General features: G+C 40.6%; 2 protein-coding genes across 2 annotated transcripts; both read right to left on the minus strand.

Annotated features, from left to right (window-relative positions):
• Positions 1-1733: 1733 nt before the first annotated feature.
• On the minus strand, positions 1734-4914 carry edn2 (endothelin 2). Its single transcript, XM_030741488.1, has 5 exons — positions 4739-4914; positions 4015-4168; positions 3768-3881; positions 3105-3188; positions 1734-2994 (listed from the first exon to the last, which is right to left on the minus strand). The coding sequence occupies exons 1-5, from the start codon at positions 4806-4808 to the stop codon at positions 2895-2897; spliced, it is 522 nt and encodes a 173-aa protein (XP_030597348.1). The 5' UTR covers positions 4809-4914; the 3' UTR covers positions 1734-2894.
• A 7443-nt stretch (positions 4915-12357) lies between these two features.
• On the minus strand, positions 12358-59291 carry hivep3a (HIVEP zinc finger 3a). The gene is made up of 9 exons (XM_030741846.1): positions 59159-59291; positions 58754-58866; positions 36245-36281; positions 27077-31292; positions 26479-26678; positions 21234-21385; positions 21069-21143; positions 15479-16089; positions 12358-13660 (listed from the first exon to the last, which is right to left on the minus strand). Exons 4-9 carry the CDS (start codon positions 30902-30904, stop codon positions 13139-13141), a joined length of 5388 nt encoding a protein of 1795 aa, XP_030597706.1. The 5' UTR covers positions 30905-31292; positions 36245-36281; positions 58754-58866; positions 59159-59291; the 3' UTR covers positions 12358-13138.
• Between the last annotated feature and the right edge of the window lie 4594 nt (positions 59292-63885).

The raw sequence follows: 63885 nt of genomic DNA on the forward strand, positions 1-63885 counted from the left end.
CGATGGAACAATAAAAAAACTATATGAGAGAGCGTTGTGAACAAAAACCAAACAAAAACACCAAATGTCTTCTATTCCAAACAGTGAGAGGCCTGGGCCAAGCCGGAACTGAACCCAGACCTTCTAGATGGTACTCTACCTGTGAGGTAGCAGTGCTAACCATCATGCCACCATGCAGCTGCACATTAATCCAGTCTGTTAAAACTGGTATAAACTAGATTTTTAGCAGGTGCAAAACTTGATGATATTAAGTTGTTTGAACTCAAACATATGATTACAATAAGATAGACCATCAAAAAGTACAGTCTACTCAGCATTAACAAGTAATGTTCACATTCTAGGCAATTTTAAGTAATAGGAAATCAATATTTTTAAGTGGAATCAAAATCTGGGTTTACAGTGTATGAATGTGTGTATGACTGGGTGAATGAAGCTTATAAGAAAAGGCACTCTGAGTGCTCAGTCAGAGCAGAAATGTGCTGTCTAAGTACAAGTCCATTCACAGTCTGTGGCCTAATATTTTGAAGTGGCTCTGGTTTGGATCACCATTAGCTTTCAGAGTAGCAATTAAAAATAAAACTGTACATAAGCAGTATAAAGAAAACACCATAACTAGAATGACAAGGAGCAAACGGTGCGATAAAAATATCCTCCTATCCTGCCAAAGAGTTTAGCACTGAATGAGTGCAGGGCTGCAGTCACTTAAAGAGAGAGTTTTCGGCTTTGTTGTTGGAAACTGGGCATTCAGATTGACATCTGAAGCTGGAGGCAGCAGACTGAAAGCAGCTTGCCAAACTTTTTTCAAAGGTGTCGCAACATAAATCACCTGCGAGCTGCTCCACGGACACTGATTTGCATCAGTCCAATCACCGCAGCTGTATAAAATCCCACACCCAGCCATGCGGTCTGCCTCTCCAAACATTTGTGAAAGAATTGGGTCGTTCTAGAGAGCTCACTGATTTCAAGTGCGTTACTGTAATAGGATGCCAAGATTGCCACAAGTCACCAAGCGACTTGTAAGTGGTATTAATGCAAAGTGGAGGAGTTTGGGAATCACAGCAATTCGGATACAACGTGGCAGACGACGCACAGCGGGGCTGCAGAGTGCTGTCGCCAGTGCTCGACTGACTCAGGAACTGCAGAGCTCCTCGTGCATGAACATTAGCGCCAAAACTGTGGAGCTTCGTGGTCTGGGTTTCCATGGCTGAGCAGCTCCTGTAGGTGTTATGTGTAGGTGACTCAGTACTTCTGTCGTATAGTGTAACTGGTTGTGTTGACAGGTCTTCAATCAGTTATTTGGAGAGCCCATTTTCACACTGAACTCCTTCTGCTGGAGGCCATGACAACATTGCTCCCATTTTGCCTTCCAATCTTTGGAAAGCCTAAACATCTACCTCATCCTTTTGTTTAAGTCTTCAGTCGTCACACTTTGAACAACAAAAGTGCCTGTACATCAACTTTATGTGACCAAACTCATGTAAACAGTGGGATTATTTTAAGTAAACAGTACAGTGAGTCCCTACTTAATGCTCGTGGAACAAGTTCAGTCATTTTTCTTCTGAGATGCTGAAAGCAAAACTGATTATGAACCAAACGTGAACCCGTGAGGATGTTTCCAGCATCAGATGTTTCTGCTGTAGTTTACTTGAAACGTGTTATTTATAGTTGAAAGCCGGTGAGGAAAGTATAAAAATGAAACAACATTCTTCATAAAAAATACTTTGGCACGTTTTTATTTTCTCATACAAAATTCAGCATAGTCGTAGAAATATAAATACATCCTTGAATAAATTATAGAATAAATAAGGTTTTCCATTTATAATTGTTGCTATCATTTTGCATCAACAGTAAACCTAAAGCTGGTGAGCTATTCACCATATACAGCATTGAGATTGTAATTTCTGAGTCTCCACGTGTCCATCAGGGCAGATGGAGTGACTGGCTTCATTGCACGGGGAAAAAAAAATAGAGGCCACAGGTGATAGTGCATGTTTGGAAGTGCATTGTGTTAACAGTTATAGTTTCTTTCTGGCTTATTACAGAGGAATTCAGTGAATATTTGTCAGAGGAGAAAAATACTAGTTTTTTTTTTGGGCAAGCTGCACATCATTGAAATCTCCTGGCTCATCTTCAATCAACAGTAAATCAGACCTATGCAGCCAAGACTATAGCTCTATGGCGCTGCTGTTGTCACACAAACACAAAGTATACTGTATATGTGTGTGCAGAGGCACTGACAGCAGCCCTCGTATAAAGCTAACTGTAAATCCCAAAGAGATGACCTTCATGTCATAGCGGCGATGTGTGCTGAAAGTGAAAAAGCTGATATTTTCAAGTACTACCTGATTATTAAAAAGCTATGCCCTAAGCAGGACAGCAGATTCCAGCTCTGATACAGAGGGATATTAAACCAACTCAAAGAACAACAATAATAAAAAAAAAAAAATAGTTTCAGTGCCATTTGAAAAGACGTGGACACAATAATTTCTGATGTGACTGCGGAATAACAATCCTGTGCTCTTCTGGAGGCGAGCTGTAGATTTAGAAGTGTTCAAACAGACATTCACAGTCAAATTCAATCAACAGTTGGGCAGCGTGACCTTTCTTGATGCGTTCCTCTTCTAGTCTGTGTGCTTTGCTTTGTTTGTTTTAACCTTATAAAAGTTCAGAGAGAGCAACAACTTCACATCTCCACCCAACAGTGTTCCTGCTGTACGGCCGTCTCGGGGAGCCGCCTTTCTTTGCTGCATTGTTGATCGAATGCTTGGTCCACTGCATGCGTTGCCTTCCATTTTTCCGCCTTTTCTTGACACATTTTAAAAGCTATGTGTTGAATTGAAGGCAGGAGCTTGTAGTCCTTGTAGGTCGAGCGGCTAAGCTCTTCCTTCAGCCCTCTACCTCCTTGTTCTGCTCTTTAATTTTCTGACTCCAGAAGAGCTTTTTCTTGATGACAGAACATCTTTTGCCATTGCCGTGTTAGTCTGGATCAATGCTCTGTATGGAAAAACAAAAGAAACCAGGTTAGAAATGCTTCGTGTGTCTCAGAAAGGACAGTCAGGAATAGTGAAACTTTAAATTATAGCTTTATTTAAGTCTTCATTTACCTGAAAGACGCCAGCAGTTTGTTGCTCTTCACGCTTGCAGATTGAATCAAGGGCTTTGCAACATCAGTCCTGAGGTCCTCTGAGCTGTGAACAGATAGAAGCTCAGCATTAAAACAAGGCAGAAAATCGGAACTTTACAAACTGGGAATTTTTTAAACATTACTTGAAGCACAATTAGTTCAGGATTATCCATGCATTTCCCTTGGATTTTAAACTAATATAGTTCAGATGCCATAAGAACGCAGGGTGTGGCTTACAAAATACCTCCTTGGATAACATCTGAAGGAGGTGACCGATTCATACTGGTGCTTTCATGACCAAAACAACTCAGAGACGTAACAATCATTCCCTTGCACAAAAGCAGAAATGTAAACTTTCCAAAAATAGCAGTTCTGCTAATAATGATTTCTTTCAAGGCCCTGGCAGGTATGCGGGCCTCGTTTCCAGCTATGACTGCTACCCTCATACTGCACCACTACTATCATTTCTCTCTGACTCATCCTCTACATCAACATACTTTTCAGGCTCATCACACAGATCTGACACAGACTGAAAGGAGACACATAAGCTACATTGATACTATCTAAATGAGGGTACGTGAAGGGAAATGCTGGCTTTGCTGTAGGTGTAGGTAGATGGAGATAGAAAGGAAGGCGCTTTCACCTTTTATGGCAGAAACCTTGGCAGGTTTTATCGGCTGCATTGCGGCATTCGCAACGGTTGGCTGACCGGCGGCGGCGAGAAGGGGAGCTACCCAGGCCATAAGGAAGGACCTTACTGTAAATGAAAAATGACAACATTTAGTTCAAAAATCACACCCGAGTTCCCCTGGGGTTGAGGTAAAGGTTGGGGTTAGGGTTTACGTATAATGGGCACAAATGTAACTTTTTGAAGCATTCTGCAGTCTCACCTTGGTGTGTTAACCCAGATAATATCCAGGTGGCAGAAGTAGATGCATTCTTTATCATCCCAGTTGTTACAGGAGCAGCGTTTGGTCCTGATACGGTGTGGATGCGGAGCCTTAGCTGGCTGCTCTGGCTGCTCTGATAAGGGGAGTCCACAACCTAGCAAAACACAAAAGATCCTGAGATTTAATAAAAAGATCCAACTCTGTCTCTGTAGTGTGGCTGTGAAGTTGAAGTCACATGTAAATATAGACAAAACACCCTCCAGGTGAAAAATATGCAGGGGTGATTACTAAATGAAGGAAGTAAATCCAAGTCAAACAATCCCACAGGTTCCCCAGAAGGTGCTGCGGTAATGAAGTGATTACACTTCAAGAAAAGGAGTGTTGCTTATTAAAGGAAAGTGTGCTGTGGAGGACTGAATGCAGCAAATGCAGCTCTTCTTTACATGTAAACTTTCTGCGGTGACTGAAAGAGGGTCAAAGGCTGCAGACCAAAAAATTAATAAGTCATGTAGCACGTCAGCATTTTGACTCTTTTTCTTATTTTTATTAAACCTCAAACTTTAACTCTAAACATAAGCCTCAAGTCTTTATTTCAACAAGTCAAGAATAAATTGATAATATACTGAAAATAACAGCTGCTGCACTTATTGTATTTCACCCACAAAAATCTACAAAGTAGCCAAAATATTTTAAAAGAAAACTAAAGAAACAAAAAGTTTCTCACCTTCTTGCAGAGCCGTGCAGATGATGAACAAAGTCAGCATCTTGCAGGTGAAAGAAGCCATCGACCTCATTGACTGTGAATAAAGTTTTGAGGTGCGAAAGTTGCAGTGATGTTTACACAGTCCGAAAGGTGTCTGTGGAGGTCCTGTGTGTGGGTGTCTGTGTGTGTGGAGGCTGGAGAGCAGCAACAGGTGCTTTATGCTCCTGGCCCCAGCCGGCGTCTACTTATACCCATGTGGCCACTCCTCTCAGTGTAGTAGTTTATTGTTACACAACACTCTCAGACTCCACCTGACCCCCCTCCTCCCGCCACACTCCTTACACATGCACACATTCCAGCAAGGTCCTCAATAACAACAGGACAAATGGGGCAGGAAGAGCATGTAAGGAAAGTCTGAGTAATACAGATTTCCCTTTGTCATTCCAGCTGGACTTTACAGACAGAGACTGTTTTCTGCTGGTTTTCAATCAGCCAGTTTGTGGCTGCCATATATGTGAACAAAGAGTATGACGGGGGGAGGGACATGTGGAAAAAACTGTAGGCAGCAGAGGAAGAGATGGGCAGCGACAGAGGCTTTGCATGTGCCGCGGCTGACATGCAGTCAAAAAGGTCAAAGAGAGCTGTCAGCACCGCCCGCGGGAAGGTGAGGTCATGGCACCACCATCCCACAGCATCGATGTCTCTGCCTGTAGCACGCGTTGAACCCTCGTAAAGAAATGCACAGTCGCCTGCCACAACAGCTCTCTGCAGCCCACACACACACACACACACACACACGCATGCACCACACGAAGAAGGCGAGTCCGCTGACATACACGCGCTGCTTCTTACAAGCGGCAGAAACATGCATCTCAAATATGACCACACGCTTTGAGCAGTAAAAGCATGACATGCAGAGACCCTTAGGTATTTCTTCCTCTTATCTATAGATTCTATATTTCATATTTAGAGATATGTACCAGGCAACACAGTATCTGTATCCAATGAGATTTTACTGCAGGAAAGGACAGAGGCATTACCATGAACCTGTAATGAGACCTACAAATAGGGGCAAGGTAGTGAAGATGGTGGTGGAACAAGACTGTTTCATGCATCGTAACGATGGGGTACTCGGGGTACTCCATCCCAGCAGAAGGGGAACACCTGCACAAGGTGAGAGCAAATGTAAATGCACAAGAAGTATTAACACAGGGAACAACAAGCCAGAGCATCACTACAGCTGAATGGGTGGGAAAATCTGGTGAGAGCAGAGGGAGGAAACTCCCGCCATAAATAGCAGCTGGTGACACAGGTTGCTTGCAGGTAAGTCAGCCCAGGAGGACAGGAGGTTCAGGACAAAATCGCTCACATTTTATGATTATTTGATTTGGACTGAACTTTTTTTAATTTTCTGAAAAAGCTAATTAACACCATCCAAAGCCTCCTGTTATAAAATCAAAGAGTGTATCAGTTTCACTGCAGCAGTGAAGCCAGTCCCAAACTAAACCTGTGTGAGGACACGGGTTTAGTTTGAGCACACACTGAACACACAGTTGAATAAGAGACAAGACAGGATAACACAAGAACAAAATAACAGAGAATAAAAGCCGGCAGCATCACACACAGTGCAGATCTTTGTCGCTTTAATTTCCCCTGTTGTTTTCATTCTGAGGAAACAGACTTAATAGAACTAATTCATCATAATTCTGCAACAAAACAAGGTTTCTGTGAGGTTGTGTTAAAGTAAACTTGGGGCAGTGCCCAGAGTTACATGTGCTTACTTGTGGTTTTAGTTATTTGTACAGGCCTTCTTACAAAACCTGAGAGATTTTGTAAAGATCAAATCTCATGTTTGAGTATTTGCAATTACAGATATTCAGGCCTGGCTGGCATGTTATTATTCAGACTTCACTTTGGAGCAGAGCTGTCCAGAAATGTATTTTAGATCATATACGGTATGTATATGTGTCTCCAGCCAAAGAGACAATTCCCACATTTTTTATGAACTGTGCCATCCATCCATCCATCCATCCACACTTATCAAATTCATGGTCAATTGTTTCCCTGTTGAATTCATAACCGTAACCACTTAGAATTAAATGAACAGTCTGTAATTTCAAAGATAAATTAACAACAATGCAATCAAGAAAAGGCGCTCTGAAGCAAATTCATGAGCATTTTAGTGAGAGAACTACAACTGACCAGCAGGAATTTGGGCTGTGAACAGTATAACTGGGCCCATAATGTCTACATTTTCAAGCACTCTATAAGGAGGTCAGGGACAAGACTGCTGACATGCACCAGGATTAAGGGCACATCGGCAATCAGCTGGGTGAGAAAATGTCAGTGGCTGGAGCAATTGTTTCCAAATGGAAGAAAGACAAAATTAGGATTAAAAATCTCCTTCACTCAGCCATGACACTGAAAATGCATCATGTGTCGTCTAGTAATAAGACAGTGACCCAAAGCATTTGGCCAAGGCAACAATGGAGTGATTGTAGTATTGATCCTTCCTTACTAAAATAAACCTGACATTGAAATGACAGACTGCTCGTCTCTTTGTAAGTGGTTAAAATTGTGATTATAGAAAAAGAATTCAACAGCAGTGTGTTCCATAAACAGTCAAAAAGTGTTTGCAGACATATCAGTTTCATAGGTCGTCACCATAAATGGAATTCAGTGGATCTGACATAGAGCAGGCCGTATTCAAAAACAGGAAGTACAGTTGTTTAGGTCATGCATAATGGAAAAACTTGCAGATGCTGTGGAATTCAACATCACGGCTCCAACGGAAATCTAGAAGATAGAAGAAGACGCTTACAGAGGCAAGAGGAGGAAAAAACACAGCTGAAGGTTGCAGATTTGCGTGTTGTCACAGTTTGGAAGAAGGGGAAATGCCAAAAGGATGTCACAATGCAAAAAGCCTGGCATGCGACCAACTCTTTGTTACAGTGGAAGGAAAAAAAAAAAAAGTCACTTAGAACCAAACAGTCCAGCGGTGCATTCGAGAGGAATGGGCTCAGTGTAAGTGTCCCGCTTCCCCTCGTTTCCCCCTTCTCCCCTGTGTGCCCTTCCTCTGTCGCTTTTCCCAGACGCGCCAGTCTCAGTGTAAAAAATGTGCCCTTATCTGCTCGGCACTTCCAGTTGCAGCTGAGGAATGTAAGTTGTTGCAATGAGAAACAAACAGCAGAGCCATAATTGCAGAATCCTGTGAGATTCCTCTGGGCTGAGGTTAATCATACAGATTGTGACACAATAGCACACAAGTCATCACCTTCAGGACGCATTAGTAAAAAATGTCTACACACTGAGGCTAAGATATCACGACATGAAATACCCACCACGGCATGCCTGCTATTTATCTTCTGCATTAAAGAAAACAGCATTATTTCCAGCAGAAATAATATACATTCTATTATTGGATCACAATTTTTGATTCATTAATGTATTTATTATTTTAATGTTACAGCTGAAGATGCTTTTAATACTTTATATACTGCTGGGTAGCTTTATTTACGGCATAATAATGTATAGTAAACAGTAGAAACTATAATATCTGCATCCAATATCAATATCCAATCTCCAATATACACTCATCTGACACTTCATTAGGTACACCTGCTAGTAATGGGTTGAACGCCTTTTGCCTCAAGAACTGCCTCATTTCTTTCTTTCTCATTTTGGTCCATATTGTTATGACATCATCATGCAGGGCTAGCACCCTAGCTAGGTTTTCATGCCTTTTCCAAGTAGGCCTATGAGTTGAACTGGTCTCATCTTGGCTTTACATCAGGAATGTAATACTTCATCAGAGAAAAATGCAGACACTTTGTTCCTCATGGGTAAAAAAAAAAAAAGCGATGACAGGAAACAGACTTGACACAAACTGATCTTAAGTAACAGAAACGTGAAGAAGTGACTGACTCACTCACACTTCTGATGCGAGTGAGGTGAAGAAGTCCCACATGAACTGATGGAAGCTCTGATAGCTACCAGCATGTCAAAGACAAACGTAGGCTCTGTCTGTGTATTCATCACATATCATGAGGGTGTCTGGCACACCTGTCTGCTTCATTAAGTACAGTCATTAAAACAGAATGAGCAGCACATGGAAACAAGGTAGCAAAAAAAGGTTTGGCTACAGTACATGTAAAAGATAAACTGTTAGTGAAGTAGCAGATAAATGGTTGAAAATGGTAAGAAAGAAAGAAAGAAAGAAAGAAAGAAAGAAAGAAAGAAAGAAAGAAAGAAAGAAAGAAAGAAAGAAAGAAAGAAAGAAAGAAGAAAGAAAGAAAGAAAGAAACGGCAGCTATTTAAGAGATAAGTAAAAAAGAAACAAGTAACATCTAAATGGTCCAAATAGGAAAAACTATTTGTTGGATAAATGATCACCAGCTACAATAACTGTAACATTATAATTAATAAAAAAGATTTTGCTGTATTACAAAAATGGCTACATCGATGAAATGTTCTCTGAATTTTAGCATAACTGGCAAACTTTAATTAAAAAAATATTGTAACTAATTAGTTTCATATAATTAATAGTAAAACATTTTTCAATCACTAAACACTACGACAAAATTTTCATTATTTTTCTTGTTTTTAGCTAAATGAACATGCTAAGTGAGTCACAGCTGCCACACAGGCTGGTCTGGCTGGAGTTTACAGAGAATCCCACAAAGATAAAATATCCAGCAAGTCTTTGGGAAGATTGATTGATGGGCTTTACATTAGGCATTAAATGAGACATTAAATACATTTTCAAGCAGCTTAATTAACAGGACCAACAATCATTTTGAAGAACTTTATGTTGTAAATTCAGATCCATGTGATAACATCGTTTTTGCTATCATTGTGCAAAATTTATAGAAAAGGTGTTAAAACAACAACATCTGAATGCAAACAATCAGAGATATTAAAACATATATTTATGAATTAGGAAAATTGTATTTTGAACATTTCGTGGCCTTAAAGGTTTTATAAACAGGACTTCACATGTTCCACTTCAATTCCGTTTTATGTATATAGGCTACAATATTAAACAAAACAAAAGAAAAAGAAAAAAAAAAAAAACCACAACCAGACGACCCTACAAGCACCTTGCGACAGTGGGAAGGAAAAAATTCCCTTTTAACAGGAAGAAACCTCCATCAGAAACAGAAGAAAAGAGAACAAAAGACACACTGTGGCAGAGAGGCAGAGTTTAGTACTGTAGCAGCATAACTAAGGGATGGTTTGGGGTCATCCAACTATAAGCTTTGTAAAACTGCAGCAGAACAAGCCTTTCTCTGAATCAAACATTTAACTCTATTTTCTCTATCGTAGAGTTTTAATATGTGTGTGAATGTCATCTGAATCATTATGTTTGATTGGAAACTTAATTTAGCTTAATTTAATATTGGAGATAAGAAAAAGATGGCATTAGGGATGTTCTCTGTGAAAGTCAAATTATTTAGAGATGTTTTATAGTGCGGACTTTCTCCGGACTTTTCTGTTTTAATAAAAACTGATCTTTGGCCCTTCATACTTGGAACATATTGCTATAATTGTTACTATGATAACGAGATCAAATGCAAACAAATGGAGCCCATTGTGCATTAACCCATGAATGTGATCGTCTCTTTCCTGTTTGGTTTCCAGTTTTCAGGAATGTCCCATTCACTGATGCGTCTTTCATTTCGCGCCCAGAGGAAGAAATTCCCACTGACACGTTTCCCTGCATAAGTCAGGTTATTGTTTGGAGCTCATTTCCAGTGAAGCATATCACAGTGTTTCTCTTGTGGAACTGCCATCATGAACCTGGATAATCATGTTATCTTAGGCTGCATCACTGATTGAACTTTTGTTTTCAGATTGAAACACTGTAAAAGTATGTTTAGCCACAGGCAGATGACACAAAGCTTTGGGGACGTGCTCGGCCACTGTTGCTTCTTGTTTTACAGAGAAACCTGTCTGTAAATTGCAGATAACAGGAGAAATACAGAAGCTTCTGGTGCTTCAGTAAAACACAGACTTTCATTTTTTCCACACTTCTGCTGTCTGGGCATTTTGTCACTATGGAGGCCCCAAATAAACTGTGAAATTATACAATAAAATCCCCCCTGGTTTTCCTTCAGTATTTGTGTATGCACCAGTACCCTCAGTGGATGATGTCATCCCTTTCACCGGACAAATCACAATATCCTTTAGTTTGCTTTCTCCTGCCCCCCAGTGGTGAGAGGTGGCAGCTTCAGCACCTATGAACAAAGAGGAGCTGCCTGAGCTGAGCAAACGGGAAAGCCAAGGTTAATACCAGGTACAACGAAGAAGTAGTAGGGGGTGGGGGTGGGGGGATAGCTCTGATTGTCGATTTTAAGAGAAAATTTATATTTTGATTCCAAGAAGTGGAATTTTAAATGTGAAGCACATTTATGAGACAGCCACAGGGTGGTGCCACATTCATCGACATGGGGTGTGCCAGATCCAGCCTGTTATCTCCACCGTCTTTCAGCTAAACTGGAAACTAAAGGAAACAAAGTATTTAAACATGTCACTTCCACTCCAGTATGGTGGAAGTCAGAGTAACTTTATATTAGCAGCAAAAAAAAAAAAATTACATTTGGGAGAAAAAAAAAAAATCAGCCCCATATTAACTGTAACGAACTATATGTACTAAATACATCCAAAGAAGATTCTCTACGTTTTAAGATTATTTTAGTTCCTTTTTTAGTGCACAGTATTCTGTCTAGTTTTTATTTTTATTTCTGTTAAAAAGTTTTTTTCACACCTACTTTTAGTATTTTTTACTTTAGTTTTACTTGAACAAGCTTGATCAGTACTGATGGCATACACACTACAGAAAAGGCAACTTGCATTTATAAAGCTTAAACCCCAGTGAGCCTGGGTCAGGGGATTTCTTTTAAAGCGAGACAACCTGTTCCCATAGATTTATCTTTAAAAACAAAATCCGTCAGTGGGACTGCAGTAATTAATTAGAGGGCTCTTCAGACGGGCTGCCTGCTATTTTGTGCATTTTTAATAAATGTCTGGATTTCTGTTTTCTTCACTTTCATTTCAAATTAGAAAACGCTGCTAAAATGTTTCTTTTGACCTATAACTACAAGCATATTACTCTCGTACAGCCTCCACTGTATGGAGAGGTCATTATTTCCACAGGCTCCCAGAAAGCAACCAGCACTCTGGTGATGAAGTGATTAGATATATAGAAAATATAAGGCGTTCTTTTTAGTAACTCTGCAAATAAAAATGAAGATTAATCAGATGTATAACAAAAAAAACAAACAAATGTATCTAGTTTTTCTTCACATATGAAACAAGAAGCCTGACTTAACTCATTAATGTTACTTTGTGAGATAATGAACCATTCTCACATGTCATTAATAACAATTTAATAACTATAAATTAAATTCCATTGAACTCCATTGTATTTTCTTGGATCCCTCTGATGTTTTTTGTAATTTGGGTGATCTGACCCTATGTTTACAAATCTTACATCCCACAAATACTCCACACATCTCAAACAAGCTGCGATCCTTTCAGGAGCAGTCATCATTCATTTCTGTACATTAAGATTACTTACACACTCCACTGGAATGAACAGAAAGACACAGTTTGCACAGTTTTAATAGAAATCTGTAAAAATGAGAAGTTTAATGGTAAACATGAAAATGACTGTAGTGACTGTATCATTTATAAAAGCAACAACACAAAAATACATGTATCTGTTTATGAAAGAAAACTGTACGGTAGCTACCGTGTACGCGAAACAGGTCTCCACTGGATATCGGATCATTTGTCAGTGCACTCCGAAAGTCTGGATCTGAAACTTTTCCTGAAGATTTCAGAAAAGGAGCTAATTGTAACCTTGCTTCTTTAAAAACAAAGAACAACAGCAACAACAAAAATCTGACAAATAATATTAATAATAATAATAATAATAATAATAATCACAGCCTTTAAGAATGACATTTCAAACCACAATCTTGACATAAAATTGCACTTCAAAATACTGGTTGGGTGAATAAATATTTGATACCTTTCTATATCCATTTTGGTAATACAGTACATAAACACAGCAATAGTATATTAGCTGTAAACGGGGTTAATAGGGAAACTGATTAAAACTTTGTCTATTTTCATTCCAGCTGCTTTTGCATATAGTACAGGATTTGCATAATAGCACAGAAATAAATAAACACCAATGACATCAAACAAGAGGGTAAAAAAGATTTACAAAACATACTGCATATCTAACATAGTGTCTATATATATTATTAATATAATTACATAACAGCATCATTCAGAAGCGGTGCTCAAGTGCTCTTGCGTTTTGTTGTCAGACTCTAAACCAGCGTGTGGGGATTGTTGGCCACAGGCCGGTCTTCAGTCTTGTTGCACTGTCCCTTCAGACTCTGCCTCCTATCAGAGTTGTGTCTGGGAGGAAGGAGCCTTTTTTTGGCCTTGAGAGTTCTCGGGGTAAACACGCCTCTCTGTAACAGGTGCGTCTGCGCTCACCTCCGGACGGCTCGTCTCTGCTCCGGGACTCGACGGCTGCTGGACGGTGAAGCATCCTCGACTCTTTCTGTGCGGTACAACACCTGCAGGCATTTGTCCTGTTGCCTCAGGGTTTGGCAGGCTGGTTCGGCTGCTCAGCGGCATCTCTTTAAGAGCGTCCTGGCGATGCGGCAGAGCGAGCCTTCCCTTTGGAGCATCGCTCTGTCTCGTGGATGCCTCCGAGGTGTTAGCTGTGGGGCTGCTCAGTAGGCTGTACATTTGCAGGGGGGACCTGGGCTGAATCATGTGGATCCCCCCGATTGGAATCAGCATGTTTGGGGCTCTGCTTGGCTGCTGCGAGTGCAGAGGGAGGTGACTCAGGAGGTTGTGGGCTCCACGGGGCCGCATGTGATGTGAGGGGAGGTGGGGCAGACCAACGTCATCCACAAACTACAACAAAAACAAGATGAAACTTCAGTGGTTGTTCTGGTGGTCAACACACTAACAGCAGACAGCTGAGAGCAGACATAATGCCAGAGTGCTGGATGAAAAGATGCATTAAGTTTGGTTTTAATGCCCATACCTGTTAATGCTGTAAATCAATAGCAATGAATCAATAATTACCTTGGCTCTGATACTGAGAAAGTTTTAAAAGCTAAGTTCTGCAGAGGTGCTTTGAGTTAGTGACCAGCAGTACACACATTTCTAAAACTCAAGCAAAACGCACACAAAAACACTAAGCACACCATTTCTCCCTGCTGTCTGATGCAGGCCTATAAAGCTCACTGTGATAGTGGGAGCCTTGACCAATCATTTTAGACATCATTAACATATGCACACATAATACTATTTCTTTATATATAACACGATACATTAATTACTTACAACCTAAAATGGAAACACTGCGTAGAATTTAAATAAAAACATCATCCAGTGATTTGAATCATTCAAAGCTTCTACATGTTTAATTAAAAAAGCAAAAAGACAAGATGAGAAAGACATTTTACTATTTTATTTTCAATATCCACTGTAGGCCTACTTTGACTTTAATGGCAGCAACATATTTGGAAAGCGCTGGGACGGGGGCGTGTTTCCCACTGCTGCATCATCTTTCTGAGTGTTTGGGAACTAAGGAGTTGCTGTAGTTTTTGGAGTAGTAGTTGGAGTGAAAAATCACAAGGAACTCTTAATGGCTCCATATAACAAGATGTATTGGACAATTTTATGCACACCAGAGCACAAAGCAGGTCCATAAAGACATGGATGAGTGAGTTTGGTGTGCAAGAACTTGACTGGCCTGCACAGAGTCCCAAACTCAGCCCAACAGAACACCTTTGCGATGAATTAAAGTGGAGACTGCAAGTCAGGCCTTCTAATCCAACATCAGTGTCTGACCTCACAAATGCACTTCTGGAAGAAAATTTCCCCAAAAATTCCCATAAACACTCCTAAAGCCTTCCTAGAAGAGTTGAAGCTGTTATCGCTGCAAATGGTGGGTCGATATATTAAACATTCTTAAACCCTGGATTAAGAATGGGATGTCACTCAAGTGTGTGAATGAAGACGAGCGAATATTTTTAGCAATTTAGTGTAAATGCAGACATAGAAAGTGACTCAATAGAGAATGTCAATCAGTACCTGCTCCTCTGGGACCTACATTAGTGTGAAGGGGAAATGGTAAAGTTACACCATAACATATTTGGAGTATATTTCTTTATTATTATTATTTTACTAGGCTGAGCTGAGACACTCGCCCATTCTGTTTTTGTCATTAACATGCGGTTCCAATCTTTGGTATTTAATGATCGGCCTGCTTCTCGTTTTTTTTTTTTTTCCCAGCTGCCCAGGGAAAACATGTTGTGTCTATTTGGAAGCTCTCCTGCAATATTTTAAGGCTAGGAGCTGCAGGCTTGGTTTGACTGATATAAAACAAGAGACTTGCCTTTCCTCACCTTTCCAATAAATGTGACTTTAAAATAACCTCACACGTACCAGCCTATCTATATTTGTTCTAGATGTTGACTTACTGGGATTTAACTGAGCCACACAAGATTGGCTTTGTGAGGCAAAAGCTGATTTATTTAAAAACTGTTGGCTAAACGAATGGAGCTGGATCGAGTCACAGGTGAGTGAAAACTGCGGTTTGAACAAAAGCCACATTTTGGCCAGTGGTAATTATACACACAGCAAAATTCTGACTTAAGCACAAAAAAAATTAGGCTGGTATGAAGAATGCTAAAAGAACTGCTGTAAACAAATGTGACCCACCAGTCTTGCTGTAGATGCTTGGTCCCTTGGTTGAAGACGGGCTTGACAGTGCGCAGAGGTGTCTGCCAGGGAGCCTGGAAGCCCAGAGGACTGCGACCCCTGGGACTGCACTATTATAGGAGAGAGGCCTCTAACAGGAGAGATTGGTCTCTGTGGGGCGGTGGAGACATGACAACTGGATGGGGAGGGGGACGAAGGAGGAACGGGGGACTGGTGAAGCCTGGGTGATGGGCTACGAGGTGGAGACAGCTCGATTCGTGGAGTCACGGTTTGTGTGCTTGGAGAATGAGGACCTCCAGAGGGTGTCAACATTGAAGCGTCAAAGCGTCTGCGGGCGAACAACGCCCTTCTTGCACTGGCTGAGCTTTTCTGGGTAGAATCCTTAGGGGTAAGTGGAAGGGATGAGCTGCATTCAGGCTCCCTGAGCTGAAGTGCTGGATGAACCTTCTCACTGTCAGCGTGGGAGCTTTCAGCCTCTGTGGACCTGCTGTCTTCATCATGTCCAACATCCTTGTCCTTCGGGTTTTCATCCTCGTGATCTCCGCCGTTCCCAGCATCAGAACACCGATGACCTTTTTGTTGATCTGGGTGATCTGATGGGTCTTTGCAGACTTTGAAGACAGAAAAGAAATGCTCATTTACCTTTTTCTAAAGTTCTCTCACATCAGTGAGGCAAAACATCAGGACCAAAATGAAACAAATAACAGTGATCATCTGGTCTGGGATGTAATAGGCAACAAGTAAACAGTCGGTCCTTTTGTCAAATAATTGGCTGTGGAACAACGGTGTTGAGACCTGTGCAACAGAGATGAGAAAAAGTGTTATAGTTAAACTATGATATCAATAGCTAGATGATGGATCAGAGCATCTCCTAATAAGCAACGCTTACGAAATGAAGTACTCCCAGTCAGCAGTGGTGGTGAAAGTGGTCAGTACTGAAGATGGAAATTTCTCAGAATACAAAACATACAGAACATTAAGGATGTGCTGCTCACATCTTGGCGCAGGGTGCCGTCAGAGGTCTTTCGTAGTCCATATTTAGGGGCATCAGCTGTTTTCTGGGCATGTTAAGGACTAGTGACACAATACACAGCGGTGGTTGTAAAATTGTTGGCTCATCAGTGGCAATACCATCCAACTATTTATTCTTTAATTTATACAAGACAGTATGAAGTGTAGTGGGCTAATATTAGCAATGCACAAGTCTAAATTTGACCATAGGCTGAGGACTAAAGAATGACTAAAGATCAGTTGCTACTAAAATCATTTTAAAAAATGTGTCAAGGAGATAAGACCAAACCATAAGGGTGCAAGTAGGTGGCGCTCTGGCCTGCTAATAGCAGTTGAGTGTGGATAAGCTCCTCTGCTGTGTCAAACCTTCCATCTTATAGCTTGTATGTCCAGGATCTTGATATACTGCTAAGCAGTACTAACATTTCTCTTCAAACAATGAAGCAAACTGATAACTTTGTGTAATTCTCTTGTTGCACAACAGCCACAGTCACTGAAATGGACTTTGCTTTGATTCTATATTGTGGATTATTTTTATCAGTAAATGCACCCAAAAAACTTACAGTCAACCCTATTAAAAACACATAGTAAGAAAAACAGAAGCAGTCTGATTGCTAGTTCTAGCATTATTATTGTCCAAAAGTGATGGAATTAGCACTCTGGGGCAGAAAAATGAAGCCAAACATGCCATAAATTACAGTTTGTTGAATGACATTTTGAGGCTGGCTCCAAAAACAGCCATTACGCTAAAATTGATTAATGTTCACACCAAAATTGCTTTGGGTTTCGAGAGCTAAATTCCACCTTCATGACAACTGTGCTGAGAGTGTGGGCAGCTGTAAAAATTTACTAATGCTTAAAAATATGCAGAATTAGGAGCACAACCACTTTACGTAGCAGATGGATGCGATCTAGACGTAGATGTTTTAAAAGATAGACATAGCTACTGTGATGTCACCCACTGGTTTAGTTTTGAAGGCTCGAGATAAACATTTTTCCCACTTTCATCCTGACATTTTAAAACTGGTTGTGGTGAAAGAGGGGAGGGTCATATCCACTGATATGAGTCACACAACTGGGCCCTATTCAAGGAAGCAAGTTTATCTAGGTCATATCATTTCAAGGTAGTAACAAATTTTCCATGATTTTATCATTTCATCTGAAAGAGGGCTTGTTAAACTACTAGAAACATATACTGGTCAGGCTCAGGATATTATACTATAACAGTTTTTTTTTTTTCCAAATTCTCCACACATGATGTATGCTAAAGGTCCCCCTGTTATGGGATACTCTCATATATGCATAATTGTTTTGAATGTACAGTCACACTCATATTTACATTTTCTAAGAGTTAAAATGTCCCTGACTTTACTATGCAAATGTATTTTGAGAGAGTGTTAATAAACAAGTGTTAATAAACAAGAGGCATGATCTATGCTGAAGTATGAGGTCATTTCAATTCATGTCTTTTAGATTAAAAAGGAATTTTAATCACATTTTGCCCAAATTGTTTATTATTTTGTCAATTTCCTCCCTTCAATTAACCATAAAGATATGCATATTTTTTTCATTTGATTTAGTTAAGTTTTCATTTACATTCATTAGATGAAATGCGCCTTCAACCTCATGTCCCGATCATCCTTTCTAACATTAAATAAATATTAAATAAAAATAATCTTTTTTGAAATTTAATGTAAAAATCTCTAGTTTTTAATAAAATTATTCATTTCATGAAGTGACATTTCTTACAGCTGCACCTCCTGACGTTTCAGTTCAAACAGAGTTTTTCATGAACACCTGTATTCACTTTTGGGGGTACCAAGAGCATGCGTACAAGTTAATATTTTCATAGTTTTACATTGTTGCACCACCATGGAAAGTATACCAGTCCATTGATTGAAAGGTTTTGTAGCTCGCTCTTAAATATGAATATAAATAGTGACCTTCAGCCAGCCATAAAGACCCCATGGAGTCCTGGATGATGAAATATTCTTTTTGACTACTATTATTATTATGAAGTAAATAATAACAAGTCTCATGTCAGCATCAATTTCTTGACAAAATGCTTACTTACTGTAATTATCTCAACAGCATTAAAACTATTGGTATTTATAGATTTAATTTTTTTTATATATATTATATATAAAGCATACAAACAAAATTATGCTAGTGTATTTTATTAGCAGTTGAACACAATTTTTTAATTGTCTTCTTAATCTTCTTTTACATGGACAATCTCACTACACGAGATGTTTGAGGTTTAGATACCAAAATATGAAATGATGTATTTTATATTAATAAAAGATTTTATATGAATTATTCTAACTAAAAAAAGTTTGATAGATTAAACCCCCACATTTTATGCTTTTAATAAATTAAAAATTAAATTAAAAATATGCATATATCACATCTATGGCCAACCTGCCTAGTACTGCGTGTCAGTAACCTAGAGGATGTTTATGCTTAACTTAGCAATTATTACTCATGTGATGATTAACATGTTTATCAACCATATGATCAAAATCACAAAAAAATGTCAGTTATACTATCACTAAGGGTAAGAGGTTGCTTGGTTGGTTGGTTGGTATCTTATTGATCCCACAAGGGAAAATTATTGTGTGATCAATAAAGTATCTAACATCTATGATCCACTGTGAAACAAGGAGAAAAATATTGATGAAAGAGTTCTTGTAGATGATTTCCCTCTAAAAAAATATATATAAAACTTACTTAAAGTCATGTAACTAGAGGACCAATGAAGGGATCCATTCAGAGGGATTTCCATGAGAGCAACAGGGGGACAAGCAATTTAAGCATTAAGAAAGAAAGTATAAATAGAAAACAATAACATTTGATGTAGAATATTAGAGGTAAGGCTATGCGACATTAATGAAAAATGACTTTTTGGAGTTTTTCTAACTTATATTAGTATCTGAACTTGAACAAAGGTAATTGGGGACATGACATTTCAGGATACTTGTGTAAATTTTCTTCAACAAACTGAGCTTCTCTCTGACTCCTGCAGCACCTGAACCAGCTGACAGACAGTGGGTTTCATTTCTTTTTCCTAAAATTGCCGTCAAAGCATCCAGCAGCCTACACTTGCCTACACTCCTGTCAGGTTACAACTAAATAATTCGATCTGAAAATCAAATGGAGAATTAATGTTCCAGCTTCATCTCATGAAAATTCAAGTTGGGTAAATGATGACCAGAGACAGTATAATAAATATATATTAAACTGATATATTTTATCTCAAACTATTATACTGTCTATGACAATAACAGAGGGCCCCAAGCTAATTAAAATGACTAATTTCTCCCATCCTTTTTTTTTTTTTTAAAAAGATAAACATCATGGTGCACTAAAAAAAAAAAAAAAAAGAGGACACTGCTCTTTATTTACCCACTGCAATGGTGAATCATGGCATTGAGCTCTATTGATGATGGGTTTCTTTCTCTATTCATGCACATGCTTAACTCCAAGTGAGGCTGATTGAACTTATTCTCATCAGCCTTTCTAGAACTGATAATTCAGAGTTGTTGATATTGGACTTAATCAATCGTGAGTTTAGTTACTTAATTGACTCAGAGTTTAATTTAGTAATTTGACTCAGAATTTGTTAAACTTGCTTCCTGGAAAAGGGCCCCCAGACCTCACAACTGTGTTTGTGTTGTTGGTTACTTCTGGATCCAATTAACATTGCTTGCTGTGTGGTTAATTGCAATAACAGACCATTCAAGATGTCAGTGTTGGTGAGTGAAATTCGACTTATTTGTTTGGATGTTACTTGGAACTAATTAGCAGGTACTGTGTCTGTGCGATGCACCTGTGAAGTCTATGGGCGCAGCTTGCTCTCCACACTTGTTAGCATTAGCTGATAACTTAGCGCCTTCTCGCCAAATATGGTCACGTCTGTCATCAGGAAAACAAGATGGTGTCAACCAGTGAGTGTATAGAGTGTATCTGTGCAGTGCCCCCCCCCCCCACACACACACACAAACAAACTGCCTCCTCCCCCAACAAAGAACATTTTTCCTGTTGCTGTTTTGTTTTTAGCATTTTATCATTTATTAATTAACACTTGTTCTACTGCACTACTTGCTCTACCCCCCCGCAAACGCTGACATTCATAGCCTGAGAAATTATGAGAGAAATTAGCATGACTGTGAGATGCAATAGAGGCTTTGACGTGAGTTTTTTTTTAATTCATTTTTATCCCCTTCTGTTCCATAAAGAGGTTGGTGAAGCAGGCCTCCTCCCTGTAAGATAACAGCAGCTGGGCTGGAATCTTATTCCGTCAGTCATTTATGTTCACTGCAAAACGGTCAGATATTTGATAAACTGTGTGTGTGTAGTAAGGAGATTCTGGCAGAAATTTAAAGTGATAAGTGTGCTAACAGTGCTAAAAAACAAACAAACAAACAAAAAACAGTACAGGGCATCTAATTTACCAAGCAGCTGTATGAGAACATTTAATTACTGCCTTTATTTTTAGGCAATGCTGGAAAATAATGCTCACTGAAATATGGCACTGCCTTACTAGTATAAAACAAGTTAAGTACACAACACATTGTACCTTTATATGTGCCCCCTGGGTAACAGCAGGTTTCTTTTCCATGTGCCTTAGATCTCAGGTGTTCAGTGAGACTCCCTGGAAATACAAAAGAGCAGCTCATTACTGATGCACAGAGAACATGCACATTAGAAACTTAAAACAATTGTTTTTACTGTCTGTCCTTACCTGCAGCTTTGAATGTGGTGTCACAGAGATTACAATTATACGATGGCGATTCTGAGGAGAGTACGGTAGTGTTCCTTAAGTAGAATCTAGAGTCTTCACACTGGTACTCTTCTCCACCTCCACCAGGTGCATCAGCATACCTCTTATTTGATCTGCAGACGTGAGGAGAGAACGAGGTTTCAGTTTGGGACTCAAGAGTGTTTCCTCATCAGCCAGCTTAGGATGATAGTATCAATCAATATGAGTGTAACAGGAGCTGACAGACAGGCTGGGGGTCCTTCAGCACCTGTTAGCGCCTGTATTTATCCAATATAAGTGTACTGTCTGGTTCTGTTTGACCTTTACAACATAGGAATCTCAAACTGTGGCAGCTGGTCCTGGGGTCCACTGCTTCACTTCAGCTCCTTCAGCGAGACACCCACTTCAGCTTCAACAGAGCACCTTTCATAAGCCAAAAACCAGACTTCTCTCCCTCCCAGTGCCTTTAAGCCCCCTTTCACAGCTAACACCACCACCAAGCCCAAACAAGAGGGAGCCTTCGATGCGGCTCAAGGTACAGGGGTTTGCTGCAAGCGCAGCCAATAAAAACAGGCAGAAGAGGGAGGGAAACCCTGGCCCAAACCAGCTGCTGCTCCAAATAAGCATGAAAAAACAGTGAAAATGAAAACACATTTCTATGACAAACAATAGTTCTGGTTATAATTGGCTGTTTATTCTTCTATTTTCACTACAGGCCCTGTGTGGCTGGATAAAGTCAGCAGGTATCATAAATGGTTGCTTTCACAGTCTCGGAAAACTTCCAAGTTAATGAAAGAGAAACACTTTGCCTTCATGCCTGCACTCTGTACTCAGCAGGTATAAATTTCATGTAACACCCATTCACACTCAATTTGAATCTAGTGCCCTTGGCTTTCCCCAGTTGAAAAAAATGGCAACATCCCACTACCTTGCTGCCTCCGTTTTGTCTTTATGTTCCTCAGACAGACAGAGCAGACGGAGAAAGCAGAAAGCAGGCGGGCGTGAAGATGACTCACTCTTTTAGGAAGGCTGTGATGAGCGTCAACATGAGTCACAACAGGGATTTGTTTCGCAGACACACTCCTGAACCAAAAAAGAGACACACAGATGGCACTTCTCTGCACTCCCTGTGTCACATCACAGCAGTGTTTATTTCTGATAGGTATCAAAACTACTAAGCGTGTCCGATTTAACCTCACTGCAAATTAATCTGAGAAGATCTGTGTGTCGTTTAATCGAATGAAAACAACAGAACGGACTGTGACTACTTACATCTTTTCATATATGTTTCAGCAAGAGAATCAACAGTTGCTCTCCTTGCCTTCTTTTTAACATGAATAGTGGCTTCTGCTAAATTTGCAGTGAGGTGTTTCCTCCACTGACTCCACTATGCAAATTTAACCTGACAGCTAATCGGCTGTACCCGCCTGTCATTCACAGTGAGACGCTTGTCAGTCAGGTGGTATGCATCAATTTACAGTTTAAAAAATAATAACATCCAGCCAGGAGTTTAAATTCATTAGTAAGTTCATTCAACCTAAGAGCCTGAAAATTCTCCACTAGATCTGGGCTACCAATCTCCTATATCAGATGTTACTTTGACCTAGATTTCAGCGTTTCAATTGCAATTAAGCTTCTGCGATTTGAGTAATCATTGGCAATAACCTAAACCTATATTTTTGATGTGTGTAATTTAGAATAATTATTTTCTTTGTTCCATTATTTTTATTTTATTATTTGTTACATTATAGACTTGGGAGAACAATATAAATACAAAAAAACAGAAAAAAAATGGGGAAAAAAATCATATTCTGGGTGAGCAGGCGACTATATATGTCGCATGGCCATGGTGAGACTGGCCCGGGTTCACGGATGACCTGTAGCCCTTCGCTGTGGCTACAGGGCTAAAAAACAATATTGCATCGTCAACTGCACCAAAGCGTAAAACAGTTAAATGTGGATGATTAAACATTAGAGCTCACTTCTAAGTCACTTTAATCCTTTTAATAATTGATCAACATAATGATTTATTCTGCCTTACTGAGACCTGATTAAAGCAGGATGAATAGTTTAAATAAATCAACACCCCAGAGTTTACACTAACTGTCAGAATCCTTGAACACAGGCTGAGGAGGAGGAGTAGCAGCAATCTTCCACTCCAGCTTATTAATCAAGCATAGACCCAGACAGAGATTTAATTAATTTGAAAGCCTCACTCTTAGCTTTGTCCAATCTAATTGGAAAATCAAAAAATCAGTTTTATTTCTCAATATCTATTGCCCACCTTGCCCTTACTCAGAGTTTCTATCTATCAGATTTTTTTTATCTGATTTAAAAATGACAGTCTGACCACTGCATTTAATCTATTCTTAGACTCAACTGGCTTCTCTCAAAATGTAAATAAACTCACCCACCACTTTAATCACACTCTGACAAATGGCATAGAAACTTAACATTTAACAGCATTCCCTGAAAATTCTATTTTGTCTGATCATTTCTTAATAACATTTACAGTGGGGGAATACATTCGATCACAGTAGTTGTCTTTCTGAAAGTGATATAACTAAGTTTAAGAATATAATTCCTCCATTATTATTCTCTTCAATGCCATCTGCCAACACAGAGCAGCTACCTAAACTTCTCCCAGAGGTAGGTTATCTCGTCAATAGTTTTACATCCTCACTGTGTACAACTCTAGATACTGCGGCTCCTCTGAAAAAAAAAGCCTCAAATCAGAAGTGCTTGACTCCCTGGTATAACTCACAAATGCACAGCTTAAAGCAGATAACCCGTAAGCTGGAGAGGAAAAGCTTATAGTTAGGGCTGGATCAGGTGACCCTTAACCCTCCATTAGTTACACTGCAATTGGCCTAAGCTGCTGGGGGGTTCCCATGATATACCAAGTGTTTCTTCTTCATTCACCTCTTTTCACTCTCAATATGTTTATACTCCACTCTGCATTTACTCATAAGTTATGAGTAAATTACACCCAAATTTCCCCTCTGTGGGACAATAAAGGCTGTTTCTTCTTCTTCTTCTTCTATTATTAATCTCTGGCTCTCTTCCATAGCATGTCTTTTGTCCGGTCTCCCTCCTCTCACCCAAGACCGGTCACAGCAGATGGCTGCCCCTTCCTGAGCCTGGTTCTGCTGCAGGTTTCTTCCTGTTAAAAGGAAGTTTTTCCTTCCCACTGTTGCCAAGTGCTTGCTCATAGGGCGTCATCTGATTGTTGGGGTTTTCTCTGTATTATTGTAGAGTCTTTACTTTACAGCATAAAATGCCCTGAGGTGAGTCTTGTTGTGATTTGGCGCTATATAAATAAAGTTTAATTGATTTGAACTGAACTGAAGTGAACTGAATTGAACTGAAGGCTGGGTCATGAGCAGAGACTTAGAACTGTTTTGATAATTGATTTTTTTTTTTTTTTTTCTTTTTCCAGACAGGATGGCTATAGGGTTGCTGGTTCTACAACCCCGATTCCAAAAAGTCAGGTTGATGTGCAAAACATAAATAGAAACAGAATGAAAAAGAAGAAGAAACAGCTGGAGGAATAATGTGCAACTAATTGGGTTAATTGGCAATAAGTCAGCAACATGACTGTGTACCAAAGGTCCATCTTAGAGAAGCACAATTTATCACAATTAAAGATGGGCAGAAATCCACTAATCTGCTATAAATTGTCCAACATTTTCTGAATAATGTTCCTCAACAAAATATCTGTTTTGCTTTCCTGCAAAATACAAGGTTACAGCTAGGGCTACCGCAAATGATGGCATAGACCTCAGAGAGTTAATAAAACAAAAATATAGTCAACCATTAATTAATTCTTAATATTTGTAGGTGTGTTTTCATTAAGAAACACAGTATACGCACTGTATTAACCTCCACATGGACTGTACTCAGTTCTTAATAAAAGAAAAGCAAGTGCTCCAAACTAACCATAAATTTAAAAAAAAAAAAATCAGATCCTTTGTTCCACATTTTTCCAGCATATTCCTAGGCCATTTTCTTTGTTTAGCATTTGTCTGTTTTCCATTCGTTTTGTAAGGCAGGTTTTCTTTAATGACTAATGCCGAGTCTGTACACAATGTCCGTGTTACACCAGCGCACACAGCCAACAATGTACTGCTGGTCCATGTGAATGGCTCTGATGGCTGGTGTAAATGAATCTCTGCAGGAGCAGAGGAAGCTAGGTAGTTTCCTGGCTTCAGTCCTTCAACAGATGGACTCTGTTGGTGCAGCCAGCCAACCCTTAGCCTGTCCAACGTAATGGACAACAGTTTCCAGAACACAGAACAGTATGTGACACATGCTTACTGCACTGCAAGTAATGTGGTGCATCAGTATAAATAAAAACAATATATTGTTATTAGCTGACAGTCTTGAGTGTAACGTGTTCCAAAGTAATATGTTACTGTAATCACATTACATTACAACACTGTCAGTAATGTAGAAATCTAATGCATTATTGTGCTAAATTTAGTCATCATTATGCCATTACTTGTGTTACAAAGGCTCTAAGTTTTCTGCACAACGGGCAGATGGAATGAAAAAAAAAGAACATCAAACAAATATGCCTTTTTCTTCCTGTGCACTTTAGCTGATTTCAGTTCGTGTGCAGAGCAGGGGGAAAATGGTAGAGTGGTTTACAATTTTTAAGCAGTAGAGATATGGACATTTCTTTTATTTTCTTTGCACAAAAGGCCAAGAGCGCAGTGATAAAATCTAAACTGCATCCAGAACAGAAACAACTGCATTATGTTGCCAACACAGCATGCTAACACAGAGCTAGCGAAGAACTCAGAATGATGTTAAAGCTGAGTGTATGCTGAACCCCGAACTTCAACAGGTAACACATGTAGTGACGAGCAGTCAGACTTGCAGCCTCACTGTGGTGATTGTTTTTCAGTCTCTGGGCTGGTTTTCAACATTGTTTTGCCAGTTTTGTCTTCATACACAAACAAGACCAGAAAATCGTATTTGTGTAGCCTTAGGTTTATATTGTTAACTGGTAATTATGTGACATTTCAAGTCATGTTACAGAGTAACGTAAAAGTAACATGAGTAGTGTAACAAGTTACTTTCTTTGATGAGTAATTTCATAACGTACTACATTACTTTTAAGAAAAGTAGCAAGTAATATATATATAACACATTACTGTTTTTGAGTAACAACCCCAACACCATTAGCTAAGATACTCCTGAGATATCAGAAGGTCATACTCACCCTCTCTCAGAGATCCAGCCTTCAGGAGGTTGTTTATTTCTGGAGCATGACTGGACTTTTTCCTCCTCTCCCTCTCCCTCTTCCTCCTTCTTCTTCTCTTCCTCTTTCACCTCCTTTCTGTTTGACCTGTGGTCATCTACTGATGTCTGTCCTTTCTTCGCTCCCTCGCAGTCTCTGTAGCATGACTGCTTTTTGTAGACCTACACTCGAAAGAGACATGGGCAAATTCACCAACTCTGCTCCAGCATGCCCAGGGAGACAAAAATTGGGAATTCTCATTGAACAATGTCTTTCATTACATGTGTTAAAGCACATGTTTCATTTCAACACTTTAAATTTTGTTGCCAAAGTCATTTAAGGACACTCCTTCTATGGGATTCTATAACAATAATGGTAAGGAAAGCTAACTCACTCTTTTTTACACCTCCTACTGTATATGGAGCTCCTCAGTGACTCCTGTTCTTATTGCCTACACTTTCTTAGACCTCTGAGTCCTTTTTACATTGATCAGCCTCACTGTATAATTCCTTGAGTTCTGTAATAATAGCCATGGTCAGGTCGACAGACAGGTGTAATCAGTGGTCAGTGTTGTAATTACCTCTGTGGAGGAGGGTCTTTTGTTGTCCTCTTGCTCCACTGACTCTGCTGTCTGCACTGACATGGGGGACAGGGTATAGATGGATGGACTGAGCCTCTGCTTGCAGTGCAGCAGAGAGAGCGCTGTCTTGCTGGAGAGGCCAGGTGGGTTGGGGTCATAGCCACTAGTAGACCACGATGAATACACTGAGGGCTTCTGTTCATCCAGAGCAGAAGGGTTTGGTTTAATGTAGTTTAAATAGCACCAGCTGTTACAGGTGCTGGACAGCAGACTGGGGAATGAAGGTGCAACATGAGAGATTGGAGAGTAAACAGCATCTAAACATGACTCCTGTTTGAGCTCGTGTTTGCAAGTCTCAACAGTTGATTTGTCCGAACAACCCACTTCCCTCTCCTCTTCTTCTTTTACTCTTTTCTGCTGCTGCTGTGACTCTGGAGGCAACTCTATGCTGTTTGAGGGAGAAAGCATGCGCTTGTTGCCCCCTGAGCCTGATAACCTGAGGCCATCATCAGACCATGATTGAAGATCTGGACTCATGTTTCTGTGGGGTCTTTGTTCAGCTGTTGAGACACCTGCACTTTGTGAGACAGCGTTAACTGCCTCGTGGGGCCTAGGGGAGGTCGACTGGGACAAAGTTGTGTATATGGCACATGCTGGGGTAAGGGTGTCTGTTTGGAGACGCACTGCGACTGCTGGATCTGTGACTGGCCTCAGTATTTCTAGATTGGAAGTGATGTGAGGGACAGATTGCTGGATGTGGGAGCGACTTACTGAAAAATCATCATGTCGTAGAGGAATCTCTAGCTTCAACCCCGTAGACATGGGGAGATAACGGGCTCTGGCAGCCCCTGATGGTCCATGTGTATGATATTGCTGTGGTGCTTGAGCAAGGGCTGGCTCTGTATGGATCTCCTCTTTTACTGCTGCAGATTGGTCATGAGGACGGGACAGTTCTGTGGTGCCCATCAACTGAATATTTTGAGTAAGTTTCCACTGAGAAAAGATGTCTTTGCACTGCAGTCCCACTGGATTACGTAAAACCGTGTCACCTGATAGAGAAGAAGAGGGCCTGTTGCAGTGTACAGAAGTTGGGTTTCTTCCTTGAGAAGATCTGCTTGGGCTGAGACGTTCAGGACTACGACTTGGGATAGTACATTCCTCCTCCTCATCTGGATCAGTGATAGCAGTGTGCCTCATCAGAAGACATTTTCTTCTTTCCCTCCACCCAACCGCAGAGCGCTCAGGGGATAGGCAGCTGTAGTCAAAAGACTTACTGCGGGTCTCAGCCATTAGGACACTTGGTTGTGGGTCATGAGGTGCCTGTTCAGATGCTGAGCGCCTCATCTCTCTGTGCTGATGCACCCCCGGCACCGTGAGCATGTGAAGAGCTCTTGATCTCCTCAGTGGTGTTGATGTTGCCACTTCCATGTCCTGTCTGTTTGACTCTTCAAAGGATGTGGAGCGACTGGATGCATAGGACGCACTACTATCCTGACTCGGGCTACGGGGAAGGGAGAGAGAGTCAAAACTGGATTCCCCTGAAGACTGTGCAACTTCAGCTAATCGTAACCGCTTCTTCTTTGGGGGAAGTTTTTCAATAGGGAGCTGTGCCAGAGAGGGGCTTCTCTGTGGCCACTGAAATTCATCTAGTTTCTCTTGATGTTTTGCTGTGGGTGTTGACTCTGCCAAAGTCTCTGTGCTCATGTTGGAATCCTCTGTCACTAGGATTTCTGGAACCTGCACATTGTGTTGGCGGACCAGTTTTCGGGCTGCTAGTTTTGCCAAATGTTGTTGGGGTTGTTTTTGAGGCACTGGTTGATATTCTTCATGAGGAGGAGAGTGCTTTGTTGCCTCTGTGCCTGGGTTCTCATTGCACAAAGATTCTTGTTTTTCAAAGGAACTAGTATGTTGAATTACTGAACAAGTTTGCAATGCAGGCTTTCTTGGGTCCTCATAAGATGCACTGCTTTCATCTTTGCACTGGCCTGAAGAGAGGGAAGAACAGGGTAATGAAGGAGAAGAGGGATCATCAAATTCAAAACTCTCCTCCTTTCTTCTCTTGCGCATTATTGAAGCTCCTGCTCTGAATGGACTGTTCTTTACCTGTGAGCACTCCATTTGACTAATTACTACTTCACTGATGGGTTGATGTGCTAGGCACAGGCTCTGCTTGTGTTTTTTATAACCTACCCAATCTTTGCATCCAGTGCCACAGGCCTCACACTCATATGGCTGTGGTTGACTTTGTTTACAGTCAGGCACAGTGGTTAAGCTGTCAAGGTAAAATGAATGAGAACCCTCATGTTCCTCTTTTGTAAGTTCTGTACCAAGTGGGATTTCAATAGCTGGCTGCCGTCTTAGCATCCCATAACGACGTGAAGGCGGTCGTTCATCAAAAGACTGACTTAGGCGGCATTTGCTGGGGCCACTACTGGAGGTATCGAATGAACTGGCTGCAGATGGCATTGAATGACTTCGCACCAAAGGGGCAGTGGATGTTTGGCCAGCTGGCTGCTCCACATTTAAGGACGGATGATGAAATTTTTCACATGGAACTCCCATGGTGATGGAGCCACTGCTTTTATAACCCACATCACCAGCCTTGGGGCTATGAATAAGTGGTTCTTTTATAGTTGAACTCTTCTGAGACTCAGAACTGTTTTTTCTGGAGAGTGAGAATCGTCTTGGTTTTACACTGTCAATTTTACTGGTGTCCACCACTGCCTCGTTGATGGTGATAAGTTTAGTTATATGGTCAATGACCTGTTTCTTGGGTACCGTGAATGAGATGCTCTTGTCCTCCTCACCAGAAGGATGCTGGTTTTGATGACGAGACATCCTCTGTAGGTGTCCAAGGCGTCCATATTTACCAAGGATGATCTCAGCATAGCTTTTGGCACTTGTGTTGGGGGGGCTGTCCTGTGACTGCTCTGTACTTTCAGACCGAGAAAAATAGCCAGATTCTGTACTACCTCTACTACCTAAAGTTAAAGATGATGTCTTTTCATCACATGAATCTTGAGGGATGCGTTTTCCTCTACTTAGACGGAGGGCCAATCTCTTTTTCACTGCATAAGAGTCACTGTTCCCTTTAGTGCAATCTTTGGCCATGTCTGTTTCAAGACTCTTGATTGAGGCTCCACTGTCTTGTCTTTCTGAAAGGGAAGAAGCTGATGATAGCTGTCTTGTTTCCTCCTCTGACTCTGTGACCTGCTCCTCTAAAGATTTTGGCTCCCCAAGTGCCAGGCCTGCCTTCACCCGGTGGGTATGAGATTTGCGGTGTTTATACAGGTTACTCTTGGTCTTAAAAGAAAAGCCACATGGGGCACAGGGATAGGGTCTTTCACCTGTGTGGGAGCGGATATGTTTCTGTAAGACACTAGGCTTGGCACATGCACGGCCACAATAAGTGCAAACATATTTCCCTGGTCTCTGAGGCTTACGCTCACGTTTCTGTTTTGGAGTCCCTTCCTGGGTTTCTGGTTTAGACTGGGTAGGGCCGTCTGTTGAAGAAGGTGGAACTTCTGGAGACAAACTCAAAGCTGTAGGTGCTTTTGTTGCTGTTGATGCCTCTTGTTTATGCTCTGGTGCTGTATCTGAGTCAATGCTCTGCCGCTGGTGTCTGAGACGTTTACGTTCAGGATTCTGTCTTCTGGACTGTTTGGGCTGCTGTAGTGTGCCATGGGGCTTTGGGGAGCTGGATTGCTGCTGCTGACAAGGCTGGGAGGGAGACTTGGGCTGCGGGCCTCGCTGCGGAGACTCCTTTTGAGAATGTTCTTGACCTCCGGACTGCTCCCCAGTGGTCAGGCGACTATGCAAGGCCTCCATAAAATGGAAGGACAGCCTCAGGTAGACACGTAGGATGCGTCTGCCTGAGCCAGGCTACAGAGTTAAAGCCAAACCATTAACTGGGTAATGGGTTTAACGTGCAAAAATTTGATCAAATTACCCACTTTACTTGACTGCACTTCATAATTTTTGCTTGTTTTACTCAAATTGTTATTGCTTGACAAAGGAATGTTTTAATCAAATGTTGAACAGTGGCATCGAAGAATGCAGTTGTGATATATCATGTGCTGTGGAGGAAGTCCTCTGCCATGCTAGCATTAAGCATCCCATCATGAAGCATTCAGCCAGTCTTGCAGCTACACACACAGACTATTACTCAGCTGGCTCAGTTGAATGCACGATTCTTCTGCATTCTCAACATGTAGATCTGCAAAAACAAACAAGTCATTATATAGGATAGTGCATACAGTTCAACACTGAGAAACAGATAACCCTCTAGCCTCTCCGCTTGCCAGATAAGGATATTTATGTTTTGTGTGTTGCATAATCACTCTATGTGTCATAACATTCATCTTTCACTTTCCCCCGGCTGCTTGCTGTTTTAAATTAGAATGGTTTATGTAATGTTTTGTTGTAAAAATATATCAGCATGCAGTAAAAGTGATGATTCTGCTAATGTTTTCCAAGAGAGGCGATATGTGCACCCAACTGTGACTAGAACATTCCAATAACAACATCATTTGAAACGGTCATAGTCTTTAATGATTTCTTATTTCTAAAATAATTGCAGAATATCACTGTGTGAGACAACACATTACATATACTGCCCACTCCCATAAAACTGGTCAGATCTTTCTGCTGCAAGACGGAGCAAAAAAACAAAAAAAACAAAAAAAAAAAACAGATCTGCCATGTGATCGTAGAAGTATAAGATCCTACTGCTTGAGGAGGAAATTAACTTAAAGCTCTTTCACACTCACACTGTTGTCTTAAAAGCACATTTTTCTGTTTTAATGTTAATGTAATTGCAATTTTTGAAGGTTATTTAGCTTGACTAGGATTAACTAAGAGATGTGACATACGAACCTAGCAACCTCGACATGCTCTAATTAATGCTGCATACTTGCAACATTGTGTTGTCCAGAATCAAACCCAGCTTACTGCGAAATGATGATCATCAGACTGTGCTACAGTACAGTGCTACCACACTGCAGCACATGTGAAGGACTCTACCTGTTTCATCGGATTAGCTGATGATTTTAGATATTTTAAAGGGCCAAGCCAAATGGAGGCGAGGGATGGCTGCGAGCTGTGAGTGCATACAAAAGGTGACTCAGTGGAGATACTGAAGAAAATTCCCAATGTTACTTTGTGCCAGCATGCTGAAACAGTAAACAAGGCATCCCACGCACTGACCAGCTGGTTTCTACACCCACATTCTGGTGGAAGACGGCAAAGCTGCTGGATATCATCCAAATTACTGATAACAGGTTGACAACCATCTTTGATTTAACTTGTGATAAGAGTATATGTGCCAATACTGGATGAATTAAAAAAAAACCATCACTTTATTGTATAACAAAACAAGCATATTATAAGATAGATAGAGAATTTCTTCAGTTTGCAGAAGACCATTAAGATCATAGCTCCCTTGTCATGAGTAGTAAGTGCTAAATGTAGGCCAATCAGGTAGTCTACCAGGGTTTATAGCTCATAGTGGGAAGTCAGAGTCTTGGTTGTAAAACTAGAAATAACACCTCAGACTGTGAGACATTCAGGGCATGTGCATACTCTGCATGAAGGTGACAATGACTGAAGAGAAAAGCATTTCAAATAGCACAGAGCTGATACCTACAGCTAGTGACATTTAAAAAACAATGCAATGCATCTGCTCATTTTCACTTGCTCCAGAGTTACCTATAGACCGTTCATTTACACCTCACATAGTGCAGGTGCAGCGAATGCACAAACCAGCCAAACATTCTCTTTCTACCCCTCTCTGCACAGATCCAGTTTTCCCTTTGTCCTTGGCTCCAAGCCTGATACTCTCTGCATGAACTGTCACAAGGCTCACTATAGGCAAAGCTGGATTTTTACTAGAAGGGCTGGTAGACCTAGCGTTGCACAGGGCTAAAGAAGCACTATCCTTTAGAAAGAGGTGAACTGTTTAACCTACATTAACTGGTGAACATACAGAACAGTGTTAAGTCCCAACATTTGTCTGGTTCTTATTTGTTTTTATTATTTTTAAAGTTCTTGCATTCTACTAACTGTTTCAGGTCATATTTATATGTGCAAAATACTTACATGGGCAAATGGCTCAGTCCCACTATACTAAAAATAGTAAGGCAACCTTCTTGCAGCTAGAAACAATCAGTAGTTGCCTGGTGAGTGAACTAAATATTTTTTTGAATTTGCATTTGTCAACTGATTCCAAGTAGTTGCAGTGCAGGCTGAGCATGCAATACCCTCAACCTCTTGGAGATCACTTTAAAACACAAGGCAGCGCCTGGTGGGAGGCAACCTGTCTTGAAATAATCATGGCCCAACTCAGACTGACTGTAATCACGCTCAGACAGATTGGCAAAGGTTTGCAAATAACTGTTGTTTAATTCATAAATGCACACCGATTGCCAACACACTGCCATCAATCAGTCTGCACCAATGAGTGCAATAATGTGTCCCTGCAATAAGGGACTCAACTCAGCTGGTTGCCAACTGGTTGTATTCTGGTTAGATTCCTATATAGGAGCAGGGCTGCTGAGTGACTGGGTCATTTTGCAGTTAAATCACTGTCCTGCAGCAACTACATCACTATTTGTGAAAGAATTTCTGGCTGGACTCTAAATGTAGGTAGTTCATGAAAATTCTGTTTATTGTGAATTTCTGTGTATGTAGACAGCAACAGATTTGAGATTTTTGTCGATTTGTCATAGTTAATTGCCATATCATCATATGATAAACAGATTGCATGTAAATGCCAACTTGACCCCATTCAGACTGACAGCAGACAGACTCCATCTTATTGCCGTTTTATTCCGCCAAAGTTGAGTGAAGACGATGACTGACTGTGAGTGGGCGGCTATCTGGTCCCCGTCTTTCAAGGGCAACAGTTCATTGCACATGGCTGTAATCATTTTGGTCGTGCTGTCAACCACTGTTTTCCTTAATGTGAATATAGCATTAAGAACTGTAGCTTGTATCTAAAAAAACATATTAAAAATAGAAAACTCCCCAATGCTTAGGCCTGATGGGGGTGGTAGGGGTGTGACAACGAGCTGGTCCATTTACGTGTGGATTATTTTAAACTAATAATCAAATATAATTTTTAGCCAATTTTGACAGCATAGCAGTTAACTAGCAAAAGCACATGGCTAATTAGCATATGATTTAGATAACCATTACAGGGGTATACAGAACCAACCAGGACACAATATTGTGTATGTTTGTATCAAAAATTGAGTCTCAGTTTTCAAAGTCTCCTTGGGGCAGTACATTTACCAAATCTCTGAAGCTCAAAGTTCCAGTAGGCTCTGCTAACAGAACACATCATAATGTGCAAAAGGTAATGTAGGTGCCAGGATTTAGAAAGAACAATGTACTATTTTAAATACAGCCCGATATGATTTCTAAAAAAAAAAATGATAGGTCTTTTCTACTCTTACACAATCCGTGGCTTTGTTCCAGTTACGTGTTGAGTCCAAGCATATAGTGACAAAAGGAGGAAAAGCTGTTCTCAGAAGGCAGTGATAAAAGAAATATATAATGCAAGCCAATTAGTGCACTGCACACCTGAAAAAGCTACACTGGCACAATATGAAATATCATTTTCTCATGTTTATAAAATGGTTGCAGCGCTGAGTGGGCATACAGTAACAGTTACAGTCTGCAGAGAGTGCTCAAAATCATGAGACACTGAAACGCAACACATCACATTAGAGAAAATAAAGAAAAACTAAAACAAAAAAGTCAAATGCTGCGTCCATCACACACAAAGAAAGAGAATATTGTATAAATGGCTTTTAAAAATCTTGTCAATTTCCCCTTCTCACACTAATGGGCACCCAGCGGTGGTTCCTATGGTAACGGCCCTAAACCATGTGGTAGCAGATGGAAGGAGAGCTGGAGGGCTAAATTTATCTTCCAGCATCCTCACTGACTACAGAGAGAGAGGGAAGGAGGCAGGCGAGGTGCCTCCCTCCCAGAAGCTACTGCTTTTTGGAGAGGCGCACATCTAGAAAAAATAAATAAATAAAAAAAATCAATAGTTTGGGAGTCTTGAATTGGGGCTACACTGATACTCCTCCATTCTTTCAAGATGAATCATAAAGGCAAATGCATACAGTGGGATGATAAAGAAACACATCACCCAAAAAATTTATATTTATATATATATATATATATATATATATATATATATATATATATATATATATATATATATATATATATATATATATATATATATATATATATATATATATATATATATAGGCGCTTTTTCTTCAACCTAAAAAAAAGCTATATTCTGACTACCAATGGTGCATTACTGCAGATGATTTGTGTTAAAATATAATTGGTTTCAAATCTGAAACAGGGACATTCAAAGCATCCTATTGTAGAGATGAGAAGCACTTTCATGAACAGTTTCTTAATGAAATGCGATACAAATTTGGAGTCTTGCAGACTCGTGTGACCCTCAATGCATTCATTTGTTGTTGTCTTTCCACTGTGATGTCAGCTGAGCATTAGCAACGCTGTTGTGTCCAACAGCACAGCTTCATCAGCAGCCTAAAAACAGTACTCTCCAGGGACAGAGGAGAGCCCTCGGTGGATACACAGCGTTCCCTTTCTCCCTTTGAGTGTGTGTGTGTGTGTGTGCACTTTGGGAATGCTCCGACAGGTCCACATGGACGACATGCCAAGCATAGGCGGCTAGATGCACAACACAGGGAGCTCATTCACTCCTAGTTAGAGCTCTGAGCTTTAATACCTACACAGCCCACGGACCACTCACTATATGCGCTCTCTCCTTCATTCACACAGACACACACACACACACACACACACACACACACACACACACTCTCTCTCTACAGAAGCTGTCTGCTTGTATTAAAATTGCACAAAAAGACCCAAAAAACATTCAGCTGCTTTCAAATGTCTTGAAACACAATGACACAAATGATTCTTGTGTTTCTCTACCTCTCGCTGGCTCACTCGTGTAACAGCATTTTGCAATAACAAAGACATGAATGAAGAATCCCCCCCACCCTCCCTCCCCAGTTCCCACATCACGTCACACACCTCATACATCAAGATCACTGCAGATGACAAAAGGGATATCAATGGCTTCTTTTTTTTTTCTTTTTTTTTTACCTGGTCGCAGGTGGTGTTGTCCTCCGATTCTGAATGACTGGAAACAGGAAGAGCAGAGAGACACGAAGAGAAGGAGAGAGAGAGAGAAAGGATGAATGAGAGTTACGCTGAAGAGAGAGGGAGAGAGAGGTAATCGAGTCTCCACTCTACGTGCACTGGGCTGACAAACAGGTAGCTGAGTATATTATGCGTATGAATGAGAAGGAGGGGACACGCTCTCTCTCTGTCCCTCTCCACCTCTTTGATACACCCCCTCCCACATTTCGGTGTCTCTCTTTTGGCTCCGTGTGAAGCAGTAGCTCCTTATATTGAAGTTGACGTAAGCTTGTGTTTCTTTTGGCAGCAGTTTCTGCTGCACAGCTGGCAAAGTGAGAGGTAAAAGAGCAGGGTGAGTGCTCGGTGTTTTAATTTGACCAGGAGAGGAGGTGAAGGGGGCTTACATCACATTTTTTAAAAGACAGGCTCGTCATTCAGATCTCATTTTTCCAGCAAAGGTACAGCGAGATACTGATGCTGCATGTTGAGAAAACATGGGAAAAATATAAGGGGAAAAAAGGAACAAGGATCCAGCTTTTAAGAGCAGCTCTGGGAAATGTCCACAGTGCTCCTGCCAGGGGTCTGGCTGACATGGGTCCAGGCAACTCTGACATCACTCTTTTATGCCACGGATCTGCCCCCCCCCCCACTCCCCTCCCCTCCCTCCACCATCTGATTTTTTTTTTCTTTTTTTTCAGCAGGCTGAAAGCTCGCAGACAGGTGGAGCATTGAGGGAATACCAGCCGACAGGATGAAGGCAGGCAGTGAGCTGCTCATCTGGTCAGGCGTAAAAAAGGGGAAGCTGATAGGAATGGAGGAGAGCCCGGGGTGTCCATCCTGCACCAAGCAACAGAGAAACCTTGTGACTGCAGGGCTCCAGACTTGAAAATGATGTGATGATGTGTCTGCTCTCATACAGACATTTCTGCAATAAGGCTGCAAGGAGACAATTTTATTCTTGCTCATAAAGTATCTGAAACCCTATTATCTCACCTTAAAATACAAACAGTAAAGCAGCTTTTAATAGGACTATTTTTCCTTTACCTTTTACCCATTTCCATTTTGGATGGAGCATAAAAACAGCCAACATAAATGAATAAAAGTCAAAAAATGACTTCAGTGATTTAATCACTCCAAAGTAAAAAAAAAAACAAAAGCAGTCACACACTGCCAAGAAAAACGGACAATTGAAAACAGTCAGACCCTTTAACCCCCCGTGTTAAAATGTCCAACTTTAAAAGGAGAATTAAACATGTTTACAATTCAGTTCAGTTGTATTTGGTTTCTATAGCGCCAAATCACAACAAACTGTTGCCTCAAGGCGCTTTATATTGTAAGGCAGTGCAAGGCTGCTTTAGGTGCATAGATAGTATAAAAGATCGTTGTAGCCACTGCGGCATTGGTTAGTGAGGTCCTTGTTATGAAGCCTCAACATGAGAGATTTTGCTGTCACCACCAAGGGGTTCTGAAACCAGATGTGCTGAGCGGGGAGTGGATCTGACAAATCGCATGCTCACCGGATAGTTGTTAGCCAGTGAACACGCTGGATAATCCTCCTTTACAATGATCAAAATTTACAAAATGAACTTAACGTTTTATTCAGTGGGATATTTTTCAACAATCCACCGTTCAGCACGCTAACAGGATTTTAGCAGACCTTTTCCATGTATTGACCTCTGAGTGCATGCTAATATATTCTGGAAGGTGGTACAGGGTCCCCTTATATAAGTATAATTGTTAGTTGTTCCTCTGTCGTTGAAACCTATAATAAAACAACTCATGCATGACTGACAGAGCAGTAGATTGACTTTGATGTTGCACAACAGCATCCTTATTTATGTCTGTTTTTTTTTTCTTTTTTAAATTGTAACAACCAGTATTATCTGATCTAATGATCTACGTTTCCTGAGCCAACATTATTTTCTCTTATGAGAGAATAAATTAACCTTAACCTTAAATCGTTGGGGGGAATCATGGTGGCTATTTTTTTTTTTTTTTTTTTTTTTACACAGTCATGTGAAAAAGTGCATGCTGCTCAGTGAAATTACCAAAAAAATCCAAGAGCAACATCTCAGAATGGCTGAAAAAGACAAGAATCAAGGTCTTGCAGTGACCCAGTCAAAGACAGACCTCAATATGACCAAAATTCCACCACAATGATGTGAGACCCATAAAGCCATACAGAAAATTACTTCAAGTTACGGCTGCTACAGGTGGTTTTTAAAAGCTATTAAATCATGGGGTGCACCTAGTTTTTCATAGAGGCCTGTGAAAACTTTTTCATGTGACTGTACAGTTTGTGTTCTATGGCAATGATTTGAATAAATAATGCCATCAGACATGTTTTTCTTTGCATGACTAATATCCTCGTACCAGTACTGGATGGAAATGCAAATTTATTTTCCATCCAAATTTTAAAATTTGGATGGAAACTTGGATTCCATCCAAGAAGAAATCTATTATCACAATACATTTTCTAAGTGGTTTTAACAATTCCTAACATATTCAGTGGTTAATAGCAGTGATCAGGAAGAAAGCCTTATTACATCAGAGGTAAAGTTGAGGATTAAGTGCTGGTTTTGGATTTAAAGTTAGGTTACATAAAACACATTTTTTATACCGCTTACCTAATATGAGATTTAATACATGTTTATGCATATTGTCAAAGTAACCCAGAGCAAAGGTTTTGTAGTGGCACATAAGAGAACAAGTCTGCAAGCCGCAGAGTTAACATTTTGGATGTTCCCAGTTTCTCAGAGCAAATGGCAGCATATGTAAAATGCTGAACATTAATCTTTCACGCAGTACGATTGAGGACATTTTTGTTATTTTAACCTTCCTGTTTATGACAAATGTTTACAGAGGCCTGAATCTGATGAAAAATCCACGCGATTATTGGTTTCAGAGTTTGTTGTCATATCACCAGAGTATGACATGAGGACGAACATTGGCTCTTGCTTTACTGTCTGGCTTTGTGGAGGTGACAGAGCTGCCAGTGTCAAGCTCATTCACAGGGGACGTTGCCGTCTGTGCAGCTGGGGCTCGTCTGCATGGCCTTGTCACAGTTTGAACATCATGCTTCCAAACACACTTCCTCAACAGGACTTTTTTCTGTCTGCTAGGAATGTTGGACGGGAAAGGGATGGAAACTAAAAGATAAGGTTTCACACTGCTGTCCTCTTTTCCCCTAAACTGAACGCTGTGGATTCATTTTTGTACCCCAAGCTATACAATACATTAACATTTAGCAGTGGCTGAACAGGAAAAAAAAAAAGGGCTATTTTTGAAGATGCAGATGCTTTGAATACATCTGGTTAATTTCAGTTTAGTCAGCATTTTATTTGCAAAATGGTCTTATGTAATTTTAAGGGGGGGGAAAGGGAGGAGTTTTGTTTGTATTGTTATTTTATGATTTTCTGTATTATAACCCCCAACAGGAGATTCTGCTTAAGCCAACTTTTCATTTACCACCACCAACAACAACAATGGCTTTTGTGTTGAAGGGTTTGTTGTAAAAGTCCCAGTTTATGGAAGATTACCCTTAAAACAGGTCAAGCATTTCCCCCCGTCTCAACACAGCTTTACATTAAAGTCTTACATATTCATTTTACATCTTCAAACAGCCTTTAACACAGAGCATATCACCGCTGACACGTCTGTGTAAGCACACTTTGAACTGCTGTAATTACGCGACAGTTTGTCCTAGCGGAAAAATTCAAACAGTTCCTGAAAGCTGAGAAATTGCGCTTGACACCCAATATAGGATTATTACAGTAATTGTTGCCGGAAGTGTGCGAATGGTGGGAGATTTAAAATATGTTGAGTCAGCAACAACACGTTCGGTGTTGAAAGGTTGAGGCAGGCCATGAAATCAAACTCAATTGTAATCCCAAGCTGATCTCATCAGCCCAAATGAGCTGATAGCTGAGCAGATACCCTTCTACATATCCATTTGGCAAATGGTACACAGGGCATGCTATTTAACTTGCTTTAGCATTCCCACAGTTGCTGCCCCTGCAGGCTGCTCTGCAACCCCCCTTTACCCCAGCTCCTCCTTTTATACTGTATCTGACTTGATGAATACCTTATCTGTCAGTGATGCCTGCTCTGGGGTCTGTTTTGTCCTTGATGATGCTGCTGAACATAACAGAGCCATGCTGCCAAATATAACTGACTGTACTTGAAAATAACTTTCTTTTGACTGTAGTGGTCCTGACTGAACTCTCCTTCTGACAGTAATGCTGTCAAGTTTCCAATGTGAAACCTAAAACAATTATTCATTTGACACAAAATTCACACTTTTTCCAGCTTCCAGATTCTCCGCTGACAATATCTATAGGCTTATTTGGTTTTTGCCACTCCGGCATCTCTGAACAAACTTGAGAGCCTTGTACTCAAACCAAACTGTAAAGTTGGCGTCTGTAAAAACAATGAGCTTAACAATACAAAAGAAGACATGAAGGGAAGTGCAGATTTCAATTTAAAAAAAAATCTCTGTCATTACAAGGGAGAACTTTTACATTTCATGCAGTCACATCTTTAAAAGGAGAAAAACTGGTCTGTGCTCTGCTTAGACGTCTGACTGACTTGTAGTCAGGTCTGAACCACCATCAAACTGGAGGAGGATGATAGTGGCTGATCGATATCTGATTTTACCTAAAAGGCCAGTATTGGCAAATACATATATTGGTATAGCCCTTGTTGTTTGGGGGTAGACTGTCAGTAGCACCACCCAAGCTTGGGTCAGTGCTGGCTCCATCCTGCAGAGTCATAGAGAGAGTTTCGAGGCACTGTGCCACCTGTCACTAGAGAGAAAACACAGGCAGGGTGCTCCTTAGAAACCCAGCAGCTCAGGGCTTCACACATGGCCCTTAAACACCACAGACAGCAGAATCTATCACTGCCACTGTCTGCCACAGTACAGGGTGGTCTTTACAGAGTTAGTCTGTGGTAGATAATGATCTCTGAAATGCATTATCACAGACAGTTTAACATTGTACTGCATATTTGATGTAAAGCACGTCTGTATGAGCTTAGAGTATAGACAGTAAAGATGACAGTACAGTCTACCTGGCATTACACTGTGTGTGGATCTAGAAGGCTGATGTGACTCTTTTGCACAAGTTTGCGTGTGCATGTGTATGTAAACCCAACCAATAAATCCTAAGTACCACAAGCTCCCTGTGCCTCCCCTCAGACAGTCAGCCACAGATAGACCAGAGATTCCCCCCTCCACCAAACACCCGCCAAGCAGAAGGGAAACAGATGCACCTCTCAACCTCAAACTGCCCTGATGGCCAAAGAAAACAGCCATGTGACCAACACAGGTTAGGTTGCATTGCCACAGAGTAAAGAGTCCATGGAGATAAATGGCCATCCAAGCTCCAAAAAAGAACTCCGCTTGCTGTACGACATGACTTCTCAACAGCAGACCACGTTGACAGATGTTGTGCAGAGCTCAGCTGTGGTGGGTGGTGCTGGTTTAGACTCTACTTCCAAATGTTCCAATAATTCCACGTGTGTACAAATGTGGCTTTATGTACCAGTGAGGCACATTTCTGTACTCAAGGAGCAACAATTAAGAGTTTTACTTTACGCCACAGCAACATGACTGTAATACATACATTCTTCAGATTCACACACAATGACCTATGATGTATTTTGATAAGCCAAGTATTTATTGACTGTTTTATTGAATTTCTTGCTTTTGTTTGTCAGTTTTGCTCTTTTTGCTAACGTGCTACTATGGCAATAACATTAAGAAAAGTAAACCCAGCAATAGGGAAGGCCATGAGCTTGAGTACTTCTCATGCCAGCCCCAAATCTGAGTAAATGGGGAGGGTTCTGTCAAGGACACTCAGCCAAATTTTTGCCAAATCAATATGTAAATGAGAATAATTCAGAAAATCAGAATGTCAAATTGGTCAAGACCCAGGTGGAGGCAGATGATCTGCTGTGGCGACCCTTAGCTGGAACAGCCAATTATTAAGATAGTGGAAAACTTTCAGAGGAAACAAGGGAAGTAAGCGTGGAGCATTGCATGCAACAGAGGTCACGAGCTGGAATTGCAATGGGGACTTTGCAGTTATGTAACTCTCAGCTAGAAAGCAAATCCTGTAGGCCAAATTTCCCCAAATGTCAAACCAGTGGATAGCCTGAGGTCATTTCTGCTGTTCAAAAGTACCAACAGAGATTTCGGAAAGCACGCACATGATGTAAACCAATTATAAATGGAAACAAACCATCGTACTTTAAAACACATCAAATCAATACTTCAGTGACCTCGTGAACAGCAGCTTGTCAGCCTGAGAAACTATAACTATGTATTTTAATGTAACTGTCTGACAGAGACCTTCAATGTGTCACCATTCTTGAGATGTTTTCATGAAGTAATTGTTGTAGTGTCTTCTAGCAGTTATCAATCATTTTTTCATCCTTTTTCCCCATCTTTTCTGTTTTGTCAACAATGTTTTCTGATTTCTTTTTACTGAAGCTTATAATGACATTACTGTTAAGTACATGCATTTTGTTTTACTTCCTTATCCATGTCAAAGTCTACACAAAGATGATTTGCACTGACAGATGAGCAGCATGGACCACCATAGTGTTAACCATTCCCTTAACAGTTTTGTTCAATCATGCAGTGCACGCTGATCTATATGGGTGGTCCACCACCACTGCCCTATTTAGAGCCAGGAAAAACCCTGCTTACAGGCTGCTGGAAGCTGTGTCAGACTGACTGATGCTGCAGCACTTCCCTGGTCATCAGTGCTTTTTAATAAAAGTCAGTACTTTGTGGTCTTACATTTTAAAAACAGCAGAGGAAAGGACTAAAATAACCAGGATTTTTTGCTCTGTTAACTTCATTAACCTCAATGTATATCATACAGCTAAAGGGTCAGCTCTCTATAAAAATGCGTTGTGTTAATATTTGCAGAAGCCCAGTGACAAAAGGCTCATTTACAGAAAAGTTAGGAAATCAGATTTAGAGCAGCAGCAAACCAAATCAGGAACAAGGAGTTTGGCACAAAAAATGGGAGGTATTGTGCAAGTGATGAGAAAACAAGTTGAAAACGGAGACAGGAAATGCTAATTATAGGTAGAATGACCAGCTGCCTGCTATATTTGTCCCCACATCTAAGTTAAGCTGTTTCTGCAAGAGTTTTTGGCTTCAGGGTGTGAATGTGGGTTTTGGTTTGGCTGCTGACTGAAACTGTGACACTGTTTGCATACCCTCATCGCCATCGTGACAACAAAGGCATACTGCTAAAGGCTACACCTGCAGTCAAATAAGGAAGCCTACATCTCATGAGGCTGTGTGAATCATTTTATGTGGACACAAAGCAAGTAAGTAGGATTCATTCTGTCTGCTGAGCATTTTCTGAATGAAAAGGAGTCTTCACATTTTGCTCCTATATTATATATATATATATATATATATATATATATATATATATATATATATATATATATAATATATATAATATATATATAATCTATATATATATAATATATATATAATATATATATAATATATATATAATATATATATATATATATATAATATATATATAATATATATATATATACACACACACATACATACATATATACATATATAAATATACAATATTAAAGTAACAGTGTAACTCTTTTGCTTTCTTACCCCTCACAATTCAATGGGAAAGTCCCAGCTGGGGCGCCTGCTATAAGACAAGCATGTTGTAGTCTGCAGAGATCAAAAATATTAAATTTACATTGTACCCCATAATGCCTATAGCTAGCTGACTGTTTGTGTAAAAATTCGAATATTACTTCACTGCTCAAAAAGAATTAAAGGCACACTTTTTAAATCAGAGTTCAGCATCAAGTCAGTTAAACTTCTGGGATATTGATCTGGTCAGTTCATTACAGAGGGGGTTGTTAATCAGTTTCAGCTGTTTTAGTGTTAATTAAATTAAGAACAGGTGCACTAGAGGGGGAACAATGAGACAACTCCCAAAACAGGAATGGTTTTACAGGTGGAGGACACTGACATTTTTCCCTCCTTGTCTTTTCTGACTGTTTTTTCACTAGTTTTGCATTTGGCTAGGGTCAGTGTCACTACTGGTATGTGGCGATATCTGCACCCTACAGAGGCTGAACAGGTAGTCCAACTCCTCCGGGATGCCATATCAATACGTGCCATTGCCAGAAGGTTTGCTGCGTCTCCCAGCACAGTCTCAAGAGCATAGAGGAGATTACAGGAAACAGGCCCATAGAAGGTCCTTAAACCATCAGCAGGACCAGTATCTGCTCCTTTGTGCAAGGAGGAACAGGATCAGCACTGCTAGAGCCCCACAAAATAAGCCCACGGGTGTGAATGTCTCTGACCAAACAATCAGAAAGACTTCATGAGGGTGGCCTCAGGGTCCAACATCCTCTAGTGCAGGGATCCTCAAATCCAAGCCTCAAGGTCTGGTGTCCTGCAGGTTTTAGATATGTCTCTGCTTCAACACACCTGAGCAGATTTTCCCTGAGCACATGTAACAGATGTGAAAGGGTCTGGAGAAGCCATGGAGAATGATATGCTGCCTGTAACACCATTCAGCATGACTGGTTTGGTGGTGGGTCAGTGATGGTCTGGGTAGGCATATCTATGGCAACGGCACCCTGACTGCCATTAAGTATCGGGATGAAATCCTTGGACCCACTGTCAGACCCTACGGTGGTGCAGTGGGTCCTCATGTGCCGAGAATATGTAGGCAGTTCCTGGAGGATGAATTGATACCATTGACTGGCCCCCACGCTCACCTGACCTAAATCCAATAGAACACCTCTGGGGCATTTTGTTTCAGTCCATGCGACGCTGCCAGGTTGCACCTCAGAGTGTTCATGAGCTCAGTGATACCCTGATCCAGATCATTCCCCCAGGACACCATTTGTTGCCTCATCAGGAGTATGCCCCGACATCAGGCATGTACACAAGCACACGGGGACCATCCAAACTACTAAGTATGATTTTAAGTTGCTGCAATGAAATTTTGGCAAAATGGACTAGCCTGCTGCATCTTTTTTTCACTTAGATTTTCAGGGTGTCTTTGAATTCAGCCCTCTGTAGTTTGATCATTTTCCATTTCCATCAAAAAATGTGGCATCATTTCATTCCTAACACATCACCACTGGCAAAAAACACCCATAAGGCAGGTTATTGCTAGTTATACTAACTTTCTATTTAACTATGATAATGTGTTTAATTGAAGAAAAAACAATTTAGGTCGTATTTTATGCAAATATGCCAAATATTTTCACAGTTCCATTTTTTCAAATATGAAGAATTACTGCTTATTACATAGTAAACTGAATATTCAATCAATCCAGTTTTATTTATATAACGCCAAATCACAACAGTCGCCACAAGGCGCTTGAAACATTACAAGGAAATCTACGTATCAAATAAAAGAAGCTGCTTCAGTTATAGACTGCAGTCAATTATGACTATGACATTATCCAATAACACTAGTGAATAAGACCATAAATTCATCAGGAAACTATTTAATGAGGTTACAGACAAAGGACATTTTTCTACGGTCACCTTCACATTGGCTTCACATCTTTTTTTATACAGTCTATGATTTTAATATGTTGGGTAATGGGAAATTACATCAAACATTTTATAGAAGAAAACTATTTTAATCAATAATAAAAATTTAAGGTTAGTTGCAAGTGTAAATTTGGAAATCTGAAGGAAAAAAAAAAAAACTTTCTGCAGTGACTGATGTTGTGCTTATCTGCATTACATCCATCATCATGTCCATCATCAGTGGACAGCATTTGCTCAGTTGACATAATTCTTAGGAGCAATCAGTCTGCAGCGCTTCTAGAAGTTGGGACTGTTGACTATTTTACGTTTCACAATAATAACCACATAAAATAAAGTTTATTCCCTGTTTCACAGTCATACCAGCTGAGGTAGTAAATTATGATGGAAAACCAGGAGTGATGACATGGACTTTGTTATAGGTCTAATGGTGCTGAATAAACTCCACACGCAGCACAATCCCACTTTCAGTTGAACAGTGTATGTCTCCAACTGCTTACAATCACATGCAAAATCATTTTAGAATAACAAAGACAACCGACCCATCTCTTCACCTTACCAACTAAGCAAAACCAATTAAAACAAATCAACACATATGTATGAAGCAGCAGTCTGGTATTTGGCTTTGTGCATTCCCTCTAATAACTGAATCAGATTTTTGTCTTCTCCAGAATCAGTATACAGGGTTGAAAGGTTGAAGTAGATGTTCCTATAGATAGATAGATAGATTTCTACACCAAAGTCTATTGAGAGCAGCTTGGCTTTTAAAGAAATGAATGTGGCTGAGGCAAAGATGCCATAAAGATGTTTCAAACCAAGTCATTCAGTATCAAAGCAGTGACAGTGCACAGTGCATCAGCGCATGAAAAGAGCTAAATCAGGAAACTAATGGAAACCAGTGAATAGCTGATAACAACCACATGCAAAGTCTTCACAGCAGAGTAAACGCGTGCAGCAGGCACAAACTCAGCGTGATGTGATATAACTCAGATGGATCAATACTAACACAGTAGAGCCTGGTGCATCTGGCTAGGCTGTCTGCTGGGTTAAGCAGGATATGGAATACAAAAGTACATCCTAGCCTGTTTTTGTTCCAAGTCAAAATAAATAAATAAGTGAATAAATAATTTGCTGACCTTTTGTACATCCAGCTCATTAAGGCCTGGTTCATTTCAAAAACCAGCATGGCAGTTTTTGGAGAAAAGCACAGCTTGGATCAAACAATCCAAATACAATGAGATTTTTTTTTTCCTCAAGCTGGGCAGTAAATGCAAACCAATCTGCTTGGATCTTAAGGTGACGTAATGCAGGGAGAGAGCAGCCATATGTGCTCTTATTTCACCAACAGTGAATCAACAGACAGGGCTGAGGCAGCCAGCCAAAGAGCCTGCTTGTTCAGGAATCTATACTGTCCACACACAGAGCGGCAGGGAGAAACTGCTGTTACCGTAGGCCAGTGGTTCTCAGACTTTGTCCATCAAGCCCTACTTTGCTGGATGAAATCTTGAAGTGCGATCTGTGTGTGTGGGGGGTCCCCCTTGGAAGCGAAGCAGCGTCATGATAGCTGTACACAGCAGATGGTGACGGTGGAGAGTTTCGCTAGTCACTAAACACACCTGCTAACGTTTCCTTGTTCTGCCGTGATAATTAATCCGATGTTCAACACTTGTTCCGCATGACTTCGTTTGTGCCCCACCTGTCATAACCCTGCGCCCGACCCCACACTTTGAGAAACGCTGCTGTAGGCGGTGGTAACATTTGACGTACAATTTTAATGTTAAGCAATAATCGGCATTTGGCTACAAATAATCCCAAGGTCTACCTGTGGGTACCAGCCGAGTCAGCAGTAGCTGTGTGAAACCAGTGCTGCAGTCCATCACATCAGGATCAGGGACAAAAGACCTACTGAGGGACAAATCTACATTAACTGACACAATTAATGCTACATAACAGAAGCCGCTGCCATGGAGTCCTCAGAAAAACACAGCCTTTATCAACAATGACAATGTCAACAGGAGTAAACAGAGGAGAGAGAAACAGTGTGATGCAATCCTAAATACTCTTTACACACACACACACACACACACACACACACACACACACACACACACACACACACACACACACACACACACACACCGCTGCATGTATCCACTTTAAAGCTGCTAGAGTCAATATTTTTAAATGATTAATGAATCAAGTGGCAGCGTAATGTGTCAGATGTCACAAACCCACAGAGATATTACTCTCCCCCTCAGCTTCATGAAGCAGTTCAGCATCTTTTAAATCATTGTTTTGGTATCGTGGTTATTTTTACAGTTTTGGGTCTTTTGATAGTTGTGACTTATCTGCCTGTCCTTGAACAACAGACAGACAAAGTTAACAACTGAGAATCTAGATTTTAAAAGACCAGCACACAGAGATAAGAGAATGGCTATAGGACTTACAGTCATTACATCTCAACACCAATGATGTCATTTTCAAAAGGTCTTGAAGTGTCACACCACGTTACTACTGAGTAAGAGGGATTTACCTGCATCAGTTTTTTGTAACATTCAGGGCTGAAAAATTAAGGCAATGTGGAAGACCTAAAAACTTCAGTTCCTCAAATGGACACCAAAAGCAAATCAAAACCCAAAAAGACCAACTTTACAGCAATATGAAGCATGTTTACAGCCTGGTACAAAGATGGTTTTGGTTCCCATCACAACAACTGGATAAAGGTGCTTCTTTTTATATAATAGTGAACTTGATATTGTTAAGGCCAGTGGCATGTAGTGACTTTTACATAACAGCAAACAGAGACCATGACCACCTGCGCACCTAAAAGAAAAGAAAAGAAAAGAAAAGAAAAGAAAAGAAAAGAAAAGAAAAGAAAAGAAAAGAAAAGAAAGAAAAGAAAAGAAAAGAAAAACAAATCATCCTCCAGTGTTTAAAACACCAACAAGACAAACTGAATCAGATTAAAACAGATTAATGATTAGCTGTCCAAGAGCGAAAATAAAGCACAGGTTTCCATTGAACACTGGACAGTGTTTCTCTCTCTCACACACACACACTTTTTACTCAGGTGGGCTATGTAAGTATATGTGGCATGGCTAATTTTTTAATCTAAGAAAACAACCCAATTGGATGGATTTACTAATAGACAATCCCCTCCCTTTTATTTTGAAAGTTCAGTCACTGCTAACCAGTGAGCCCCAGCCTCTCTAATTTTCACTGGTGCTCCTAGCTGCTTCCCCACAGAGGATATTGTAAAACATTCTGATGTACTCCAACTCCATGGTCTTGAATTGAGCTAGAAAAGGTACCCCCTTCTGTTCTGATGTTCTGCTGTGAGCTGCAGGGCCACTCTAACCAAACCTGCAGCAGGTGAGAAACTGGTTCATGAGCCGCTGCAATGAACTCACCAAGGCTGTAGAGCAGAACTGGGACCGTCTGCAGCTGCACAGTTCACAGGACCGATTAGACTACTCTGCTCTCACAAAGTAGGCTGCTTGAAACATACACATTAAATTATTTCAAATTGGGTCCCTTTTTCCTTTTTGCAGCTCACATGAACACATAACCTTGGATGAAATAAAAATTGCCGGAAAAGGTGAATGTGGGTACATTTTGTGGTCTGTGTGTGTGTGTAGGTGATTTGTGAATGAGAACTGCAGCTGACAGGCCTTCTGTCTGACAGGCTGCTCTCTCCTCAGGGGTCACAGAAACCAGAGGTTTCGCTCCACCTCAGAGAAACCCAAGCTGGGTCCATACGCTTGCCTGCGGGGTCACTGATGGCATCCAACCCCCTCCAGAAGAGGGCTGCAGCTCAGCTGATGGCCTAACAACTCACAGAGAGAGCACACATGCTCCAGTTCCCATGCACATCTACACACACACAAGCACACATGCACTGCATGCATAACGCCCCAGCATACGGCGTTCACAAAGCATACGTACATGCTTTTCTGCCAACACATTTTTCTTTGCGCACGCGCACACACACACACACACACACACACACACACACACACACACACACACACACACACACACACACCCACACACAGGGTGAGCGTATCCTTTCATTAACAAGGATGAGAGTCAATTTCCGCTCCCGCCGTGTTAGGCTGGCTGCTGGTGGGGAGGAAATCTGTTTGCCGATGGCAATTTTGACATTTAAGCTGGTGTCAGTGTGGCTGGGGGAAGCCCTCCTGATTGATGACCAGGGCCACTAGAGGGTCTCCTACTGCATGACTATATGAATATTGTCACCACACAGTGTTTGTGTGTGCACGTACGAAACACATCCTTACACACGTTAGTGTTACTACATGATACAGCTAAAATCATAAACATGAGGTCTTTGGAGAAGAATCTGTGATTTATTACTGCTGTAGTTGCTTAGAGTTAAAAAACAAAAGGGATTTCTCAGGTTCGAGCTAAAGACATAGAGTTTGATGATATATTACATTGGGAAGTGATCTGTTCCAATGAGAGCGATGCAATTTCACCAATATATGCTGATTTTTCTTCAGTCAGTTCTAAACTTTAACCAAAATTTTGATACTTTTACATTTTACATAATTAAATGCATGTTTACTTGGCATTTTCTGCCTTTGCTAAAGTAGTTAGATGAGTGATAGGGATGGTGCCAGTAAGGCTCCACAGATATAAGTGCCCTCACATTTCACCTGCTACCAAGAACACTGTAAATGACGGACACTTGAGGGACGAGGTCCCCACTGGTGACTCCGTTAAGAACAAGAAGCATGAATTTCAATGTTGTCCTCTCTGGCTCCACTGCCCTTGCTGAACAGAGGAACCTTTGACAAGGACATAGCAAAAACTGAGAGCGTGTGCCATTTTTTTAATGCAGCAGCACAATATGGGACTTCATAACACCAACAGAGACGCTACATGCTGCATAAATGTTTACCATACCACCACTGTACGTGTTAAGAGCCGGGTGCCCAGACTGCTTGCCTTTTGAGCTGCACTCCCCATGTCCAATGTCGAGAAATCACACACACATATACACCATCCTGGCTCCAGTGGCAAAGACAGTGAAAGCTATTCGGGCTTAGTGCCTATCAGTGCCACAGTGAGGCCATTATGCTCCTGCTTGAACATCAGGCCCAATAGAAGTGACTCCAATCTACAGGGATCCATTACAAACTAACAGGAATTACAGCATAATGGTGATGATGATGGTTTTGTTTATGCTTGATATACTGGCAGACATCAGGAGCTTGGTAAGTTATTCTGGATAAAAGTGCATTACAGCTGCAGTCGACAATACTGTTTCCTGAACATTCGTTTCCGCTTCACTGCTTGTCATCACTTATTAATATGACAATAATAACTGAAGCTACAACCACTTCACAGGATCTTCTCTAATGGTTGTTTTAGACATGCAGGTCCTTGTCTTCTGTGAGGAACAGCTCTTGAAAAAAAGTCCAGAATGTACATATACTGGATTTAGGCAACAAACACAAGATGGAGCATCAAAAATAAATACATAAATAAATTAAAGAAATCAGCTGATTGCAGGTTATCTCTAGGAAAGGTTAGACAACTTAACCAACAAGGCTCCAACTTTTTTTGCTGATTGAGTCATTTGAATATTATTGTATTTTAATCATTGGTCTCATCTATTTATTGTCAGAAAACTTTTTTATCATAATTTCTGAGTTCATGGTGATATGGGTGTACAAATCTTTTTTTTTTTTTTTAACTTATATATGACAACAAATCTTCAAATGTGAGAAGTGGATTAACAGTTTGTTTTCTGACTATGAAAACTCCAGTCACTCTGAGAACAATGAGTGTGTAGCACCTGTGAGAGGCAGGGTACAGCCCGGACTGGTCCCCAGTCTATCATAGGGCTAACACAGAGAAAGAGAAGACTATTCACACCTACGGCCAATTTAAAATCACCAATTAACCCAACATGCATGTCTCTGGATTGTTGGAAGAAGCAGGAGTACCCAGAGAGAACGCACAAGAACCTGCAACATCCACACAAAAAAGGGCCAAGGATTCAAACCCAGTACCTTCTTGCTGTGAGGTAACAGGACTAACCACTGTTCCTCCCCAATGAACAGTATTATTAATTTCTTCAAGAAATGAGCACATATTTTCACATGTTTTAATTTATTTACATGCTTGAGTCATTTGTCTACTTTTGAGCCTCACATCACGACTTGCTAGTACCTCGTCCTCACGTGCCTTCATAGTTTCACTGTTAGGGGCATTCCACAGTATTTTGTCACAGAGGGGATGATTTGTAGTTACTGTTATTTTCCAGTATTCAAATACCAATGGAAATATATTATATTGTTAGTATACACAAGGTAAAGCTTCGCCTATTACTGAATGGAAGACTTCAACAAAGAAAAGAAATATTCCACCAATTTTACAGTTGTCCCTTCCGTGCCGGTGACACCCGGTTGTGTCAATCAGAGGTCACAAAATTAATATTGAGTGAGTGTGTAATTTTGCTAAAACAATGATGGTCTCTGGCCCCACCCCAATCAGACCAGTAGTGACATATTTAGCTGTGTATTTTCTTTAAATAGCTGCTCATCTGAGTGGTTTCCAGAAAACAATGAGGGCTTTATACATAATTGGGAGACTTTCTGGGGAAACCCTGGTCTTGTTAGGAGAGACCCCACGTTGGATGGAGCAACTCTTATTTCTAGAAATTTGGCCAAATTTATTAAACCTCCCAAAATAGCGCCTGTTTAACGGCTGCATGACCTCAGACACCTGTCGCCCCTGTTTGTTTCTGTTGTTTGTATTTCTCTTGGATGGATGTTCTGGAACCCAAATTTTGTTATATGTTTACATATAATGACAAATAAAGTCTTCTAATCTAAAATAACTATCCAGAGTTGTGGGACCAGGTAGCAGAGATGAAATTTTACACCCCTCTCTGCCGCTTCTCTTCTCCTGTCATTCCCCTAAATCCCCATAGAGACTGTCTGCTCCCAGACCACCAACAAGACCCTTCACCCGTGGGGAGATCACCCCGCTGTTAATAAATATATATATAAGAAATGTAGAAGTCAGAATAACATTACAGCCCCATTTCTTTAAAAAAAACAAAAAACAAAAACTATCAGCAGACATCTTATTACCTTCTGTAAAACTATTTTGCCCTAATGTAATTTGGAAGCCTTGTCCAAATTTGGAGGCCTTACCCTCAACATCCAAATACTTTTAGTCACCCCTGGGTTAGTAAAGATATACTATATATTCTAGCTTTTGTTGCACATCTTTGAAGAGTAAACAACACATGCAAAATTTCATGGCTCAGCTGCTTGTGGTTTTGGAGTCTGTAGCCTGGAAAAGTAAAACCTCACAAACAGATGGATGGACGGTATAACGACTATATCCTCTTGCACAAAATAAAGTGGGAGGATAAAAACTAAACCAAAAATCAGAAAAAAAAAATCCTCTTCTGCACCAAAGGGTAAAACTGCTAAATGTGGATTAGCAAACATTAGGTCTCTTTCTTCTAAGTCCCTGTTAATAAATGATTTAATGATTGATCAATATATTGATTTATTCTGCCTTACTGAGACCTGGTTACAGCAGGATTAGTTTAAATGAATCAACACTCCCAAGTCATACTAACTGTGAAAATCTTTGAAGCACAGGCCGAGGAGGTGGAATGGCAGCAATCTTCCACTCCAGCTTATTAATCAACCAAAGACCCAAATGATTTAAATTTATCTGAAAGCCTGACACTTGGCCTTGTACAACCTAACTGGAAAAATCAAAAAACAGTTTTATTTGCTAATATCTGTCATCCACCTGGCCCTTACTCATAGTTTCTATCTGAATTCTCAAACTTTTTTATCTGATATAGAGCTCAGTTCATATAAAATAATTATACTAGGTGATTTTAGCATCCATGTAGATGCTGAAAATGACAGCCTGATCACTACATTTATTATTAGACTCACTTGGCGTCTCTCAAAATGTACAGTAAGTGAGCCCACCCACCACTTTAACCCTTAATTTACCATGGGCCCGGGTTAGGGTTACCAATTACAATTACCATAATAACCCTATGTTGGGTGTGAAGTGCAATTTCCCAGTTTTCAGTAACCGTTTGACTTTTTCTGATAGGACAAACGGTCGTGTAATTACGGTAATTCAAATTGTGGTGATATGCTCTAAATTAACCAGCTGTTCACAGCAAGTAAGGGCAAATAGCAGGTGCATCTGCAGCAATCGCCCACTGTTAAAGGGTCCTGAACATTTAAAGTATTCCCTGAAAACCCTCTTTTGTCTGATCATTTCTTAATAACATTTACATTTAGAATAATGGATTACACCACAGTGGGGGATAAATTTCATTACAGTAGTAGTGCAGCACTGTGGCCAGGCTGACAAAGAAAGGAATGCACTGTTAAAGCTCTGTTAAAGACATAAAGACCTGGATGACCTCTAACTTTCTGCTTCTAAATTCAGATAAAACTGAGGTTATTATACTCAGCCATAAACATCTTAGAAACATGGTGTCAAACCAGATACTTACTCTGGATGGCATTACCTTGGCCTCCAGTAACACTGTGAGAACTCTTGGAGTCATTTTTTGACCAGGATATGTCCTTCAATGCGGTCCTACAAATATGTAGGACCACTTTTTTGCATTTGCGCAATATTTCTAAAATTAGAAACATCCTTTCTCAGAGTGATGCTGAAAAGCTAATTCATGCATTTATCTAGCCTGAACTTTTGTAATTCATTATTATCAGGCTGTCCTCAAAGCTCCCTGAAAAGCCTTCAGCTGATCCAAAATGCTGCAGCTAGAGTACTGACAGGGACTAGAAAGAGAGAGCAGATTTCTCCCATATTGGCTTCTCATTGGCTCCCTGTTAAATCTAAAATAGAATTTAAAATCCTTCTTCTCACACACAAATCAGGCCCCATCTTATCTTAAAGACCTCATAGTAGCATATCACCCCAACAGAGCACTTCGCTCTCAGACTGATGGCTTCCTTGTGCTTCCTAGGGTATTAAAAAGTAGAATGGGATGCAGAGCCTTTAACTTTTAGGCCCCTCTTCTGTGGAACCAGCTCCCAGATTGGATTCGTAGACAGACACCCTCTCTACTTTAAAGATTAGGCTTAAAACGTTCCTTTTTGATAAAACTAGTTAGGGCTGCATCAGGTGACCCTGAACCACCCTTAGTTATGCTGCAGTAACTAAGGGGACTTCCCATGATGCAGTGTTTTTTCTTCACCCACCTCTTTTCACTTTGTGTGTTTATACCCCACTCTGCATTAAATCATTAGTTATTATTAATCTCTGGCTCTTTTCCACAGCATGTCTTTTTTCCTGTCTCTCTCCCCTCATTCCCAACTGGTCGCGGCAGATGGCCTCCTAAATCATTCTCATTTAAAATAAATAGTTTCTTAAATGAAAATTTTATGGTAAAATGTAGCATTAAGATTGGTATATATTAATAGTAGTAGAATGATATACAACAGTATTTAAAGTAGCTAATCAAATGTGTTTTTGTGTTTGTAGCTAAAAAAATAAATAAAAAGCAACAGAAAACATGATAACAATCAAAATACTTTTTGCTGTAAAATAAGTTACTGTATTTACCATACTGTGCAAAAGCTGTGCATACCTCATTTCTTTATGTTTTCTTAGGAGAATGGGAAATAGGTGCAGTGATTTATTGAAACATGTGCAAGCATACACGGACATACAGCACATAAAGTGCAAACTTTTGTTCAGTTTGATGTCAGGATGATCTCACCCCCATCAAACATGGTTGAAACCATGTTGTAATCACTTTGGTCAAAACTGGTTGTGGTAAAAACCGAACTGTAGACGAGCGGATGTTGACGATGTTTCCACATAGAATAGAGGTCGGGCAAAAGTCTCTTACAGACTTAGAAATATAGATTAGATTTTTGCAAGTTGGAATTAAATGCATTTGTCTTTCTTTTGTTTTGTTTTTCAAATGACAGCAACTAATATGCTTAGCACATGTTTATGAACACACATCCACAGAACACAGATTAGTATTACCAGAGCCTTTTTTTTGTTAAAGAACACTTTTAAGCTATTTACAGTTTTGTACATCTAAATTATATTTTACTTGTGGCATGGCAAATTTAACAAGTCAGACTTTTACAATTATCTCCTCCCTGTTTATGCCTGTATCATAGACTCAGGAATGCTCCTTGTCCAATGTTAAGCCAATTAGTTCAGAAGAACAAGTAGAGGATTTACAAATAAGAGTTTATGGGTTCAAGCTAGTCTTGAAGTAACATTCTATTTCTTATTATTTCATATGTCGTGAAACTTTTTTTTTTTTTTTTCTAATTGAAATAAAGATAGAAAATAATTCTGGCCTGAAAAATGAGTGAAAATGCAATCATTTGTTTTATATTTTTATGAATTATTTTCTGGTATCTTGAGCAGTAAACTACACAGCTAATTACACAGAGGATCCACAAATGAAAAAAGAGCTCATTATTCAGTCATTTTCCTTCACTCCACCACAACACTGGATCTTGGGCTCCAAATTCTCCTTTAAGCCCTGATTATGACTCAAACATGAGACAAACATGTTAAATTACATCAGATTAATTGGAATCTCTTCTAAAAGTAGCTTTAGTGAATATTCACAGTACAACAACTAACATCTAACAACTGACAGGAGCTGCCTCCCATTACTCTTCAGAGTGAGTGATTGATGGCAGCATGCACCATCCTGTCTGACTGCTGGAAGACCCACCAGTGGATTGTTGCACCCGTCATGCACCCTTCCTGAGGTGAAGCACAAGAGAAGGGAAGATGATAATAAACAACCACAGTCACAGACACTGGCTTCTCCATGAAGCCTTTCCAGGGAATGCCAAAAATCTGACCCTGTCACTATGAAATGAGACAGCACCATGTGACACACATGGAGAGAAGCAGCCTGGGGTGGGCAACTATGGAGTAAAGTGCTTCACCCCAGGCTGACTCATGATGAGCATCCACTTATGACTGTAATGCATTAGTATTTCCTAGAAACATATTTCACTTTATTGAAAAAAAAAAATTTAATAAGGGAATAATATTAAATGTTTGTAGGAAAAAATAGTTGTAAATGGCCATTGACTTTGTTATTTTTAAATCACGTTTATGCCCAATACAGAACCAGTGCACCCTCCCAAGCTCCAGTTTGTTCCCAGAAATGCTGTGTTGGAAAAATTAACTCACAATACTTGTTTTTGCAGCAAGGCCAGCAACCACAGCTGTTCCCTGAATCCAGCATCATGTTTAGTTCTGATGAGTACAGTAAATCTTGCCCTTTTGTAGATACACAGTATCTCAACCAGCAACTACCAACTGGTGCAGGGACAGTGAAGTTTATCCATGTGGCCTCTACACTTGCATCCAAATCGAGCCCACTCAAGCTCAGTTGTGATTATGTAATATTATCGGGGCTTTTTTTGGGGGGGGGGGGGGGGGCTTCTCACGTATGATGTCATGATGGTTTCTTTGCCAAGCAGGTTATGCAGAAATGTCCGAGCAAGCGAGAAGGAATTATGCAGACAGTGCAGGAGCGGGTAGCTTTCGCTTTCTGTTGCGTGTGGCCAGACTCCGACCAGAAAATCTCACATTTTAGTCCACAGTGTTCACAACGGACGAAGAAAAATAATTAATGGTATTTTCTGAAAGCATAGGGTCGGCTTTTAGAGTCGGCATTCTTGCATTCGGTGTATGTGGATTAATCGTCTTGCACCAAAAACTGAGCAGCGGGGGCAAGACTATACACAAAATAAGAAAGGAAAGAAAAACAGAAGTGCTAGCAGGTGGATGCTATACTGAGCAACACACACACACACACACACACACACACACACACAAAATGAGAAAGAAATGTCGTGTTCTTGGGCATGCGCACTTCCAGACGAATTAATAAATATTAAAGTGCCAGATTTTTTTGAATGGACGCTAGTTTGCTACAAACAAGACGCGGAGGGCTGCTGAAGCCCCGAGCAATATACCGCGCTGCCGACTAATCCATAACAACAAACCATGAACAGTGATTACACACCTGTGTAAAACAGCCTGTTTGGGGTTATTTTAAATGGAGTACTGGGGCGAAAGGCAATAGCTGTTGCGATTTAAGGCACAAAATACCCGCACATTCGCGTTTTCAAGCCGCAGCCCTGCCACAACTATGGAAATGCAGATCAGTCATACGGTCGGGATACGCAGAGGTAGACTACTCCAGTTTTTCTACATAATGCCACACGCCGAACCAAGGTGAGCGACTACACTCAGCGTCAAGTTACCTGGAAAAATACAGCCTCCGAGTGATTTCAAAATAAAGCCGCGTCGTAAAAACCAAACATTTCTCCTTCCGTCGTTGTTTCCAACCACAGCTCCGCCCTGCGCTCTAAGCACACAATATTAACACCACCCAGCTGCTTTTAACGCCCAGTTACCGACAAATCCTACAACACAAGGCGTTTATTTTGGCTGAAATCAATGCACTTCCTGTCCCTTTATGTTCACTTCTGTCTGACTTGCCGCAGCTCACCACCATCACCTCCTCCCTCTCTCAGACAATGAATGAAGCCAGTTTTGGGAATGGACAAGCCCACGAGCAGCTCAGGTGGCCGAACATCTCTCGTGTTAGAAGAAAATACTACAAACCCACGAAGGCGTTCTCCTCATTACTCTACCCCCGCTATTCACCATGTGCTGGCTATATTTTAATTTTACCATTCAGAACAAAAAAGCGACAAGAAAAACACGCTGAATTATGATAAATATCCTGCACCGTCATGTGTATTGCTACAAATAAACTAAAATGCACAACATATGATAATATTTAAAACAACGCCCCCTTGACACCATGTATGAGCTTACATTACCTGCAAGATGCTCAACTTCACTTCTCTGCGGTGCGTCCGCGGCTTCAGCAGCTGCGTGAAGTCAGCCGAGATTCCCCGAGACGAGACAGGAAGTGACCGCATGTGCGTTCAAACTAAAAGCGGAAAAATATCTGCCATTAATCTCGAGGCTTTAGGCAAGAAAAAATAAATCGTCTCTTATTTTATTCCCAAACTTTCGCTTTAACTGTCGTTAAAAAAATATATAACCACAATCAGTTTCACTCACGACAGCCAAACGTTGCATTTTAAACCGGAAACACAACATGTCATTCTAGCTAGCTTGATACTAGCATAATTCAGTAACACCTCATACAGCACATCAGATAATAGTATTTATGCTAATTTATCGTAACATCTCCAGCTGCCGAGTTCCGGCTCCCTAACCTGTGAACACGGGCAGAAGCTTTCTGTTTCACATCAGGCAGAGAAGAAGCTTAGTTGTTGCCAGCTAGCGTAAGTGGTCCGGTCCAGATGCTGTAGAGGCAGCGGGACGACCCCTGAAAGTGTACGCTGCAATTTGCCACCGCGTTAGCGTCACTGCTGTCAATGTCCGGTAAGAGCAAAATAAAGTATTTCCGGCCATTACTTTTCAAACAGAAGAAAGAAACCATAGCTTCAATAGACGCGGTACATAAAAAAAAAAAAAAAAAAAATATATATATATATATATATATATATCTGTGTAAAAAAAAAATAAATAAATAACCAATAACAAATGACAACATTGCACTTCAACATAATATGATCATATGTGACTTATCAAGAAATATAAGTGGGCAGATATAACAGTTTAATTAATAAATATCCGAACGTTGTGGCGTTTCTGTGCATTTGTTCTGGTGGTCTGCTCGCTTCATTTCCGGTTTGCGCGCGTGTTATTCGGATTAACTTTACTAAAGGCAACATCTTGCCACAGCTGGAGCGCGAGACACGCACGCCGCTGCCTGAAACCCACGCGCACTACCAGGAGACCCCCGTCCCCGTACAGTAAACACAATCAGATACTCAGATCACTGCGTTAATGATAAACTGTGAGTTTTTAAACTACTTAACAATTTCTTTAATCAAATGTGAGGTTTTTAAATCGATATCATAATTATTAAATTCGCTATTGTTTGTTTTTAATCATAGAATGTGGCCTTTGTCCGCCTTGAGGGTCTCACGCAGCATTTACAGCACACTGAGCGCAAAATGGTCAAATGACCTGCAAATAAGATTTAGAAAATGAATCGCTAAAACAGTTTTTTTTTTTTCCAGCAGAATGATCTCATTTTTAATGCAGTCTCATTAGCAGGAGAGTTACAGTCATTAATTATGCAATACATATTTGACTTTATTGATTTGAATACTGAAATGTAATATGTGAAATTTTCAAACCGCTTATGATTTCAGGAGTGTGCCATCATGTATCCTGATGTTTTGGCTTCACTTGGATGTGTGATGAAAGGCCTGCATGAGTGTAATAAAGACTGCTGGGGCTGCCCATTAAGAGCCTTTGTATGTCACAGGGTTCCATTTAGCGTATTTTTCTACCTGGGTTGCCAGGTCCTTCAAAACCCTCCAGAGAGGAGGAGTGCGGTCGCTATTGACAGAGGTGATGGTGATGATGAGAAAGGTCTCCAAGGGAAATGCTGAGAATACCAAATCACAACAGGGAAGAAGAGAGCAGAGAGTCCCCAATGACAGCATGATCCTATAACTGGCTTATGCAACTGATCAGAGCCTCGTTCAGCATTATATAACAGCATTAGGTTAGCCTGCTGTTCGTAGCTGAGCTGGGAACGCTGTGACAGTCACCCACAACAATATGGGTCAAATCATAACCAGAAATACTGTATTTAGTGGTATTTAATGTGCCAAGGTGCAGCAGGCGCATCAGTGTAGAAACTGTACCAGTGCCAGATTACTGCTTGAACCTGCTTGGTGGCCAATGTCAACAAACCTGTCAGCCTAATGGGAACACTGGCTTAATGTTTTTGTATAATGGGATGCCTTTTTTTTTTTTAACAAACTATGCCAATAGCTTAAAACATCTGTTTATTTTGCATTAAATAAATAGGATGTTTACGCACGTGTTTTGGGATTATGTAACTATTAAACTTGTTAATCTGCTTAATCAGAATGCTGTAAGCCATTAACTGCCTTCCCATTCTTATTCCAGTATTGCTGAATTCATGTGTTTTGTCCTATATTTTACCCAAAATCCTAATTTACCAAAGAAACATTATCTTGAATTAAATGCAGTACTGTGCAGAAGTCTTGAGCCAACCCTTCTTTCTTTATATTTTGCTCCGAAGGAGCCAGACTTCCTTGTAATTTTTTAAAATGGTCTTGAGAAATAGTTCTCCGGGCTTTCTGAAGGTCTTTCAAAGTTTTTCACTCATTTTCAGTCCAGTCCTTGTACTTGACCATTTTTACCTCCGCCAAGGAGGTTATGCTTTTGGTAGCATTTGTGTGCGTGTCACTCTGTCTGTAAACATGATAGCAGGAAACAGTTTGAAGGAATTCTGATAAAACGTTTTGTAGAGGTGCAGAGTGGGGCCATGTTAACAATCCATTCAAATTTGGCTTACATCTACCGAGGTCTTCAAGGTCAGCTTCATGATTTATTGGTTGAAAATTGACAAAAAGCTTATAAAGTGTGACTCTTAGTGTGGTGTGCATTGTCAACATACAGAAAGTACTGATAGAAACTACTGTATAAAGATTTAAAATATCATTTCTTCTTCTATGTCTTGTTTGTTTTTGTAAAGTCATTTACCTGCTACTCCACATCAAAAGGAGCCAGTTGAGGTGGTTCGGGCATCTGGCTAGGATGCCTCCTGGGTGAGGTGTTCCAGATATGTCCTACAGGGAGGAGGTCCCAGGGCAGACCCAGGACACACTGGCGAGATTATATCTCTTGGCTGGCCTGGGAACGCCTTGGGGTCCCCCCGGATGAGCTGGTAGAGGTGGCTGGGGAGAGGGAGGTCTGGACTTCTTTGCTTAGGCTGCTGCCCCCGCGACCCGGCCCCGGATGAGCGGAAGAAAATGGATGGACGGATGGCATTTACCTACAATTATAGTGCTGAGATGTTTGGTGTATCCTCTGGACAGAGTAAAGAGGACAAGGAAACTTGGTGGTGGAATGAGGAAGTGCATGAATGGAAGTAAGGAAGAGGTTAGCAAAGAAAAAGTGATATAGGCAGGAAGATGAAGAAAGTAGACAGGAGTGCTGGGAGGCTAGGTGTACAGCAAAGAGAGAGGTGGCAAAGGAAAAGGTTTGTTGTGAGTTGTATGTGAGGCTGGCCACTGAGGAAGGAGTATCAATTGCCTAGGCAGAGAGATTGAGCTGGAAAGGATGTGCAGCAGGTTAAGTGGTTAAGGATAGAAACAGAAGTGTACTAATGAGTGAAGAGAGTGTACTGAGAAGGTGGAAGGAATACTTTGAGGAGCTCATAAATGTAGCAAATGGGAGCGAGGAGGACAGATGGAGGACAGTGAATCAGGAAGAGCAGAGTATTAGTAAGGGAGTGAGGGCAGCATGAAGAGATGAAAAGAAGAAAGGTGGTTGGTCCAGATGACATACTTGTGGAGAAAGAGCACTACAGATGCGATGCTTGCTTTGAGTGTTGATGGAGAAGTATAGAAGAGGTCAGGAGTTGCACTGTGCCTTTGTGGATCTAGAGAAAACATCTAAGGTGCCAAGAGAGAAACTGTGGTACTGTATGAGGGAGTCAGGAGTAGCAGAGACGTATGTGAGGGACAGTGGTGAGGTATGTGGTAGAGGAGATGGGTTTAAGATGGGGGTGGGATTACATCAAGGATCAGCTCTGAGCTCCTATTTGTTTGCAGTGGTGATGGACAGGCTGACAGATGAGGTCAGGCAGCGTCTTCGTGGGCTATGATGTTTGCAGATGGCATTGTGACCTGTAATGAGAGTAGGAAGCAGGTGGAAGAGAGCCTGGAAAGGTGGAGGTATGCACTGGAGAGAAGAGGACTGAAAGTCAATAGAAGCAAAACAGAATATATGTGTGTGAATAAAAGGGAAACAAGTGGAAAGGTGAACATGCAAAGAGTAGAGCTAGTAAAGGTAGATGAGTGTAAATATTTGGGGTCAACCGTCCAAAGTGCACGCGAGTGGTGAAGAAGAGAGTGCAGGCAGGGTGGAGCGGGTGGAGCCAAGTGTCAGCTGAGATGGTTTGGACATGTGCAGAGGAGGGATGGTAGATATATTGAACAAAGGATGTTGACGATGGAGCTGCAAGGCAGGAGGAAAAGAGGAAGACCAGAGAAAAGATTCATGGATATAGTGGAGGAGGACCTGTAGAAGGTTAGTGTGACAGAAGAGGATGCCAGGGATAGAGTGAGATGGAGGCAGATGATCTTCTGTGGTGACCCCTAAAGGGAGCAGCCGAAAGAAGAACCCTGACCTATGAATCATTCGAGCATAAAAAAGGCATCTAACGCAAGGGATGAAGCAGTGTTGTCTACACATAACAGACAACTTAGCAAAGAACCCATTTTAAATTGTATCTTTAGGCACTTTACTAGCAGCCTGTCACAAAACCACACAATTTGTTACCATTTCCTTTGTTGAATCTATGAAAACTGCCAAAGATAGCACAGTGTGACATACAAAAAATTTTATTTTTGTACCAATAAGGTGATGAGATGCATTTGCCCTTTCAGTTGATCCAGCTACCGTTTGCCGACGCTTCATCAGAAAAAGGTCTCAATGGAAGCATGGCTGTCAAGAAGCCATTCTTTAGGAAACGAAACGGGGAAACAAGGCTGAGGTATGCAAAATTAGAAAAGAACTGGGCTGAAAATAAGTGGCAACATGTCTTATGGAGTGATGAATCCAAATCTGACATTTTAGTTTAAAGCATCATCAGTATAAATGGAGGTGGTCAGGAGAGAGGTACAACAGCGAGTGTCTACAGCCATCTGTAAAACAGGGCGGAGGATCTGTCATGGTGTTGGGGATCTCATTACAACTGATCAAAGCAGAGCACATGCTCTTCCCTATGGAAGCTTCTGAAGGGGCTGATTGCAGGTTAACCATATGAAAAGCATGTGGGGGGACTGATTTTACCCTGTGTGCAAAACATCATTACTGTGTGATCAGA

The sequence above is a fragment of the Archocentrus centrarchus genome, chromosome 11 (assembly GCF_007364275.1).
Source record: "Archocentrus centrarchus isolate MPI-CPG fArcCen1 chromosome 11, fArcCen1, whole genome shotgun sequence".
Classification (NCBI taxonomy): Eukaryota; Metazoa; Chordata; class Actinopteri; order Cichliformes; family Cichlidae; genus Archocentrus; species Archocentrus centrarchus.

What these genes read in the sequence shown, in the direction of transcription:
- hivep3a (XM_030741846.1), bottom strand. Translation starts at nt 30,904, where the DNA reads ATGGAGGCCTTGCATAGTCGCCTGACCACTGGGGAGCAGTCCGGAGGT. An exon ending in GGCTGGATCTCTGAGAGAGG is followed by an intron (nt 21,386 to 26,478) that starts GTGAGTATGACC and finishes TCACGTCTGCAG; the next exon opens with ATCAAATAAGAGGTATGCTG. An exon ending in CACCACATTCAAAGCTGCAG is followed by an intron (nt 21,144 to 21,233) that starts GTAAGGACAGAC and finishes TTGTATTTCCAG; the next exon opens with GGAGTCTCACTGAACACCTG.
- edn2 (XM_030741488.1), bottom strand. Translation starts at nt 4,808, where the DNA reads ATGAGGTCGATGGCTTCTTTCACCTGCAAGATGCTGACTTTGTTCATC. An exon ending in CAAGGTTTCTGCCATAAAAG is followed by an intron (nt 3,189 to 3,767) that starts GTGAAAGCGCCT and finishes ATCTGTTCACAG; the next exon opens with CTCAGAGGACCTCAGGACTG. An exon ending in AAACTGCTGGCGTCTTTCAG is followed by an intron (nt 2,995 to 3,104) that starts GTAAATGAAGAC and finishes TTTTCCATACAG; the next exon opens with AGCATTGATCCAGACTAACA.